The 68,045-nt window shown below is 50.2% G+C and overlaps 2 protein-coding genes across 7 annotated transcripts; both read left to right on the top strand.

Annotated features, from left to right (window-relative positions):
- Window positions 1-730: 730 nt before the first annotated feature.
- On the top strand, window positions 731-29,034 carry SLC44A2 (solute carrier family 44 member 2 (CTL2 blood group)). 3 transcript variants are annotated; one of them, XM_061190494.1, is made up of 22 exons: window positions 731-867; window positions 14,998-15,046; window positions 18,457-18,530; window positions 18,654-18,738; window positions 19,319-19,403; window positions 19,601-19,711; window positions 19,791-19,851; window positions 19,939-20,062; window positions 20,181-20,264; window positions 20,358-20,470; window positions 22,072-22,203; window positions 22,295-22,394; window positions 22,479-22,571; window positions 22,748-22,832; window positions 23,442-23,704; window positions 23,790-23,884; window positions 24,455-24,558; window positions 24,664-24,737; window positions 24,826-24,896; window positions 25,074-25,162; window positions 26,812-26,896; window positions 27,358-27,758. In XM_061190494.1, the coding sequence occupies exons 1-22, from the start codon at window positions 837-839 to the stop codon at window positions 27,480-27,482; spliced, it is 2,133 nt and encodes a 710-aa protein (XP_061046477.1). In that variant the 5' UTR covers window positions 731-836; the 3' UTR covers window positions 27,483-27,758. The 3 variants fall into 3 exon arrangements, with proteins under 3 accessions (XP_061046477.1, XP_061046476.1, XP_061046478.1); XM_061190493.1 differs by lacking the exon at window positions 731-867 and adding an exon at window positions 14,357-14,528; XM_061190495.1 differs by lacking the exons at window positions 731-867; window positions 27,358-27,758 and adding exons at window positions 14,360-14,528; window positions 27,765-29,034.
- A 10,592-nt stretch (window positions 29,035-39,626) lies between these two features.
- Window positions 39,627-67,670, top strand: ILF3 (interleukin enhancer binding factor 3). 4 transcript variants are annotated; one of them, XM_061190490.1, is made up of 20 exons: window positions 39,627-39,833; window positions 51,834-51,931; window positions 52,492-52,721; window positions 52,908-53,085; window positions 54,961-55,108; window positions 56,522-56,613; window positions 57,001-57,096; window positions 57,726-57,837; window positions 58,260-58,357; window positions 58,910-59,021; window positions 59,126-59,236; window positions 59,595-59,794; window positions 60,150-60,317; window positions 60,770-60,895; window positions 61,004-61,180; window positions 61,278-61,431; window positions 61,580-61,633; window positions 65,055-65,423; window positions 66,215-66,343; window positions 66,994-67,670. In XM_061190490.1, the coding sequence occupies exons 2-20, from the start codon at window positions 51,929-51,931 to the stop codon at window positions 67,128-67,130; spliced, it is 2,694 nt and encodes an 897-aa protein (XP_061046473.1). In that variant the 5' UTR covers window positions 39,627-39,833; window positions 51,834-51,928; the 3' UTR covers window positions 67,131-67,670. The 4 variants fall into 4 exon arrangements, with proteins under 4 accessions (XP_061046473.1, XP_061046472.1, XP_061046475.1 ...); XM_061190489.1 differs by having other exon boundaries at window positions 60,758-60,895; XM_061190492.1 differs by lacking the exons at window positions 65,055-65,423; window positions 66,215-66,343; window positions 66,994-67,670 and adding an exon at window positions 62,087-63,495.
- Window positions 67,671-68,045: the final 375 nt, after the last annotated feature.

Raw genomic sequence — 68,045 nt, 5'->3', positions numbered from 1 at the left:
TCTTTTTTCCAAGTAGTTGTACCATTTTACATTCCCACCAGCAGTGTAGGAGAGCCCCATTTGGTCCAGATACTCACTAACACTTGGTACCCTCAGTATTTTGAGTTTTAGCTATTCCAGTGGGTATGTAGGCGTGTTATTATCAAGTTTTAATTTGCATTTCCCTGATGACTTCATTCTTTTCATCCATTGTATGGTGTTTTCTGTTGTATTGTGTTGTATGCACCCCTCAATTGGTGGACATACATGTTCTCCACCATTTTTTACAAGAACTCTCAAAACTGCAGGTAACACCTTTTGGCACGTACTCGCCGTGCATATGGTTTCTCCAGGATCAGTGGCAGAGAGGAATCGTATAGGGTGAACACGGTTTGGATTTAATCTTTCTGCCAGAGAACATTCTGACCCACAGCATCAGCTCACCCCGCTTGATGTTACCAAACTCTAAAATTCTTGCCAATCTGATGAATGAAAAATAGCATCTTTTTGTCTGTTCACTGGCACACAGTCGACACTCAATATCTATCTGCGAATGAGTGGATGGATAGATGATTGAATGAATGACGACTGCTCCTTGCCCACTAAACGAACCTAGAGGGTCTCTCGAGAGCCCAGATAGGAAACAAAGGTTGGGGCTCCACCCCTTCCCGAGCCCGACCCCGCCCCTGAGTCCCTCCCCCACCCGCTCGGGACTCCCATTGGTGGGGTCGCGAGAGGATGACCAGGTGGGAGGGGCGGGCCCGGGTCCGGGGCGGGGCGCTGCAGCCCGCGGAGCCTCTCGCCCTGCCGGGCTGGGGTCGCGGTGGCACAGACTCCCCTCCCCGCCCGCCGCGGCCATGGTGGACGAGCGGAAGGACGGAGCCTACGGTAGGAGCCGCCTCTGGCCCGCGGCCGCCTCTGCTGAGTTCGGGGGCCTTGGTGGGGGGAAACATCCGAGATCTTAAACACCCGCGCTGCAGCTGGGGGCCTCCTGCTTCCCGGCCTTGCATACTGCTCTGCGCCGAGCCCACACCCACCTGCTCCCGCCAGGTCGCCCTGCATCCGCTCTCGGGATCCCCTGCTCCCCCTCCGGCTGATGGGCCGGGACACACGGCGCATGCTCCGCCCGGGGAGGTCCCGTTATCTGGGCGACTCGATGCAGGGCGGGGGAGGGGAGGCACGGCGACCGGGGCTCGGAAAAGGACCAGGGCCCCAACCTCCCCAAATCCTCCTCTTTCAATTCCCTTTGCCCACTTCTTCCTCTTGCTCACATCCCCCTAGAAGTAGCAGTCCCGGGCTTGCGGGCAGATGGGGAAACTGAGGCAAGACTGGGCAGACCCAATGCTGGGGTGGGAGGCGATCGGGTCTCGCCCGCCGTCTGGGAAGGGCGGAAACAAGGGCGCCACCGGCGAAGGTACAGGAAGGAAACAGGAAACAATTGAGAAACTTTCCCCGCCCTGTGCAAGGAGCCGGGGGTGCTCGCTCCCATTTCGAGGGGTCCCAGCGACAGGGACCCCCTCCCGCGAACCTCTGACGGCGGCCTTCGCCTCTGGGCCTATGGGATGGGGCAATGATGAGGCTTCCTCCCCACCCACGCCCTGCAGAGCTTCCCTTCCCGGGGTTCCACGGAGAGGTGTGCGGTCCTCAGTTTCTCTTTTCTCCTTCATTTTGGGTCCCCAGGGCTCAGGTGGGCACACGGCCCACGTGGCACTGCCTTGGGCTAAAGGGGCTCTGCCACCCCTCCTTGTGTGCCTGAAACTTCCTGGAAACTGTGAGATCGAAGGGCCTTGGGGAGGGGGCCGGAAACCGCTCAAAAATAATCAAGAAAAAACGAGCTGGCTAGAGCTGTGCCTCCCTCCCCCCAGGGACTGTGGCCTTCAGAGGCTGCAAAGAGAGACAGATAGGGGAGGCTGGGCTCTCCCCGCCCAGCCCAGCCAAGAGCCTGGCAACTGCACAGCCTCTCCCCTCTCTGCTTGAAGCTGCCAGCCCAGACCTCCTGAGGGGCCCCCTTGCTCTTGGTTTTGGCCCAAGCTCCAGACCCTGTGGCTGCCCGTGCTGTGCGTCCCTTCGGTGTGGCTGGCTGTCTCTGATCTGGGATTCTCTGCCTGGGGTCCTGCCTGCCTGTGGGCAGCACCTGAGGGATCTTTGGTCTCCCTGAGGCAAGCCTGGGGGCAGAGTGGACAATGATATGATTCACCCAGCCTTGAATTTGGCCAAAGGGAGCCAGCCATGCATGGTCTTGCCAGGAACACACTGGAGACAGGGGACCTATGTGCCCAACAGACCTTGTGCTGGGCACTAGAAGCACATTCCATCGACAAATATGTATTGAGCATCCTTCAGGCACTGTCTAGACACGGAGAACACAGCAGTCAACAGAGTGGAAAAATTCTTGAATAAATAGGTAATTTTAGGTAGGGGGGTGTGTGTGTGTGGTGGGGGGAGGATCATCTGGGATTATTTTAGGTGACCAAGGGCTGGAGGTTGAGCCAGCCATGGGAAGATTTAAGCAAAATGTGGCAGAGGGAACAGCAAACAAACCACACAGTTGCTTGATTATTTCTCTCTGTGAGGCAGGAGAGTGTGAGATGGAGACTTCAGCTGCGTCTTGCAGCCAGGCCCTCACCTCCTCCAGAGGGGCCACATGGCTTGAATCCTCAGAGTGGGCGGGGGGGGGGGATGTCTTGCTTAGTTTGTAAGTAGTCCATTCTCATCAGAACCAAAAACCTAGGGTCCTTGCTCTGCCCTGTGAAGTCCCTGCCAGATAACGAGATTTCCTTTGGGAACAGTGTGCTTTGGAAAGAGTGGCTCACAAATCCTCCCCTGTACCCCAGTGCCTTCCCATCAGTCATTGTGAATTTAGTGGGTGATATCAGACAGACATAGGCTCAAATCCTGGTTGGTTCTGATGCATACAAGCTGTGTGGCCATGTGCGAGTTGGTGACCTCTCTGAGACTCTGTATCCTCATCTGTAGGGCTGGGCAGACTGTACTGGCTGGTGGGAAGTGTTTTGCACAGTGCCTGGTAAGCTGTACGTGCTCAGGAGGGCTCTGGGACTGGTGATACTGGGGACATGGATTTTTCCATGAGCTGCTGGAGAAGCAGCCCTATCTGTTGAGGCACATACTTGGACAAGACTGGGCAGGACAGAAAGCTCCTTCCTATCAGACACCATATCTAGAGGAAGGCAGCATCTCTGAGGAAGCCAGGAAATGGCTCCCGGCCCCGACGGATGTCAGCAAGAGGCACTGCCATCCTTCCCAGCCCACTCTTGGCGTGAGCAGTATGGAAAAAGATTCTAGAACCTAAAACAATAGACTCTGATGGGGTTCGGGGACTGGGAAGAAAGTCATGGTGCTTGTTTTAAAAGCAGATTCCATGGCTCATTTGCTAGAGAGTTCAACTCAGCCAACAGTAGGGCTCTGGCATCTGAATTGTTAAAAATATTGTGGAAGAGGGTATTGTTAATTGTAACTTTTTGCAGGGGAAGAGATAATACATTCACCTGCTTCAAAAAACAAAAGATACAAGCTTTATCATGAAAAATCTCCGTCTTGCTCCCTCTCCCAACATCACACTTCCTTCTTGGGATGCATCAGTATTACAACATCTTGTGTTTTCTTCCAAACAAAGTCTAGGCCTTAGACCTTTGCATGCAATTATATACATATTCTTTATTTAGTGGCTTTGTTTCCCTTTTACAAAAATGTCAGCAAATCCCTAGAGTACTAGCTTAATGAAGCAAGAAGGCATGTCTGTTTGGTTTGAAGGTGTATCCACAGTGCCTGGCACATAGCACATAGTAGGTGCTCAACAAATATTTGTTGAATGAAAAGGTGTTTGTTTCACATCGTGTTGCTTTTTTTCCTTTTTCTTAATATATGTCGGAGATGATCCCTTTCTCATATCAGCACCTGGAAACCCTCCTCAATCTTTGCTGATGGTTGCATTAAGCTGTGCATTTGTGGGTGGACCCTCTTATATTGAACCAATCAAGGGGAATATTTTAAACATTTTTTTTAAGATGAAATTTCATTTTATTTATTTAATATATTTTGGCCCTGCCCTGCAGCTTGCAGGATCTCAGTTCCCTGACCAGGGATCAAATCTGGGCCATGGCAGTGACAGCACCAAATCCTAACCACTAGACCACCAGAGAACTCCCTAAAGTTTTTATTGAAGTAGAAAATTCATACGTAAAAGGGTATAGATTCTAAATGTATGAGGTAACCAGCACCTAGATCAAGTAAAAAATATTACCAGCTTCCTGAATCCCCTCATGCCCAAGGAGGGCCTATCATTATTAATATTTTTTTTTAAATTTTTGTGGTAAAATACATAACATAAAATTTACCATCTAAACCATTTTTAAGGGTACAGCTCAGTAGTATAAGGTATTGTTATTACATTGTTGCACTGTGGCCTGTTTTTGTAAAGCCAATGGACTAAGAATGGCTCTTATATTTTTAAAGGGTTCTTAGAAGAAGAATATGTGATAGAGGTGACATTTGAACCAGAAAGCTTAAAATTTTTAATACCTGGCCCTTAGAAAAAATTTGCAGATCCCTGGTAAGAACCTTCTCATCACTGCAGAAAGTTCTCTCCTGCCCCTTCCCAGTCAATCCCCAATGGGAGAGTAATAATAATAATAATTATTATTATTTTGACCACACCACGCAGCTTGCGGGATCTTAGTTCCCCCACCAGGGATTGAACCTGGGCCACGGCAGTGAAAGTGCCAAGTCCTAACCACTGGACCGCCAGGGCATTCCCAGGGAGGATTATTTTTAAACAGAATTTAAAGTTCTTTTATAACAAAATTAATATATTCTCTCTGCTGGGCTGGGGGTAGGGGCTGAAAATTAAAAATAAGCCCTCAACCGCACAGAAGATTTTAGCTTTCCAAGTGAAAGAACCCTTCACATACCCTCAGCTAGCTGTCCTCACCCCAGAGGTAAGACAGCCAAGAAAACTCTTTCCAGAGCTTAGACTATTTATTTCTGTGTGTATGTGTGGCATCTGTATCTTTTTTAAGCCTCCTCAGGCTGGTTTAATGAGAAAGGGTACTGTTCCTAGCATGGGCTACTATGTTGCCTTGTGAGATGAAGAACCTCGCAGATGCGAAACAATGTCTAATTATGTTAGTTTGTGAAATAGCAAAGTGGGGAACAGGGTGTGTAGCAAAATGGGGGATGAGGGATAACCATCTAGAAATCTGCTTGGGAATGTGCCCTGTGGACAGTGTCTAGAAGGGAAACCAGTGAGAGGAATACCCCCAGGGAGAGGAAGTGAAGGCTCTGGGCCAGGGGTGAGAGGGAGAGGGATTTTTCTTAGTCCAAAGGCTTGTTCTGCCTGAAGTTGTTTTTTTGTTTTAATCTTGATAAGCATACAGGTTACTTAACATAAGCAAGTTCATTCATAACTTCCTTCAGCAAACATTTATTGTGCAGGTACCGTGTGCCAGGTTCTGTCCTAGACCCTGGAGACCCAGCACTTGTCAAGCTGAAATTGTAGAAAGGAACCCAGACAAGATACTAAGATGAATGGAGAAAATTCTCACAATGTCAGAGAAGGTGCTCTGGAGAAAAGTTTAGCAGGAAGGAGGGATAGGAGTGATCTGTAGGGCCTGGAAGCAGGGTTTAAAATTTCAAACAGGATCAGAGAAGGTCATCCTGAGGTGACCAGAGGAGTGAGAGAGGGAGCTGTATAGAATGTTTCAGGCAGTGGGCAAGGCATGTGCAAAGGCCCTGGGGCTGGAGCGTGTCTGGTGTGTTTGAGGAGCAGCCAAGAGGCGCGTGTGGCTGGGGTGGAGAGATCAAGGGGCTATAATGGGAGGAGGTGGGGGCAGAGAGGGGATGGGCAGAGTGTACAGGGCTTTGTGGATCCTGGGAGGACTTGGGCTTCTGTTCTTTTTTTTTTTTTTTTGGCCGTGCCACGTGGCTTACAGAATCTTAGTTCCCCAACCAGGGATTGAACCTGGGCAGTGAAAGCGCGGAGTCCTAAGCACTGGACCACTGGACTGCCAGGGAATTCCCTGGGCTTCTGTTCTGAGAGAGGTGGGAGTCATTGAGTTCTGAGCAGAGGAGGGACCTAGCCTGACTCAGGGGTTCACAGGTACCCCCTGGCCTTTCTGGGGTGCAATGGCAGAAGCCAGGAAACCAGGCCAGAGGTGATAGCACTAGTCAAGGGACATGAATCGCCTTGTACCAAGGTGCTAAATAAATGAACATCTACAAAAAAGTTAAGCAGAGTTCTGACTCTCAGCCAGGTTCTGGAACCCAGGATTGGCTCCGTTCCAGTCCCAGCTCCATTCTTCTAGCTCTGTACTAGCAGAGACCTTTAGTATCCCTGAACCTTTCATATCTGTACCTTTTGCATATCTGAGCCTCAATTTCTCCATCCAGAAAATGGGGTTAATGACAGTATCAGCTCCCTCTCGGGGCTGCCTCAAGGGTTCAGTGAACTCATGTGGGTATAGCACTTAGCTCAGAGCTGGGTCTACAGTACATGCCTAGTTAATCGGAGTTATTCACAGAGCACACAGTTCAAGAGCATGGTATAGATAACCAACAAGGACGTACTGTATAGCACAGGGAACTCTGCTCAATACTCTGTAATAACCTAAATGGGAAAAGAATTTGAAAAAGAATAGATACGTGTATATGTATAATGGAATCACTCCGCTGTACACCTGAAACTAACACAACATTGTTAATCAACTATACTCCAATATAAAATAAAAATTGAGGGACTTCCCTGGCAGTCCAGTGGTTAGGACTCTGCGCTCTCACTGCCAAGGGAGGGCCTGGGTTCGATCCTGGTCAGGGAACTAAGATCCCACAAGCCTCGCAGTGTGGCCAAAAAAAAAAAAAAAAAAATTTGAAAAAATTTTTGGAAAAAAAAAAAAAGAGCATGGTGTCAGGACCAGAGTTCAAAATCTCAGCTCCTGCCGGCTGTGTGATTTCAGACAAGTCACAAAGCATCTCTGTGCCTCCATTTCTTCATTGTGCCATCTGCCCTCAGAGCCTCGTTGAAAGGATAAAATGGATTCCTAGAAGGAAATATCTGCTTTAGTGCCCAGCACACAGTAGGTGCTCTATCTTTGGTCCTATCATGGTGGCCAGTAGAATCACTTCTAGCTTTCCTACCCCAACCTTTTGTCAAGGGGATTTTTCTGGGCAGCTGGGATGCCCATTACCCAGGCAGAGATTTCTGGGAAGGCAGTGGTGAGCTGGCCTGGCTGCATGGGCGAGGCCTTTGGCCATTGCAGGCCTTGGGGACTTGGCCTGTATCCAGAAGCCTCAGGCTGGGTAGTACTTGATGTCCTGGCACAAGCATTGTGACTGGGTAGCCTGTATCTGTTTCCTTATCTCCTACACCCACTGAACTGGGTGGGCTGGCCTTCGTACTCAGCAAGGCTGAGACCCAACGGCCGCCTCCCCTCCCCGATCCTGGTCTAACGGTCCGACTTTCCCATGCCTTCTCCCCCACCATTGTCACATCTTTAGCTCTGCCTCTCCCAGTATCTGCCCCCAAAAGGCCTGGGTTGGAGCCAGAGGGACCTTGGTTTGATTCATAGCTCCATCCCTCACCAACTATGTGGTCTGAGCATGTGGCCTCAGTTTGCCCCCTCTGTCAAATGGTACTGTGCTCCTGGTTAGCATTTCTTTTCTCTTATTTTTTGTTTTCTTTTGGCCGTGCCGTGGCTTGCGGGATTTTAGTTCCCTGACCAGGGATCAAACCCAAGCCCTCAGCAGTGAAAGCGAGTCCCAACCACTGGACCACCAGGGAATTCCCCGGGTTACCATTTCTTAAAGCCTTGTACCCCAGACCTGTGCTAAGTGCTTTTTGAGCACCAAGCCCTGGCAACAGCTACCAGTAGATGCAAGGATGAGTCCCATTCTCCACACAGGAAAACGTTAGCCTGGAGAGGGAAAGGACTTGTCAATTTCCCCACCCACATTGCTGGGAATGAATGACATGCCTTTACCACTGCCAGTTGTTATAAGCAGAGCACATGAAACATGCTGGCACAGACTTGGGCTCAACACGTGTGGGTTCATGGCTTAGAGACCAGGGGGCAGCGAACTTCTGTAAAGGGCCAGAGAGTCAATATTTTCACATACAATCTATGCCTGCTACTCGAGTCTGCCATAGACCACAGACAACATGAAAGCAAGCAGCCATCAACAGTAAGAAAACGGGGACTTCCCTGGTGGTGCAGTGGTTAAGAATCCGCCTGCTACTGCAGGGGACACGGGTTCGAGCCCTGGTCTGGGAAGATCCCACATGCCGCGGAACAGCTAAGCCCGTGCGCCACAGCTACTGAGCCTGCGCTCTAGAGCCCGTGAGCCACAACTATTGAGCCCTCGTGCCACAACTACTGAAACCCGCGGGCTTAGAGCCCGTGCTCTGCAGCAAGGGAAGCCACCGCAATGAGAAGCACGTGCACTGCAATGAAGAGGAGCCCCTGCTTGCCACAATTAGAGAAAGCCTGGGCACAGCAACGAAGACCCAATGCAGCCAAAAATAAATAAATTTATTTAAGAAAATATGAAAACGAATGAGCATGGCTGTGTGCCAAGCAAACTTGATTTATAGCCACTGACATTTGAGTTTCACATGACAAAATAGTCTTTCTTTGATGTTTTTCAGCCACTTAATGGAAAGACCATTCCTAGTGCTGAGCCATATGAAAACATGGTGGATGGATTTGCCCCACAGGGGGACGGATGGTTTGTCAACCCCTGGCCTAAATGGTTAAGACACCGTGGTAGGGACTTCCCTGGCGGTCCAGTGGTTAAGACTTCACCTTCCAGTGCAGGGGGTGTGTGTTTGATCCCTGGTCGGGGAGCTAAGATCCCACATGCTTTGCGGCCAGAAAACCAAAACATAAAACAGAAGCAATATTGTAACAAGTTCAATAAAGACTTTAAAACTGGTCCATGTCAAAAGAAAAAAAAATCTTAAAAAAAAAAAGACACTGTGGTAGGCAGGATAATGGTTCCCCCAAAGACGTCCATGTCCTAATTCCTGGAACCTATGAATATGTTACCATACGCGGCATAAGGCACTTTGCAGATGGGACTAAATTTAGGATCTTGAGATGGGGAGATTATTCTGGATTATCCAGGTGGCCCCAAGGACAAGGGTCCTTGTAAAGAAAAGAGGGGGACTTCCCTGGCTGTCCAGTGGTTAAGTCTCTGTGCTTCCACTGCAGGGTGCGTGGGTTCGATCCCTGGTCAGGGAACTAAGATCCTGCATGCCATGCGGTGTGGCCAAAAAGAAGAAGAAGAAAGGGAGGCAGGGGAGTCAGAGGAGGAGATGTAGCAATGGAAGCGGATGTGGGCTTAATGAGAATGCTGGCTTTGAGGATGGAGGAGGAGGCCACGAGCCAAGGAATGAGGGGGGCTTCTAGAAGCTGGAATAGGCAAGGAAACGCAGCCCGGCCAGCACCCTGATTTTAGCCTAGTGAGATTCACTTTGGACATCTGATCTCTAGAACCATAAGATAATAAATTTGTGTTTTGAGCCACCAAGTTGGTGTTAATTACTTACAGCAGCCATAGAAAACACTAACTCAGGAGCTGGGTGGTCCAGCTCTGTTGCTCACCATCTTTGTAGCCACCAGCATGTGTTTCTCTCTGGGCCTCAGTTTCTGCATCTGTCAAATGGGGGTAATGATGGGATCAACCTCAAAAAGTTGCTATAAGGGTGAGCTGAGGTAACCCGTGTAACGTTTTAGAAAAGTGCCTGGCACACAGTAAACGGGTCAGAAATATGGAGGCACTGGGAGCATTCTACTGTTATTATTTTGCAGCATTTTTGCAAAGATTCAGCAAGTTTCCATCCTCAGGCTCAATTATCAAACCATTAGTATTTGCCTTGCCCCTCCCTCCATCCCCACTTGGCTAATGTTAAAATGAGAGCTAATGGAACCCATCAGATGACAGTACCATTGTTCCCTCTTATATCTCCTGAGCCACCCACAAGGCAACGCCCTGAGCCAAGGCTACACCAGGTGCCTCTCTCTGCTTCTTTAGTTCCATCTTAAAGAGGGATAACTCAAGTTCACACAGCAAGGCCATAGCCCATCTGTCCCATCCACGGCCACCAATTTCCCTGAGAGCTGTCTGAGACTTCACCATGTGTCTTCCCCTCCCCAGCCTGGCCTCGTCATGCTCCTGCTCAAACACCCTCAGTGGCTCCCACTTATTCATCAGAACTGGAGTAGGGACTGACCACTTGTTGCTAGGTGACTGGGGGAGCCACTTCCTCTCCGTGAGCCTCGGTTTCCTCCGCTGTAAAATTGATTGTTGTGTTTTGGCTGCACCGTGCGGCTTGTGGGATCTTAGATCCCCGACCAGGGATTGAACCTGGGCCCTCGGCAGTGAAAGCGCTGAGTCCTAACCACTGGACCGCCAGGGAATTCCCTAAAATGGGTTGTTGATAGGATCACCCGTATTGTAAAGAGCTCTGCGCCAGTGTCTGAAAGATATTCCTTGGTTCTTAACAGCTGGACTGCCAGGGAAGTCCCAGCCCCAGCTGTTCTTATCTGATGGTTCCCACTCTGCCAGTTTGGCTGACATAAGAAACTTCCGGCGCTCCTTTCTCTCTTCCCCCACCCACCTTACCCGTCTCACCTGCTATCAGATGGTAGAAATATGCTCTTGTGTTTTCCCATCCTACTTGTCATAGTTTTGAGTTTTATATAGTTGCATGATTAATCCATGTGGAATTTGTTTTGCTATGTGGTGGGAGTGGAGTTAACTTTATTTTCTTCCAAATGAGCAGTCAAGGCTATTGACTGATTTATCCTTTCCCTGCCAACTGGAAATTCCACATTTATCATGTATTCAATTCTTATATGTATAAAATTCAAAAATTAATTTTTTAAATACGTGCACCCGGAAAACTCTAAGCTGCATTTTTATTTTCAGTTTTAGCTATAGTATACATGGATTATATATCATGGTTATTCATTTAACAAACTCTGACTGAGCGCCTGTCTTGTGCCAGATGCTATGCTGGGCGCTGGAGGCAAAGTTATGAACAAAACAGACATAAATCCCTGCCCTTGTGCAGCAAACAGACATGGGGGCAGACAATAAACAGTCAATGTGTAAATGAGTCAGAAACAAAATAAAATAGGGTAACAGGAGAGAAGGGGGAAAGGGTGCTGTTTTATTTATTTTTTTAAAAAATTTATTTATTTTATTTATTTTTATTTTTGCCTGCATTGGGTCTTCGTTGCTGTGCGCAGGCTTTCTTGCGGCGAGCGGGGGCTACTCTTTGTTGTGGTGCGCGGGCTTCTCATTGTGGTGGCTTCTCTTGTTGCCGAGCACGGGCTCCAGGCTTGCGGGCTCAGTAGTTGTAGCGCACGGGCTTAGTTGCTCCGCGGCATGTGGGATCTTCCCAGACCAGGGCTCGAACCCGTGTCCCCTGCATTGGCAGAAGGATTCTTAACCCCTTCCTCACCAGGGAAGCCCCAAGGGTGCTGTTTTAGACAGGATGGTCAGAGAAAGCCTCTCTGAGGAGGTGATGTTTGAGCTTGAAGGAGGTGGAGCCAAATGGCTGTCTCAGGGAAGAGCTTTCTGGGGAGAGGGAACAGCCAGAGCAAAGGTCCTGAGGTGAGACTGTGCCTGGTGAGTTATAGTCTAATCAGGGGGGACATGGGCTGGTGGTGGCCTGGGTGAGGGCAAGTCCACCATCCTCCTGGGCAACAGATGCCCATTGAAGGAGACCCAGCCCAACCTCCCCCGATTTTTTTGCTGGAATATTTTGGGGGTTGAAATTCAAAAAGGAAAAAAATATAAATACATCATTCTTTTCTCAAAAAATTTAAAAAATTTTCCACGTTAAAACGGTTGCTATACTAGTGTTTGTCTCCTATTTAGAAGTAGACGGTTAGATGGCAAATAGAATTTCATGACATTTTGTGAAGCCCTCATGGTCAAAACCTTTAACAAATGTGAAAAAGTTTAAAAAACAGTGTACAGTGTAACCAGTATAACCTACAGTATAACCAGGGTGCCAGTGAGGCTGGAACGGAGCAAGGAAAGGGGAGAGTGGGAAGGGGTGAAGGCAGGGAGGAGGGGACAGGGCAGAGCAGGCAGGGCCTTGTGGGAATGGCGAGGAGTTGGGCTTTTCCTCAGAGTGAGATGGGAGCCATAGAGGGTTCAGGGCAGAGGAGGGAGTGCCCTGACTCGGGTGTTCACAGGCTTCTCTGGCCCCTGTGGGGGAATGGACAGTGTAGGAGCTGAGAGACCAGGGTGGAGGCACCTGCACTGTCCAGGCAGGAGACGACAGCCGTGTGACAAGGGTGGGAGCCAAACAGGGGGTGAGAGTGGTTGGATCCTGAATAGATTCTGAAGGCAAAGCTGATGTGAAGCAAAGAGAGAGGTGTCCCAGGTTTCCAGCCTGAGCACTCAGGAGGACAGAGCAGCTTGGGGGACAATGGGGGCTCGATGTGGTCATGCTGAGTGGGAGGTGCCCATGAGACCCCCATGTAGGGTGCTGGGGGGCAGGTGTCACAGGGTCATGCTGCTCAGGAGTGAGGCCCTCCCCAGGGACCCCTGGGTCCCTTCCCAGGGACCCATATTTGAGCATCATCAGGGTGGAGCTGGTGGCTGAAGGCCGGAGTTTGCAAGAGTGTCCCCCGGGGACCTAGCGTATCTGGGAAGAGAGAGGCTGTGGCCTGGGCACTGCTTGCACTGGGCGGGGTGGGACCAGCCTTTGGGCTGGCAGGGACCGTGGCAACTACAGGGCTACTTTGGGAGGCCTGGTCACCCAAGGGCATGGCTTGGAGCCTTGGGCCTCGCCTGTTTGCTGAAGCCTGTGGGCCAGGGGGCAGGTGGGGCCTCCACAGCTAGAAGCCACTGGGGGGGTGGTGTGACATTTCTCTAGGGACAGGCTGAGTTGGTGACCAGAGTCCCATCAGGGGGTGCTTGACTCTGAGGCAGCAGGTACAATTATTGAGCACCAACTGTTCTCTTATAACCCCATGCTGGCTGTATGCTCCACACTGGATATCTCTTCCTGCTGACTACACCCTGATGCCGACTGTATCATGCCATGTCACCTGTAGAGCTGGTTGTACTATGAAGTATACAACTGGCCCCAAGGGCTGTTGGGAGACGCAGTTTGAACAGGCACATGATCAAGAGAGTATACAGCTGGTGTAGGGGAGGATGGTTGGTGTAGGGGGTGTAGCCAGCTGACTGGGAATGCTATGCTGACTGTGTACCCTCACACCAGCTGTACAACTCCCCGCTGACTGTATACCTCCCACCAGCTGTATACCGCTACCCCTACTGTACACCCCAAACTGATTAAACACCCCGAATTGTATACCTCCATGTGGGCTATATACCCCATGCTGGCAGTACCCCCATACCTACTGTATACATCCACATCAGCTGAGTATTCCTACACTGACAATATACTACATCCATGCCAACTGTATACTTCTTGGTATCCCATGCCTGGTCTTTGGCTGGTTTTGGTTTTATGCTTTAGACCCATTTCACAGTTGAGGAAGCTGAGGCTCAGAGAAGGCAAGGCCCTGGCCTCCGTATCCTTGGGCTCAGATGGGGCAGGAACATTCAAATCCAGGACCACCCGGTAGGATATCAGCTCCACAAGAGCAGACCCACAAGACTGGGTCTCTCACATGCCACTGTACCCAATAGACGCTCAATAAATACGTGTTCTTCAAAGCAGTGGCTTCAGGATTATCGACTGTGAGAGTGTGCAAGGGTGGTGAGCTGAGGTGTGTAGCCTTGGGGGCCACAAAGGGACCAGCTGGGGGCAATGCCAGGAAGGGATGTGGCACTGGGGGCTGTCAGTCCTAATTTGGCAGTTTTCAAGAGACAGGGATGTGGATTTTTATATGGACTGTCCCAATATTTAACTGTTGGCATTTACTTTTTAAAAAAATGCATCCACAGGTTGGAGAGTTTTCAGCCCAAATACTCTGTCATTGGTTGTTCGGGTTAAGCCATCTGCCCGTTTTGCTGTGCCTGGTTAGACACTGACCTCCCTATGCCTCAGTTTCCATACCTGGAGAATGGGACAATTATTAGGCGCTTTCCAGGGTTGAGAGATGTTCTAGGGCGGTGTCGCCTGGCTGGGGGCAGGGGGCTAGCCCAGGCCACAGGGTGAAGCCACAGAGTGAAGCCACAGAGTTCCCCGGGTGGGGGCTGGGCGGGGGGGGGCGGTGCGGAGAGGGCTAAATCTGGCGGCGGGTGAGTGACGGGAGCAGCTGCCGCCCCGCCCGGCCCTCTCCTCCCTCCTTCTTTCCCTCCCTCCGTTCCGTGGTCCAGTCCGTCCGAGGCAGCCGCTCTGCTAGGGCCGGTCTGACCGGTTTGGGCCGCCCCGCCTGACTCTGCTGGGAGGAGCCGCCGTCAGTCTGTCCCTCGGTCCCTCCCTCGGGACTCCCGCGCGTCCGGACCCGAGGGCCGAGAGGGAGCGCGACCGGCAGGCGGTCGTCGGGGCAGGGCGCCCGCAGGGATGGGGGGCGAGCGGCAGCATTACTACGGGAAGCACGGTAGGCAGCGCCCCGCTCCCGCGCCCGGGCCTGGCAACTTGGAGGGGAAGGGGGCAGCGGGAGGACCCGGGGTGGGGGGACGAGGGGGGAGCGGAATTGCAGATCTCGGCCTGTACTCCCCACCCCCCATCGTCACCTGGCAGCACCCTGCACCCCAACGCCCGCCCAGAGGTCCCTCCAAACTCCCTCATCCGAAGGGTCTGTCCTCGCAGCCTCCCCAGGACTCCTGTGAGAACCATCTCCAGATCCCACCTTGGACTCTCCCCTCTCCACCGGGCTCGCTGGTAGCCCTTTTTCCAGCCCCCTCCCAGTGAGTGGTCGCCAGGTGATAAATCGGGCTGTTCACAGAAAATCCGCAGGATCTCTGAATCTTACTTCTCCGTGGCCAAGACACCCCTAGGAACATCTGGGGAAGGGTGGTCTGCCAGCCCCATCTTGGATCACTCAGCTCAATCTTGCTGAATTTCAGGAACACCACAGAAGTATGACCCCACCTTCAAAGGACCCATTTACAACAGGTAAGCCGTCTGGGTTCCTGAGAGGGGAGGGGTCTCTACTAACACTGCCTCCACCCCTGTTTCTTTACACACCTCCATATTTGTACTCCAACAACCTGGTGATAAATATTTGCAACTTAACGATAAAAGAACTTAAAGATAAAAGAATGATAAAAGAACGATAAAGGAATTTCCTTAATATACAAAGTCTTTAAAAATGAATTTTTTTTTAATTTCTTTTAAATTTTATTTATTTATTTATTTATTTATGGCTGTGTTGGGTCTTCGTTTCTGTGCGAGGGCTTTCTCCAGTTGTGGCAAGTGGGGGCCACTCTTCATCGCAGTGCGCGGGCCTCTCACTATCGCGGCCTCTCTTGTTGCGGAGCACAGGCTCCAGACGCGCAGGCTCAGTAATTGTGGCTCACGGGCCCAGCTGCTCCGCGGCATGTGGGATCTTCCCAGACCAGGGCTCGAACCCGTGTCCCCTGCATTGGCAGGCGGATTCTTAACCACTGCGCCACCAGGGAAGCCCCTTTACAAATGAATTTTTAAAATTCAGGCAAAAGACTGGAACAGATCATTTATAGAACAAGAAATACTGTAAACAGTGGAGTCATGGAGAAATGCCCAAACTAACTGGAAAGTAAAGGAATGTAATTTAAAACAGTAACCAAATAGAATTTCCCCATCACAGATTGGCAGAGGCTAAAAAGATTGACACACTAGGGTATACAGAAGTAGAAATATAATGTTGTACACATGAAACTTACATAATGTTATAAATCAATGTTACCTCAATTTAAAAAAAGATTGACACATTCTGCTCTGAAACTAATTGATAGTCTTTTTTGGGGGGAATTTGGAAATATGACTTTTTCTTTTTTTTTGATGTACAGCTTTGTTCCAGAGATTAAAATTCTATGAAAAAAATTCTCTCAGTACACCCTGCATAGATGGGCAAAATTGTATGATACTGCTGCCTTTTTGAAAATGGCAAAAACCAACAATATGAGTTGCATCTCTTGGAACTAGTTAGATACATTACAGTGCATCCTTAGGTTATTTTATTACACAGCTGTTAAAATGTACAAGAGCCTTTCTAAATAGTCACTTGGATCCCTCTCAATATATTAGTGAAAAAAACAAGACACAAACAGTGGGTGTATCATAATCATACTTGAGTTAACCAAAAAAAGTTTTTTTGGAAAACATTTGTATCAGTGAATAAAGAACTCACTAGAAATCATTAACACAGGTTACTCCTGGAGAGGAGGGTTATGTGGGAGACAGTTCTTGGTTATGTACATTCCTGTATGGTTTAAATTTTATCATGTTCATATTTAATCTTATGATAATAACAATAGTTTAATTTTTTCTTTTTAGTAGGTGCTAACATGGTGAAACTTATGGGTTTTTGTTTTCATTTTTTCTTCCAGTTTTATTGAGATATAATTGATATACAGTACTGAATAAGTTTAAGGTGTACAGCATAATGATTTTTTAATTTTTTTAATTTTTAAAAAATTTTTGGCTGCATTGGGTCTTTGTTGCTGCGCGCGGACTTTCTCTAGTTCCCTCGAGCGGGGGCTACTCTTCGTTGCGGTGCGCGGGCTTCTCATTGCGAGGGCTGCTCTTGTGGAGCACGGGCTCTAGGCGCGCAGGCTTCAGTAGTTGTGGCATGTGGGCTCAGTAGTTGTGGCTCGCGGGCTCTAGAGCGCAGGCTCAGTAGTCGTGGCACACAGGCTTACTTGCTCCGCAGCATGTGGGATCTTCCCAGACCAGGGCTTGAACCTGTGTCCCTGCATTGGCAGGCGGATTCTCAACCACTGCGCCACCAGGGAAGCCCCAGCATAATGATTTGATTTACATATATCATGAAATGATTACCACAAAAAGTTTAGTGAACATCCATGATCTCATATAGATATGAAAGAAAAGAAAAAGAAAAAAATAACTTTTCCTTGTGATGAGAACTCTTAAAATTTCCTCTCTTAACAACTTTCATATATATCATACAACATTATATTTACCATGTGTACATTACATCACTTATTTATCTTATAATTGGAAGTTTGTACCTTTCGAATACCTTCATCCAATGCCCCCTTCCACTCCCCAGCTGCCACCTCTGGTAACCACAAATCTGATATCTTTTTCTCTGAGTTAGTTTTTGAAGTATAATTGACCTACATCACTATGTTAGTTCCTGGTGTACAGCATAGTGATTCAGTATTTCTATACATTACAAACTGATCACCACAAAATAGCTTCACTTTTAAAAAACATTAATATGCTATGCTGGTAAGGATGTAGGGAAATGGGCACTTAATCAAAAGAGAGCTGAACATTGCTGCAACCTGCTTTGAGGACAGTGTAGCATGAGGTATTAAAATTTATTTTTTATTTTTTAGTTTTTTTTATTGAGTTATAATTAATATACAATGTTATATTAGTTTCAGGTGTGCAACATAGTAATTTGATATTTTTATACATTATGAAATGATCACTGCAATCAGACCAGTTACCACCCATCACCATACAAAGTTGTTACAATATTTTTTTTTTAAATATTTATTTATTTATTTATTTGGTTGTGCTGGGTCTTAGTTATGGCAGGTGGGCTCCTTAGTTGCAGCTCGTCGGCTCCTTAGTTGCAGCATGTGGACTTCTTAGTTGTGGCTCCAGGGCTCCTTAGTTGTGGCATACAAACTCTTAGTTGTGGCATGCATGTGAGATCTAGTTTCCTGACCAGGGATCGAACCCGGGCCCCCTGTATTGGGAGCACGGAGTCTTATCCACTGCGCCACAAGGGAAGTCCCCAAAGTTGTTACAGTATTATTGACTGTATTCCCTATGTGTATATTACATCCCCATGACTTATTTATTTTGTAGTTGGAAGTTTGTACCTCTTAATCCCCTCTACCTGTTTCATCCATCCCCCACCCATCTCTAGTCTGACAACTGCCAGTTTGTTCTCTGCATCTATGAGTCTGTTTCTGTTTGTTTTGTTTGTTCATTTGTTTCATTTTTTAGATTCCACATATAAGTGAAAGCATATGTTATTTGTTTCTCTGTCTGACTTATTTCACGTCGCAGAATATCCTCCAGATCTAGTCCATGCTGCTGCAAATGGCAAGATTTCATCCTTTATGGGGGGCTGAGTAATATTCTATTGTATACATATACACCACATCTTTATCCATTGATCTATGGATGGGCACTTAGGTTGCTTCCATATCTTGGCTATTGTAAATAGTGTTGCAATGAAAGGTATTAATATTTAAAATGCACGTGCCCTTTGGCATAGCATTGGTACCACTCAGGAACATGTGTCCAAATAACACATACCTATATATGTGTACAAGGCAAGATGGGTCCATGATATCCAGGGCACCAGTACTCCCACCCTGACACGGTCTCTTGCTCCCCAGAGGCTGCACAGACGTCATTTGCTGTGTGTTCCTCCTCCTGGCCATTGTGGGCTATGTGGCTGTAGGCATCATAGGTGAGCAAAGGAGGGGATGGGATTGGGGTTCCAGGGTGGAATGGCAAGCCACCGCCTCTGGGGCAGAAGTGGGGCTGGTGCTAAGGAGTGGCAGCCCCTCAGCATCCCTGGATCCCTCCACAGCTTGGACTCATGGGGACCCTCGAAAAGTGATCTACCCCACTGATAGCCGAGGCGAGTTCTGCGGGCAGAAGGGCACGAAAAATGAGTGAGTCTGGCACGTTGGGGCCTGCTGGGTCTGGGGAGGAGTGTGCGGGAGAGCTTCATGAGCACTGGGGAGAAGGTTCTAGGCCTTCCTCGCCTCCATCCACCCACTAGTCCAGTCAACAAGTATTTATAAAACTCCCGCCATCCCCAGCCTCTGTTCTAGGCCTTGGGGACATAGCACTAAATGAGACATTCAAAGTCTTGTCCTCTGGTGGCCCACATTTTAGGGAAGAGACAGAGAGGAGACAGTCCCGGATCTGATGTCCGCGGGTGATGAATAGTTGAGGTAAAAGAGCAAGTTCAATCCAAGCTGTGCCATTCCCTGGCTGTGTGACCTATGGCAAGTGTCTCAACCTCTCTGGGTCTCATTTTCCTTATCTCTGAAATGGGGATCATGACAGTCCCACTCTCATGGGGCTGTTGTGATGGTTAGATGAGCCAACACATGTCCAGTGCTTAGAAGAGCACCTGGCATGGAGTTGCTGCTGCTGTGATTATTATTGTTGTTGTTTTCATTAAGATAGTCTATATAGGCTGATTGAGAAGTCTTGACAGTTTCCATCTCCCTTCCTCAACCCCAGGAACAAACCCTTCCTGTTTTATTTCAACATTGTGAAGTGTGCCAGCCCCCTGGTCCTGCTGGAATTCCAGTGTCCCACCCCCCAGGTAACTCGTCCCCTCCCCACCTCTTTCCTGTCCCCCCCTTCCACCATCAGGTCCTTTTCCCCCTGTAGCAGCAGCTTCTCTCCCAGCCCTTTCTCTCTCCCTGGTGAATAGGGGGAAGGGGGTGGGACCTCTGTCTTGAGAAGCGATCAGGTGTCTATCCGGACCCCACTCAACCCCTGCCTCCTGCCCCCCCCAAGATCTGCGTGGAGAAATGTCCTGACCGTTACCTCACCTACCTGAACGCTCACAGATCCCAGGACTTTGAGTACTACAAGAAGTTCTGTGTGCCTGGCTTCCAGAACAACAAGGTAAGCAGATAACTGCCCAGGCAGGGGCAGGTCGAGAGTGCTGGCCCGCAGGATTGACCCCCTCCCTGTCTCTTGGCAGGGTGTGGTTGAGGTCCTCCGAGATGGCGACTGCCCCGCCGTCCTCACCCCCAGCAAACCCCGTGAGTCTGGGGTCCCATGAGCTTGGGAGGGGCGTGGGGAGGTTTCAGGGGCTCAGCCTGACTGGTCCTATCCCCTGCTCTGTGCAGTGGCCCGGAGGTGCTTCCCAGCCATCCACAGCCACAAGGGGGTCCTCATGGTGGGCAACGAGACAACCTATGAGGATGGGCATGGCTCTCGGAAAAACATCACAGAGCTGGTAGAAGGCGCCAAGTAAGGATCATGACCCACCATGCTGGCATCGCATTTTCCTGGGTGGGACAGGCATCCCCTGGGGCTGGCCCAATCAGGGAGCGGGGTCCGACCTAAAGCCTTGTCTGCCTTCCCCCAGGAAGGCCAATGGAGTCCTGGAGGCCCGGCAGCTGGCCATGCGGATATTTGAAGATTACACAGTCTCCTGGTACTGGATTATCATGTAAGTTGAGAGGGAAGGTAGCCCTTATTGGGCTGCCCTGTCTGAGACTGGTGAGGGGATGGGGTCCGCTCATGCACCCATTTTATCCCCCAGAGGCCTGGTCATCGCCATGGTATTGAGCCTCCTGTTCATCGTCCTGCTCCGCTTCTTGGCTGGCATTATGGTCTGGGTGATGATCGTCATGGTGATTTTGGTCCTAGGCTACGGTACGTCTCTCCCTCCCTGTGTCCTCCCCTCCCCACAGTCTGCAAAATGCCTATGCCCTCTGAGCTGTCATTGGCCCATCAAGAATCTTCTCTTGAGGAAAGTCCCTGGTGGTCCAGTGGTTAGGACTTGGCGCTTCCACTGATGGGGCCTGGGTTTGATCCCTGGTTGGAGAGCTAAGATCCTCCAAGCCCTGTGGCACAGCCGAAAAACAAAACAAAACAAAACTTCTCCTGAGCCACCAGACATCCTCCATCTTTTATTTGGAATATTTGTGAAGATATTCATCTCAACATTGTTTATGAGAGCAGATACTTGGAAACAACCATTAAATCATAATCTTCCCAAGCAGGACTGGATCTGTATTTCTTCAACAGCAAATTCATTCTAAAGTATACCATTTTGCACAGTGGTTAAGGCCACATGCTCTGGCACCAGAAAGCCCAGGGTTCAAATGCTGGTTCTGCCAATTCCTTGCTCTGTGACCTTGGGCAAGTGACTCAACCTCCCCATGCCTCAATTTCCTTCTCTATAAATTGGGGATAATTAGTATTTATTAGTTAGGAGATTTAATGAGAAGACAGTCTGCGGATGAGATGCAGGAGGGCCTGAGGCCTGTGGAACTCAGAGGCAGTGCTCGGAAGCCAGTGCTTCATGTTCTGTTTATTCATTTAAACTTTCCAGGAGGAAAGATGCTGGATGTGCAACCTACACTGGAGACACAGATGTTAAAATATTCATTAAAAAAAATTTTTTTTCTTTTATTTTGGCCATGCCGCGCAGCATGCGGGATCTTAGTTCCCTGACCAGGGATTGAACCCATGCCTCCTGCAGTGGAAGTGTGGAGTCCTAACCAGTGGACTGCCAGGGAATTCCCAAAATATTCGTTAATAGTGGTTTCTAGCTGGGTGCTGGCAGTTTTGGTGACTAGCTTTTTGTACTTTATCTGTACTTTATAACTTTCTTCTACCAGAGCTAAGGGGAATGGTGAAAATCCCTAATGCTACCCCACTGGATGTTAGCACCCGTGTCCTGCCTCCCCACCCATGAATCATTGTTACAGGATGGCAGAGGGGTCAGGAAAGCCTCAGGCCACACAGCATCCTGACATCTATTCACTCATTCATTCATCCATCATGTACTGAATGACTACTATGTTCTGGGCAGTCTTCTAGGTCCTGGGCTTACAGCAGTGAATAAAACAGGACAGATCCTTACTTTTGTGGAGCTTATATTCCAGAGGGTATGGGCAAGATGGGCAAGAAACAAACCAGAAAACCTCTGGGATGTCAAAGCTGTGAAGGGGGATAAGAAATTGGAATGTAAGAGGGTATGATTCTAAATGGGGGAAGAGATCCCAGAAGGTCTCATGAGAAGGTGACATTTGAGCAGGGACGAGAGGATGTGAGGATCCAGTTGGGGAGAGACTGAACCAGGCAGCAGGAACAGCAAGTAACGGCCCTGAGGCAGCAGCAAGCGATGGCAGTCCCTCTCAGGCTTGGTTTTTGTTTCTGTTAAATGGGTGTGGTTGTACATGCTTTGTAATGTTGGGGGAGCCGTCGGAGGGCTGAGGTCAGTCGTAGCACGGTGGTTCCCCATGCAGGAATATTTCATTGCTACATGGAGTACGCTCGACTGCGTGGCGAGGCTGGCTCTGACATCTCCCTGGTGGACCTTGGCTTCCATACGGACCTCCGCGTGTACCTGCACTTGCGGCAGACCTGGATGGCCTTCAGTGAGTCCCAGCTCCCCATTCAGTGAGGCCTGGGTGGGAGTGGGGAGCCCAGGCAGGTGGCGGACTTGATCACTCTCTGCCCCCCCGGCAGTGATCATTCTGAGCATCCTTGAGGTTATTATCATCTTACTGCTCATCTTTCTACGGAAGAGAATTCTCATCGCCATTGCACTCATTAAAGAAGCCAGCAGGTGGGTGCTGGGGTGCCAGGGGGTCAGGCTGGGGTGGTCCCAGGGCTGCTCGGGCCTTGATGTCTGTGTTTCTACTCCTCCCAGGGCTGTGGGATACGTGATGTGCTCCTTGCTGTACCCACTGGTCACCTTCTTCCTGCTGTGCCTTTGCATCGCCTACTGGGCTAGCACTGCTATGTATCCACCGTCAGACCCTGATCTCTGACCCCGGGGCTGGGGGCTAAGTGCCACACTTGCCTGGAGGTGACCTACATCTTGGGGGCAAAGCCTGAACCTGGTGTGGGAATGGATTCTTTTCCACATGCCCCTGTGGTCCCTAATCCCAGACGTTGGGTTCCTTAATGAGCCTCTAGCTTTCTGTCCACTTCCAACGAAGCTGTCTATAAGATCTTCAATGACACCGCTTGCTCAGTTGCTGGAAAAACCTGCAACCCTGAGGTGGGTGTCCGGAAGTTGGGGGGTGGCTATTTCCCTAGCAGCCCACAGTTGACCTGAAGGCCTCTCATCCCCACTTGGGGACCATTCAGCAAACATGTGGTGCCTGCTGTATGTCCTGTGCCAGATGTGGGTGGCATGGAGAGGAAGAGATCCAGCCTGGCACCTACTCCCCCCACCCCCTAAGTGCTTATCTACCCACCTCCCCCCCGCCTTGACTTCATTTCCTGCCCCGACACCCCTCTCTTAACCCAGTGATGGTCAGTCCTTTCTTTAGAGCCCCGTCCTTGCCTTTCACAAGCCCCTAACCTGCCTTCTGTGGTCCTCATACTGATCTCTGCCACTTGTGATCTGTCCACATGGCCACTCCATTGATCCCCAAGAGAGCTTATCCCGCCTCTCTGACACCCATTGGGATGATGATCCCTAATCTTGTTTCTAGAAGGCCTTTTGAAAACCCCTATCCTAAACCCCCAATTCCTTGACTTAACTCTGTTCCCCGTGGCTCCTGTCCCATCTCGTGGTCTACCTGACAGGTCTGACCTGATGCCCAGAGCCCACTCTGAACCCCTAGCCCCTATGATGTGACCAGGCTCTGCGTCCCTCCCACAGACCTTCCCCTCCTCCAATGAATCCCGCCTGTGCCCTGGAGCCCACTGCCAGTTCGCCTTCTACGGTGGTGAGTCGACTTACCACCGGGCCCTGCTGGGCCTGCAGATCTTCAATGCCTTCATGTTTTTCTGGCTGGCCAACTTCGTGCTAGCGCTGGGCCAGGTCACGCTAGCTGGGGCCTTCGCCTCCTACTACTGGGCCCTGAACAAGCCGGATGACCTGCCTGCCTTCCCGCTCTTCTCTGCCTTCGGCCGGGCACTCAGGTGGGGCCCCCGGTGGGCTGGGGGTAGGGGTGAGATGGAGTGGAAAAGGCCTGGCTGGACCACTGACCACTCCCTCGGCCCAAAGGTATCACACAGGCTCTCTGGCCTTCGGCTCCCTCATTCTGGCCATCGTGCAGATCATCCGAGTGATACTCGAGTACTTGGATCAGCGCCTGAAAGGTATGGCCCACAGAGGGTTGGCAGTAACTCTCGAGGTGGGGAGGGGCTAAGGGGCAGGTTAGGATTGGTTCTTGTGTGGGGGTGGGGCTAAGGTGGTGGGACAGAGATTGGTTTCTGCCTATGGTGGGGAAAGGGTGGGGCTGAGGGTCTTGAGTGATTGGTTCCTGTGATGGAGGGGGGTGGTGAAAGAGCCCACTGGGTGTTCTTACTGCTGAGGGGGCGGGAACAAGAGGCCTGGGCCACCATTGGTTCCTGACAAGAGGGTTGGGCTGGGATTGGTTGTACTTTGGGGTGGAGCCAAGGAGGCATCAAGGATTGGCTTCTGCCCTGGAGGTGGGGCCAGGATAGCAGTGTGGGTTGTCACTGCTTCTTGTCTTGGAGGCTGGGCTGAATGCCCGTTTTGTGGGGTGGGCCTGAGGTCCTGGATCAAGTCTCCTCTCCCCATCTCTTTGAGAAGGTGGGCTCTAAGGGTCCTGGACTATGGCAAGTGTGTGTAACAAGGAGGTAGGGGGCTCCTACCAGGCCGAGTGGGGTCTCCTCTCACCTGTGCATCTCTCCCTCATCTACCAGCTGCGGAGAACAAGTTTGCAAAGTTCCTCATGACCTGTCTCAAATGCTGCTTCTGGTGCCTGGAGAAATTCATCAGATTCCTCAACAGGAATGCCTACATCATGGTGAGTAAGCCTGGGACCAGGCACTAACCCACCAGCTCCTGCTGGGTGGAGGAGCCCTCATTCCCCACCCACTGGGCCTGATCCATCCCTCCCACCTCCCTCCAGATTGCCATCTACGGCACCAACTTCTGCACCTCAGCCAGAAACGCCTTCTTCCTGCTCATGAGAAACATCATCAGGTCAGGGAAAACACCGTCCTCTGGCCACCTCCCTCCTCCCCCAGGCCCTGAGCCAGCATTCACGCCTGTTTCCTACTGTCCCCTGCAGGGTGGCTGTCCTGGACAAAGTTACCGACTTCCTCTTCTTGTTGGGCAAACTTCTGATCGTGGGTAGTGTGGGTGAGTGCTGCTCACCGAGCCTGTCCAGCTGCGGGAGCCTGTTGGGGGCCACTTGTGAGCTGCTGTCGGGCCCCCACGTCTTCTCTGATAACTGTCTTCTTCTCTGGGGTCTTCTTGAGGGGGGCTATTTCCTTTATCCAGAACCCTCAACCAGCCTGGTTTCCTCCCCCTCTCCAGGGATCCTGGCTTTCTTCTTCTTCACCCACCGAATCAGGATCGTGCAGGACACAGCACCACCCCTCAATTATTACTGGGTCCCTATACTGGTATGACCTTTTGGGAACAGACAGGGGTTGGGGAGAAGATGTTGGGACTTGCCTAGCCTCCTTTGACTAGACAGATGTGGATGGGGGTCAGAGGTAGGGAGTTGTTAATTCAGGACACAAACATTAAGTACCGACCACGTTCCACTCATGACCTTTAAAGGTCTTACAGTTTGCGACTTCCCTGGCCGTCTAGCAGTTAGGACTCTGCTTTTCCACTGCAGGGGGCACTGGTTCAATCCGTGGTCGGGGAACTGAGATCCCACATGCCGCGCAGCCAGAAAAAAGAAAAGGGCCTTACAGTTTAGGAGTAAATCGGCATTAACCAATGATGATCCGCATTGGATGCATGCTTGCAAACTTGTACGTGCCACAGGGCAGAATTACAGGGAGCCGATTGTTAGAGCTTGTGGTGGAGGATGTGGGCAGGTGTGGGAGTCCAGGGGGCTTCCCCGTGGAAATGACGTCACACCTAAGATCTGAAGGAGATGCAGGCAACATCCAGGCAGAGGGAACAAGTACGGAAGCCCTGAGGCAGGACTATGCCAGGAACAGTGAGCAAATCAGTGTGGCTGGTGTGGAGGGAGTGAAGTGGCGAGGAGATGGAGATAAGGGCAGGGAGGTGACGGGGCCATGGAGGGGTTAGGTCATCACCCTAAGAGCAGTACAGTATCTGAGTGCAGGCCTTGGAGCCCAGTGACCTCGATTTTTTTTTTTTTTTGAATTTTATTTTATTTATTTTTTATACAGCAGGTTCTTATCGGTTATCTATTTTATACACATTAGTGTATATATGTGACCTCGATTTTTATCTTAGTTCTTTATTTGCTAGTTCTGAGTGACTCTGGGCAAGTTATGTAATCTCTCTGAAGTCTGCTCACTTCAGTCAATAAATGCTTATCAGGTACCTACCAAGGCCCCGTGAATTTCCAGATTGCTGGGGATATAGTTATTTTTAAATTAACAAAAATTTTTTAAATTATTTATTTTTTTGGCCACACCTCACGGCATGCGGGATCTTAGTTCCATGACCAGGGATCGAACCCACATCCCCTGCAGGGGAAGTGCAGAGTCTTAACCGCTGGACTACCAGGGAAGTTCCAACTGGGGATATAGTTATAAACGGGATAGACACAGTCTAGTAGGGTTGTGAGCATTAAACCTGTCTTGCCCTGAAGATGCATAAAATTGCAGCCAGAGGAACGACTAAGAGGAGGGGCTTTTTTCTTTTTCTTTTTTTTTTTTGGCTGCACTGGGTCTTTTTTGCTGCGTGCGGGCTTTCTCTAGTTGCGGCGAGTGGGGGCTACTCTTCGTTGTGGTGCGCGGGCTTCTCATTGCGGTGGCTTCTCTTGTTGCGGAGCACGGGCTCTAGGGCGCGCAGGCTTCAGTAGTTGTGGCTCGCGGGCTCAGTAGTTGTGGTGCGCGGGCTCAGTTGCTCCGCCGCATGTGAGATCTTCTTGGACCAGGGATCGAACCCGTGTCCCCTGCACTGGCAGGCAGATTCTTAACCACTGCGCCACCAGAGAGGTCCAGAGGAGGGGCTTATCAGCAGGGAAATGCCATAACCCCAGCTGGGGAGGGACATGGTAGTGAGTGGGGGGGTTGCCCTGGGCAGAAGCTGGGGTGGAAACAGCTTGTCTCTCCTTGCCTAGACGGTGATCATCGGCTCCTACCTGATTGCCCACGGCTTCTTCAGTGTCTACGGCATGTGTGTGGACACATTGTTCCTCTGTTTCTGTGAGTAACCCCTCATCCCCACCCTTCCTGGGCCCTGACTCCCTTCTCCCCTCTGGGCAGAACATCTCCCTCCGATGGGGGTACACATGCCAACCCAGTGCCCGCAGCCTCCCCTAGGGCCTGGCTGTCCCTCATCCTAGGGCCCTGGCGCGCCCCCTCTCAGCTTCCCCCTGCACTCAGAGCTTCTCCATCCTATTGTCCCCTGGTCCAGGCTGCAACTGAAACACTCTGTGCCCCTGGGCCCTCAGCTTCGGAGTTGCCGGCTTTGTTGCGGGACGGGCGGGATCGGTGGCTGCCACTAACTCTGGTCTCTCCATCTGTCTGTGTTTTTTTGTTTTGTTTTCTCTTTTCTCTTCCTCTCCTCCATGCCTGCTGGCTTCCCTGTTCTTCCCTGCCTCCCTCTTTCCCTCCCTTCCTGACCACCCCCATTCCCCCCCTGCTGCTTCCTGGGGGGAGCCCAGGTGAGGACCTGGAAAGGAATGACGGCTCTCAGGAGCGACCCTACTTCATGTCGCCCGAGCTGAGAGACATCCTGTTGAAGGGGAGTGCGGAGGAGGAGGGGAAGCGGGGTGAAGTCGAGGAGTAGAGAGGGAGGCTGGCTTGGAGGCCACGCAGGCCTCCTTGTTTCCTCCCTGTAGATGGGGGTGCACGCGGGGTTTCCTGGCCTGGGAGTGGGGAGCGTGTGTGTGTGGGGGTGTGTGTGTGTTGAGTTCCCAGCCTGCTCCAGTCCGCCCCCTCCAGTCCCAGCATGTCTTGCTTCCTAACCCTCTGAGGCTTCTCTGTGGCCCCTGTCCGCCAACCCTGTCCCCTGAGGCCCCTGCTGTGGGCTCCCCTCATGCCACCTGCTCTGGGGCCTCTCTCTCCGCAGTGGAGGACCTGGAGAGGAACGATGGTACCGCTGAGAGGCCTTACTTCATGTCTCTCACCCTCAAGAAGCTTTTGAACAAGACCAACAAGAAGCCAGTGGAGTCCTAAAGGCCCCGCCCTCCTACCCCCCCTCCCGGGAAGTCTCACAATGGGTGCCCAGCAGCTGGGTCAGAACCCCCAGCCCATCGGGCTGACCTGAAGTCCTATCACTGCCGCCCCCTTCCTGCCCCTCCCCATCATCCAGTTACCACCAGTTTCCGGGAACCTGGAGGATTTGTGGGATCTCCTCCCTATGCCAAGGGCCAGTCCGCGTTTCCATGGCCACCCCCCACCCCCCAAGACTGTGCGATGAGTCTCTCCAGCCCCCACTGGCCCGGATGAGAAGCCCAGCGAGGCTTCTTGATGTCTGACATGCAAGGGCCCTCTGCGGGCTGCCCTCCGCTTCCTGTCCCCCTCTCATGACAGGACAGCGTTTGTGTCTGCAGCAGCGGTGGCCACAGGAAGGCCACCTTTCACTTGCATCTGCTTCGGCCAGGATGCCAGGACCCTTTTCCGGGGCTGAACAACTGGCTACCGGCTGCGGCAGGCATTTATTATTATTTTTTTAACCTGGACATGCATTAAAGGGTCTGTTAGCTTTTTTTCTGTCTGTCATCACGACTGAGATGGGGCCACTGAGGAATGCTTTCCGATGTCCCCTCCTCGGGTATGGCTGGGGTGGGGGTGTGTGTGCCAGGTAGGGGTGTCTCCTGGCACGGAAGGCAGGCTGTCCGGGGAGGGAGGCTGGGATCAAGCTGGTGTGGAACGGGGGGAGGAGGTCGCTAATAGCAGCTTAATGGAAACCGGCTGGCTGGCAGGTTGGGCCGAATCCCGCCGCCCCCAGCCGCCCTTCTCTGCCAGTTATTGACACAGCTCTCTTTGTAAGAGAGAAAAGAAACTGAATCCACCCAAGGGATGATTTCAGAGGAAGTGGGGAGATGGGCAGATGCTCTGGGCAAATGGGGGGACCCCCCCCCCACCCAGTCACCTTGCCTTGAGGATCCTTTTGCCAAATTTGTTGAACTCGGGGGGAACGGGTGTGCTGGTTCCCCCTTCGCCATATCCCAAGGGCGCCCCCCCCCCCAATCCAATCCAGGATCCCAATCCGGGATCTGGAGAAATCCCAGCCTGGGGTTTCTGTCTCCAGTGCCTGCCGCCCCCTCCCCCATTCTGTCGTACACCCCTACTTGTAACTGCATTCCAACCACTAATAAAGTGCCTATTGTACAGAGCCCGAGCCTGGAGTGTTTGTGGGGGGGAGTGGGAGGCTGGTAAGGGGAACCCCAGCTTCAACCACCCTGGGATCCTCTGATCTGGGGCTACTCTCCCCAGGGAGAAGGAGGGAGGGCAGGAAGCCTCTGTCTGCTGGCCTCCGCCTGAATTCCACGATGCAGGCGGCTCAGGTTTCTCCTGAACAAATACCCCTTATTAGGCTCTGATCCTCGGACTCCAGAAGGTGGCAGTGACCTGCCTACCTCCTCAGCACACAGCCTGGACATGTGCCCCCAGGCCTGCTTTGTCCCTGGCCGGGCACCTGTGCACCATAGTCTAGTCTAAAGGGCTTCAGACCTGCCAAGCTGCCCGACCCTGCTAACCTGGAGGCTCGCTACTGCCCCCTTGGTGCCAGCTCGCTTACTGTCACCTCTGGGCCAACTGCTCCACCATGTTAACTGCCTTTCTCCCTCCTACATTCCTGCGTCCAGAATTTTTTCTTAAATAACTACCATTTTTGGAGTACTTCTCATCTGCTTATGTACTGTCGCCATTCATTAATTAAGGCAGGTAAGTTGGGCGACGTGTCTGAAGGTGACCCCAGCAAGAAAGGGGCTGAGAAGGTCAGGTCTCCAAAGCCCTCACCCGCTATACTGTACAGATGTTCTTTGGGTTTCCTTGTTCATTTCGATCTTGTAGGTTTGTTCCTTTCTTACCCCCCAGCTCCTGTTAACCCCGCCTCCAAAACAGCTCCTAAACCTCACTTCTCCCCATGTTTTCAGCTCCCAGCCTTCATTATCAACTCATCCGTCCCCACTCCTTCACTGTTTCCCCCACAGGTGCAGAAGGGCGCCTGCTAACACCCGAGTGAGTTCACACCCCTCCTCTGCTCAAGAACCCTCCATGGCTCCCTTTTACTGAGTGAAAGCCAAAGTCTTCATGGCAGCCCACAAGGCCCTGCCCCATCCGCCCCATTAACACCCTCTTGCTGACTCATCCAGACACCCTGGGCCCAGGGCTTGTGCCTGAAATGCTCTCCACCTGGCTCTTTCTACAGCTAGCTCCTCATCCTCCTGCTTTCAGCTCAGCGGTTACCTCCAGGAAGCCTTCCCTGCTCATCAAAAGTTAGCCTTGGGACTTCCCTGGTGGCGCAGTAGTTAAGAAGGTTAAGAATCCACCCCCCAATGCAGGGGACACGGGTTCGAGCCCTGGTCTGGCAGGATCCCACATACCGCGGAGCAACTAAGCCCGTGCGCCACACCTACTGAGCCTGCGCTCTACAGCCCGCAAGCCACAACTACGGAAACACGCGCGCCTAGAGCCCATGCTCCGCGACAAGAGAAGCCACCGCAATGAGAAGCCTGCGCACCGCAGCGAAGAGTAGTCCCTGCTCGCCGCAACTAGAGAAAGCCCTCATGCAGCAATGAAGACCAGCGCAGCCAAAAATAAATAAATTAATTAGTTACAAAAAAAAAGTTGGCCTCTCTTAGTGATGACCACATCACCCTGTTTCTTTTCCTCATGGCACTTGTCACAGTCTGCAATTACTTCTTTGTATTTTCACTTGCTAATTGTCAGCCTCCCCACCCAGAATGTCAGATCTTGCCTATTCTTTAGTATTGAGACTTTATCCCAGGGCTGGGCAGAGTGCCTGGGAGAGAGCAGGCACTCAGTATAGAGGCATGAAACAGCTGAATGAATGTAAAGGGTTTAGCACAGTGCCTGACCTGAAAAATGCCCAGTGTTAGCAAAAGTAGAAGCAGGGAGACCAAAGAGGAGGCTACTGCTCTAGTCCCAGCACATGTTCTGATGTGTCTTGGTGATAAAAAGTGTGCAGATTTTGGATATAATCTGAAGAGGAGCTGACCTGATTGATTACACGTGGAATGTGAAAGAAAGGAGCTGGGACTTCCCTGGCGGTCCAGTGGTTAAGACTCCGCGCTCCCAATGCAGCGGGCCTGGGTTCGATCCCTGGTTAGGGAACTAGATAGAGCCTGCATGCCGCAACTAAAAGATCCGGCACACAGCAACAAATATCCCGCGTGCCTCAACTAAGACCTGGCGCAGCCAAATAAATAAATAAATATTCTTTAAAAAAAGAAAAGAGCCAAAGAAGCAGGAGGAAGCACAGCACTGAGTGGAGGCAAGCCCAGGCAGAGTCCTGCAGAGGGCACATGTCGCCTGATTGCCAGGGAGCTCTGGAGGTTGAGTTACAGCCTGCACTGGTAAGTCATTGATTAAAGGTGGCCCCAGGGGAAGGTAAGCTCCCAGGCACTTCTGATTTCTCTGAGTGTGCTAGTAAAGGTGCATTGGCAACGTGGTCCAGAGCCCAGGGGTAGTTCTCTGAAGGAGAGTTGCAGGTACAGGCGGTGGTGCAAAACCACACAAAGCCCTGGCAAGGGTGCAGAGAAATGATAAAGTGGACCCGAAGGGATCTGGGTAGGTAGGTTGGGTTTTTTGTTTTGTTTTTGTTTTTTTTAGCTGCACCACGCAGCATGTGAGATCTTAGTTCCTCAACCAGGGATCAAACCCACACCCCCTGCATTGGAAGCGCAGAGTCTTAACCACTGGACCGCCAGGGAAGTCCCAGGTAGGTTGATTTTGGACCCACTGAACACAACACCTCCAAGGGAAGCTGTCACATAGATGTTTGCATGGGTGGATCTGGACCACAGAGGAGAATTTCAGGCTGGAGGCATGCCATCAGGAGTGCTCAGTGTTTTGGATGGTCTTTCAAGTCCCCAGGGCTGGCTGAGACTACCTGCCCTAGACAGAGGCCAGTCTGAGCCCTGGGGAGAGGAGGAGAAAAAGTGGACTTGAGGAGAGCCAGAGAGGGACATCCGGAGCTGGGGGAAGGCAGGGATGTGGGCACAAGTGCTCATGGCTTTGGTGGTGGAAGAATATGCATGGGAGCAACTGTTTGCTCTTGAAATAAGCAGGAAGGTCATCAGCTGAGAGCGGAGCGTGGGGAGATGGCAGAAGCTGTGAGAAGAATGAAGGTGTGAGAAATCATCTTTGCGTGCGGGAGAGCACCATGTGAACAAGGAATGTTATGAGGGTTGTGGGAGTTTCTTTTTTCCCCCCAAACTCACCGGGGTACGAGGTGCAGGTGGAAAGCTAGATTTAGTTGGGGCTAATGGAGAGGAGCAGGGACTTGAGGGTATGGGCAAGGGAGAGATGCAGGATGGATCCTATCTCTCCGCTGCTCAAGACCCTCCTACGTAGCTAATAAGAACCTGCTGTATAGCACAGGGAACTCTACTCAATACTCTGTAATGGCCTATATGGGAAAAGAATCTAAAAAAAGAAAAAAAAGAAAGAGTGGATATATGTATATGTGTGATTCACTTTGCTGTACACCTGAAACTGACACAACATTGTAAATCAACTATACTCCAATAAAAAAAACCAAACCAAACAAAAACAAAACCCTCCTATGGAGTTCAAGGCACCCAGAGTGAAAGCCACTGTCTCCATGTGGGTCCAGGGGGCCCTATAGGACCTCTTCGCCCTTTCCTGGATGGCGCTTCTTCCCCTCCTCCCTCTCTGGCCCTGTTCCAGCCCCTCGGGCCTCCTCCTCATTGCTCCTTCCACAAGCACAGACAACCTCTGGGACTTTGCACTGGCTGTTCCCTCTGCCTGGAAGACTCTCTACCCAGCAATCTGCTTGGCCTAGGTCCTCTGGCTCCCTGTAAGGGCTTTTCTGCACACCATCTGACTTAAAATCGCACCCACCTAGGAATAAACCTACCTAAGGAGACAAAAGACCTGTATGCAGAAAATTATAGGACACTGATGAAAGAAATTAAAGATGATACAAATAGATGGAGAGATATACCATGTTCTTGGATTGGAAGAATAAACATTGTGAAAATGACTCTGCTACCCAAAGCAATCTACAGATTCAATGCAATCCCTATCAAACTACCACTGGCATTTTTCACAGAACTAGAACAAAAAATTTCACAATTTGTATGGAAACACAAAAGACCCCGAATAGCCAAAGCAATCTTGAGAACGAAAAATGGAGCTGGAGGAATCAGGCTCCCTGACTTCAGACTATATTACAAAGCTACAGTAATCAAGACAGTTTGGTACTGGCACAAAAACAGAAATATAGATCAATGGAACAGGATAGAAAGCCCAGAGATAAGCCCACGCACATATGGTCACCTTATCTTTGATAAAGGAGGCAAGCATATACAGTGGAGAAAAGACAGCCTCTTCAATAAGTGGTGCTGGGAAAATTGGACAGGTACATGTAAAAGTATGAAATTAGAACACTCCCTAACACCATACACAAAAATAAACTCAAAATGGATTAAAGACCTAAGTGTAAGGCCAGACACTATCAAACTCTTAGAGGAAAACATAGGCAGAACACTGTATGACATAAGTCACAGCAAGATCCTTTTTGACCCAGGTCCTAGAGAAATGGAAATAAAAACACAAATAAACAAATGGGACCTAATGAAACTTAAAAGCTTTTGCACAGCAAAGGAAACCATAAACAAGACCAAAAGACAACCCTCAGAATGGGAGAAAATATTTGCAAATGAAGCAACAGACAAAGGATTAATCTCCAAGATTTACAAGCAGCTCATGCAGCTCAATAACAAAAAAACAAACAACCCAATCCAAAAATGGGCAGAAGACCTAAATAGACATTTCTCCAAAGAAGAGATACAGATTGCCAACAGACACATGAAAGAATGCTCAACATCTTTAATCATTAGAGAAATGCAAATCAAAACTACAATGAGGTATCATCTCACACCGGTCAGAATGGCCATCATCAAAAAATCTAGAAACAATAAATGCTGGAGAGGGTGTGGAGAAAAGGGAACACTCTTGCACTGTTGGTGGGAATGTAAATTGATACAGCCACTATGGAGAACAGTATGGAGGTTCCTTAAAAAACTAAAAATAGAACTACCATATGACCCAGCAATCCCACTACTGGGCATATACCCTGAGAAAACCATAATTCAGAAAGAGTCATGTACCAAAATATTCATTGCAGCTCTGTTTACAATAGCCAGGACATGGAAGCAACCTAGGTGTCCATCATCGGATGAATGGATAAAGAAGATGTGGCACATATATACAATGGAATATTACTCAGCCATAAAAAGAAATGAAATGGAGGTGTTTGTAATGAGGTGGATGGAGTTAGAGTCTGTCATACAGAGTGAAGTAAGTCAGAAAGAGAAAAACAAATACAGTATGCTAACACATATATATGGAATCTAAGGGAAAAAAAAAAAAAAAAGAGGTCATGAAGAACCTAGTGGCAAGATGGGAATAAAGACACAGACCTACTAGAGAATGGACTTGAGGATATGGGGAGGGGGAGGGGTGAGATGTGACAGGGTGAGAGAGTGTCATGGACATATATACACTACCAAATGTAAAATAGATAACTAGTGGGAAGCAGCCGCATAGCACAGGGAGATCAGCTCGGTGCTTTGTGACCACCTAGAGGGGTGGGATAGGGAGGGTGGGAGGGAGGGAGATGCAAGAGGGAAGAGATATGGCAACATATGTATATGTGTAACTGATTCACTTTGTTGTAAAGCAGAAGCTAGCACACCATTGTAAAGCAATTATACTTCAATAAAGATGTTTAAAAAAAAAAAAAAAAATCGCACCCACCCTGGCCCTGCACCCCCCAGCTTTACTTTCGCCACTGCACTTGCCACTATGGACATCTTACATACTTCGCTCATTGTTTATTGCCTTCCTCCCTTTCTAGGTCAGCTCCATGAGGACAGGCCCATGGGATGGTTTTCTCACTGGGTCCCAGCAGCTGCTCCCAGCTGCACGGCCTCTAAGGCCAGCTCCTCTGCCTCCAGAGACAGTCTGTAAGTTACCAGCTCTGGTGGCCGGCATTCACTGCTGCAGTTTACCTCTCTGAGAGGTATGGATCTAGAATGAGCCAGGATGAGGCCAGGCCAGGGGGAGAGGACTGCTGCCCTTTTAGAAAGGAGGTACAGATGTGCGGGCCAGTTACAAGCTGGCAGAAAACTCAAAAGTGGCCCAGGCAAGGGACAGACACAAAGATGTCTTCCAATTCTGTAACATTCTAGAACAGGTAATGTTCACCCTGGTGATGTAAGAAAAGGCCTGGCAATTGGCTGGGAAGGGCAGGAGGTAACTTCCTGGGGTGGTGACAATGTTCCTTGTCTTGACTGGGGTGGTAGTTACACAGATGTATGCTATGTAAAAATTTACCAAGCTCTACACTTAGGATTGGGTAAATATTATATTACTTATCTGTGAGGTTGGCCTGATTTGGTCACAGCGGTGGGTGACCCATGTACTAGCCATTTTGAGTGCACTCAGCCATGCACTTCATGTAGTAGATATAAGGGACTGAAGAAGAACTGTGTTGGAACTTCCCTGGTGGTGCAGTGGTTAAGAATCCGCCTGCCAATACAGGGGACATGGGATCGATCCGTGGTCCGGGAAGATCCCACACGCCACGGAGCAACTAAGCCTGTGCACCACAACTACTGAGCCCGCGCGCCTAGAGCCTGTGCTCTGCAACGAGAAGCCACCGCAATGAGAAGCCTGCGGACCGCAATGAAGAGTAGCCCCTGCTCACTACAACTAGAGAAAGCCGACGCGCAGCAACGAAGACCCAACACAGCCAAAAAAACAAAACACTGTCGTAAAATACATGTTAAATTTACCACCATAACCATTTTAAAGTGTGCAGTTCAGTGGCATTAGGCACATTCACATCGTTGGGCAACCACCAGGCATCTCCAGAACTTTTTCGTCTTCTCAAACTGAAACTCTGTCCTCATCAGACACTAACTCCCCATTCCTCTCCTCCAGCCCTGGCACCCGCCATCCTACTCTCTGTGTCTATGGACTTGACTCCTCTAGGGACTCAAATGAGTGGACTCATGCAGTATTTGTCCTTTTGTGACTGGTTTATTTCACTTAACAAAATGCCCTTAAGGTTCATCCCTGTTGTAGCATGTGTCAGAATTTCCTTTCCTTTTAGGGCTGAATAATATTCCACTGTATGGATGGACCACATTTTGTTTATCCATCCATTCATCCATCCATGGACATTTGAGTTGTTTCTACCTTTTGGCTATTAATGCTGCTACAAACATGGGTGTACAAGTATGTCAAGTCCCTGCTTTCATTTCTTTTGGGTATATATTCAGAAGTGGAATTGCCAGGACTTCCCTGGCAGTCCAGTGGTTAAGACTCCATGCTTCCAATGCCAGGGGTGCAGGTTTGATCCCTGGTCGGGGAACTAAGATCTCACATACCTTGTGGCACGGCCAAAAAAAAAAAAAAAAAAAAAGATAAAAAGTGGAATTGCTGGATGACATGTTAATTCTATGTTTAAGTTTTGGAGGAAACACCATAATGTTTTCTTGCCCCATCTTTTGGCTCGGTTTTCTTCCAGGTCAGTTTCATTCTCTGTCAAACACTCCCTGTCCCCCAACCACACCTTGTACTTTCTTGGCTTCAAGATCAGAGAAATAAAGGCTTCTTTTACCCCCAAATCCCAAGGCTGGTGCTCACTGGCTCTGACTAGCCCGACTTTGGTCAGTTACTGCTAAGCCAATCTTTGTAGCCAGGCCATGGGGCTAGTTTCAGAGTCCAGCAGTGGGGACCCAACAACTGAACTACAGACTGAGCAAGGGAGCGGGGTGGTTCCCCAAAGCACGGCGGTCAACCTATGTTCACTCTACTGAGAGGGTGGGAAAGCAGCAGGTGTGGTTCAAAAAACTTGATCAGGGGACTTTGGGGTTGGGGGGCTGAAGTAGGAGAAATCTCTGAAGTTGAGGAAGGCAAGGAATGGAGAGGATGTTCATGAAGACACTAAAGTCCCAGAGGATGGCAGAACCTGTTTAGATCAAGGGACTGCAAGAGGAGAGGGACAGACCTCACTCTTCAGCTAATGAGGGAGTGGGTGTAATGGAGACAGGAGAAGGTAAAGCCAGATGACAGTGGGCAGGGGTCAGCTAAGGCAAGGAGGTGAGAGAATTGTTATGCATACAGGGGCTTGCTAACCATGCAGTAATGGAAAGGCAAGGGTGGGAGACTGGGTCAGGGTGGTGTAGGGACGAGAGGGCAGATGACATCTTGGGTCTCCATCTTGTATGGAGAGAACATGGACAAGGAAGGTCGGGCTGAAAACCTCTTACCCAGCAGCTCCTGGTGGATGGCGTACAGGTGGGTCCACGGGAATACATTCTTAAGGGAGTTCTGGTTTTCTCATCCCCTCACCTGCACTTTAATGGACCACGTCACCGAAAGAATCTGGTTGGACGGGGCACCAGTCCAATAGGTAACAATCACAACCACAACTGTTTCTTTAGCATTCACTCCATGCCAGCCACTCCAGCAACCCTTTGAGGTTCAAAAACTCTTCAAGTCCATCCTGGGGTCCTCCATGGAGCCTTGGCCTGTAATCATGATCTTATCTGCCCATATATCAAAGGGATTTGGTAAGGGCTACCTTAGAGGAATGAGATCCTCAAAAGCCAGTTCTTCAGAAATGTAACCTTGGGAATTCCCTGGCAGTCCAGTGGTTAGGACTCAGCACTTTCACTGATGTGGGCCCAGTTTCGCTCCCTGGTCAGGGAACTAAGATACTGCAAGCTGCGTGGCGCAGCCAGAAAAAAAAAAACGTAACCTTGGGTCCCTCCCAAGAAAGGTCTATGGGCTTGCCAATCAGAAAACTAGAAACCTTCCTTGTTCTGCCACTTGGTAGCGCTATTAGCTTAGTCAACTTGCCCCACCTCTGAGCCTCTTCCCTCAAGTGTCACGCAGAGGAATAGCTGATCTCTAACTCAGTGCTAAAGCCAAGTTATCACCTGTATTGTCATGGTGACCTTGAACAATCTAAATTTATTTTAGCTAATTTTGTCTTAATACTGCCCCATTAATTTAACCAAAACTTTTTTCAATCTCAAGCTTTATTTAAAGAAAGATCTCCAAGTCGGGGGAAAAAAAGCAAGACGCAGAGCGTCTATTATTTACAAGAAAAACTCTAATAAAAACATAATTAAGCATCTCTGGAACTAAAACATCTCTGGAGAGATACACAAAAAAAACTTTACAATGGTTGCCAAAAAGGAGGGTGTCTGGAGGAGACAAACTGACTTTGTTTTCTCACATCGTTTTGCACATTTGACATTTTATTTATATCGTATGAATAAATTATTGGTTCAAGATCTAAGTGTAAACAAAAATGAAAAGTGATAGGTACAGCATGCACTCATTCTGTAATCACATTTTTACACCTTACCTTGTTAATAACAACTATCATTTTGGGGCATTTGTTCTGCGCAAAGAATTGTGCCAGGTGCTTTTAAGAAATCATCACCATTTTGCAGATAACAAAACGGAGGCTCAGGGAGGCGCACTATTCTTGGTCACACCGGGAGACTCAAACCTAGGGCGACCCTGGATCTTGCATTCTTAACAAATTAGCTGCACCATCCCTACGTTTTTGCAAAGAAAATCCGTTATTAGGCCGTAAGTTTTGAACGACTTCTCGCCTTCTTTAGGAAGGAAACCTTCTGAACTACTCCTTGCTCCAAATCTCGGCAGTGTCTGAATCACAGACTCGCACACGACAACCTGCCTAACAACGACGCCTGTCGAGCGCCAACTTGATCCTGACACTGGAGGTGAGTGGGGTTTAGTTTATGCATAGGTTGTACATCGGGGATCTCACGAAGCGCTCGGGAGGATTCAACGACACCAGGCTTGTAAAAAAAAGGCGCTCGGTCCCCGGTAGCTTTACTTATGAACCCTGAGAAGTGGTTGGCCGAGCATCTCTGTCGCAGCCCCAGCTCTCCCACCAAAGACCGTTAAGTCTCCAGTTGGGTCTTTTTCTGGATCGGGCGTCAGTTTCTCCATCTGTGAATGGGCGACTGGAAGATCCCGACCAACTCGGTTCTGCCCTTCAGAAGCTCGGCAATCCGGCTGGGCGCTACACCGGATAAAGTTTTAACACCAAAGACCCCGGGCGCTCGCTGGCACCAGTCCCGGGGCAGCAGCGAAGAGCTCGGCCCGCCCGTTCCTCGCACACGCACCTCGAGTCTGCTCTGCCTCTCGCAGGAGATGCGGACAGTGGGGAGGAAGTTCCGCGGGAATCCCTCGATTGGAGGCCGAACCTCCTCTACAGAGAACAAGCCACTATGAGTACGCTCACGCGCAAGCTTCTAACACCCATTTCCGCCAACGTACTTCAACGAGTGTAAGATGGCGTCCGCGCAGGCGCGTAAACTAGTAGCCGCAGAGAGACTCAGCCGCTCGCCCTGCCTCACGTGGTAATGGCCTCTCAAAAACCGCCATTGAAAAAAAGAGCCGCGATGTTGTCACATGACACAGGCCTACCAATACGACAACGGGAAGGCGCCAAGGTCCTTGTCACGTGGCCAAGGAGAACGCTGAATTTGCCACTGTCACATGATCAAGTAGAGGCGTGGAAAGGGGAGGGAAACGTTCCGACGCCACGTAACGCCTACGGTTCTGTCACGTGACTAGGGCCCGCCTCCTTATCTCTCTTTGTCCCTCCCTTCCTCTCTGGCTGGGCCTGCGTCGAGCGGCAACGCGGCGGCGAAGGGGCGGGGCTCCGACCGGTCACGTGGCCCCGCACCTCCCCGGCGCGCGTCCGCCTGCTCGCCCCCGGCCCCGGCTCCGGCTCCTCCTCCTCTTCTCGCCATTGCAGTTGGACTCAGCAGCCCGGTGCGCACCGCGTGGCTTTTGGGGCGAGACCCCGGCGGGCTCTGGCAGGAGGGCGGCGGCTGCGGTCGGAGAAGGGGACGCGGACAAGGTAAGAGTCAATGTGGCGGCGGCCGGGCCCGCTCCCGCCTCTCCCCCTCCCCCCGCCCGTCCTCCCACTCAGCGCGGGCTCGGCTGAAGAGTGGCGGTGACAAGGCCTGAGGCGCCCCGCGCTCCCCGTTTCCGCCCGGTCCTCTCGCCCTGGCGCCTGGCTCATTCCTTCCTTGCCAGCCTTGCTCCCGCGCTCGGCCGTTACTCTCCCCCATTGTGCCGAGGAAACAAAATGGCGGCGGCGAGGGCCCGGTGCGCGCGCATCCGCCCCCCCCTCGCGGCCCCTCGGCCGGCGGCGGCGCCTCTCGCGGGGGGTGCGCGCGCACCGGGCCCCCGGCCGCCGCCTCCCCCGAGCCGGGCTTTGTCTGTTGTGGCGCTACGCGCGCACGCGCGCACGTGCCGGCAGCACACACCCCCCTCCGGCCGGGAGCATCCTGACCCGCGATGCGGGGGCGACCCCCCTTCCCATCTGTCCTCCTCTTTGTCCCAGTCCCGCCCCGAGTTCCAGGAGGGTCGCAAGTTCCCGAGGCGGGAAACGTCGCCTCCTTTGTCCTTAACGCGGGGCAGAGAGGCAGACCCCCTCCCTGGAACCCCGTCATTATTTGGACTGCAAAGGAGGCTTCATGGGGTTTCCAAATCTCTGGCTACCTAGGCCTCCCCCAGATCAGGAGCCAGATTTGGCGGAGGGTTTAAGCTTTTTTTCTTTTTAATTCAGGTGTTTCATTGATGTTGAATTTTTCTCCAGATTGCTTAGGACTTGGCATTCATTCTCCCCCAAATCTGTGATCTGGTGCGATATTTGAGTGTCCTGCAAGATTGGGACCCAAGCATGAGAGCTTGAAACCCTTTCCCTTTTCTACCTTATTTTCTCAAGTAGTTGAGTGACAGATTCTTGGGGTTGCTCTTGAGGTTCTGTCCTGGGTAATACTCCGCCTGGGAGAATTATTTGGGGAGTACAGTGATCAGCATGCTCTCCCCAGTTCACTGTCTAAACCTCGGGAGAGTAAGCCATCTCTTCTCAATATTTCCAAAACGGTTTGAAAGTTGCTTGGGATTCTGCCTAGGGGACCTGATTGATCAGCAAGGAAGCATTGGTTAACCTTTTCCAGACTCAGGCATATCAGTGATTCTGAATCTTTTTATGATTGCCTAGGACTGTGATGTCTTTAAAATGAGTGGTCTGGTTGGCATGTTTGGAGTCCGCGGGAAAACACAAGGTGTCACCCGAAGTTAGGACTGAAATTTACGACTTTGGGCTCTTTTCCTCAGGTATTTGTGGTCTGGAATCTCCACGGATTGCTCACAGTGCTGCCACTGTGCTTTGTGTGTGGTCTCATGGGATGTAGCTACAGCAGCCGCTCAGACTGTGCATGAAATGTGGGAACCAGAGGCTCATTCACAGCTGGAATGGGGGGGGGAGGCCCCAGGGCACTGGCAGGTGCTACTATCCCTGTCACTAGTCCTGGGGTCTTTACCCCTGAGCTGTCTCCTGGCCTTGTGGACAGCTCCTGGTCCCTGGGATTTGTGAATAGAATCTGTGCAGAGCCTAGCGTTGTCTGAATTGATTGGAGGCAGGCAGTTAGTGCCAGGCTTGGCCTTGCTAGCACTGAGCACTGATTTATCAGGGTCTCCCTACCCTGCTGAAGCTTGGGCCAGCCTGGGAATCTCCCTGTTTCTGGAGTGGAGTGGTGCCTAATCATTTGCAGTTTTTCTTTATTTTTTCCTGATTGAACTTGTCCAGTGCCTGTAGGTAAAAATTCCTTTAACTCCTTCCATTGTACCCGAGGAGATGCCCATATTCCTGGGAGTGAGGAATCTAAGGCTGTTTCTTATTTTTCTTAAATTTTTTTCTTGTCAAAACAAACAAACAAACAAATATTGGCAGGAGTGGCTGCTAATATACATATATATTATGTATTTTTAATTTTATTTATTTTTTTGTCTGCGTTGGGTCTTCATTGCAGTGCGCGGGCTTTCTCTAGTTGCGGTGATCGGCGGCTACTCTTCATTGTGGTGCGCGGGCTTCTCATTGTGGTGGCTTTTCTTGAGCACACGCTCTAGGCGCATGGGCTTCAGTAGTTGTGGCATGCGGGCTCAGTAGTTGTGGCTCACAGGCTCTAGAGCACAGGCTCAGTAGCTGTGGCACACGGGCTTAGTTGCTCCGTGGTATGTGGGATCTTCCCGGACCAGGGCTCGAACCCATGTCCCCTGCATTGGCAGGCGGATTCTTAACCCCTGTGCCACCAGGGGAGTCCTGGCTGTTAATATCTTTTTTTTTCTCAGTTTAAGGAGAACACTTTGGTTTTTTTCATTTATTTATTTTTGGCTGCGTTGGGTCTTCGTTGCTGCACGCAGGCTTTCTCTAGTTGCGTTGAGTGGGGGCTGCTCTTCATTGCGGTGCGCAGGCTTCTCATTGCTGTAGCTTCTCATCGCGGAGCACGGGCTCTAGGCGCGCCGGCTTCAGTAGCTGTGGCTCGCGGGCCGTAGCGCACAGGCTCAGTAGTAGTGGCGCACGGGCTTAGTTGCTCCGCAGCATGTGGGATCTTCCCAGACCAGGGCTCGAACCCGTGTCCCCTGAATTAGCAGGTGGATTCTTAACCACTGCACCATCAGGGAAGTCCACTGGCTGTTAATATTTTGATGTCACAAATATGGTGCTCATGCTCTCCTCGTTAAGTTTGCCAGGTAGGGACAGGTGGAGTTGCTGATGAGGAAAGAGCCTTTTACAAGTCTCTAAGCCTCTTCTCTTTGGTTAAACATAGGCAGCACTTGTAGGCTTCAGCAGGATGTGGGAGTTGGAAGTGTGCTCACTTTTTAAAAATTATTTATTTTTGTCTGCATTGGGTCCTTGCTGCATGTGGACTTTCTTTTAGTTGCCGCGAGCAGGGACTACTCTTCGTTGCAGTGCGCGGGCTTCTCATTGCAGTGGCTTCTCTTGTTGCGGAGCACGGGCTCTAGGCGTGCGAGTTTCAGTAGTTGTGGCGCATGGGCTCTAGAGCGCAGGCTCAGTAGTTGTGGCGCATGGGTTTAGTTGCCCTGCGGCATGTGGGAATCTTCCCCGACCAGGGCTCGAACCCGTGTCCCCTGCATGGGCAGGCGGATTTTTAACCACTGCACCACGAGGGAAGCCCTGTGTGCTCACTTTTGAAAAAGGCTTTAGAAGTTTTCTTTGGGCTGAGGCGGCTCCCTCTTATTTACCTTTCTCATCTTTCTCCCCAGTTCCTCCTGATTTCACCTTTTACATCTCAGAGGAATGATTCCTTCCCCCTGGAAACTTGGACTTGCTCTTCTGCTACGTTTTGTCATTAAGTTGCTTAACCTTGTGCAGTCTTGAAAGATGTGTCAAGTGTCACCATCTAGTATTAGCAGGTATGGCCCACAAAATGGTGATATTTCAGTTGCATGTTGCTTTGATCAAATATTCTCAGGAGTTAGGATTCTTAGGCTCTGTGTATTATTATTATTATTTTAATTAATTAATTTGTGGCTGTGTTGGGTCTTCGTTGCTGCGTGCGGGTTTTCTCTAGTTGCAGCAGGCGGGGGCTACTCTTCGTTGCGGTGCACGGGCTTCTCATTTCAGTGGCTTTTCTTGTTGGCGGAGCACAGGCTCTGGGTGCGTGGGCTTCAGTAGTTGTGGCTCGTGGGGTCTAGAGCGCAGGCTCAGTAGTTGTGGCGCACGGGCTTAGTTGCTCTGCAGCATGTGGGATCTTCCCGGACCAGGGTTTGAACCTGTGTCCCCTGCATTGGCAAGCGGATTCTTAACCACTGCACCACCAGGGAAGTCCCTCTGTATATTATTATATATTATATTTTATTTTAGCAAAGTCCTGGGCAAGAAAGATTTGATTTCTTTTTCCAGTGGCAAGGTTCGGAATTAGAGTCAAATAGTGGTTTGACGGGAGCCTACACACTGTTGGTTAGTGAAATGGGGTTGCGGCCCTGAAGAGATGAGGCGGACTTTAGTCTTCTGCTGCAGCATTTGACAATTTTGTCTGAAGCCACTAGTTTCCCTCCTACTTTGTTATTTAGGGTAAGTCGGTGCTGCCTCTGTGGTGCTAACAGTGTTACAGAAATAATACTGAAAGCAGGGTAGGCATATATTTGTTGGGGAGGCTTGTCAGTGTGCTGACTTTCTAAAAGAAATTGTTTCTTGCCATTGTTATGTTCTATTAAATCTCTGTGGGATTTTTCCTAGACATCACTTTTTAGGTGATACTATTATAAATAGCAATTGGAAATTCAGTCAGACTTCTTTTTTTAACATTTATTTATTGGGTTATATTGGGTCTTAGTTGCAGCATTTGGGATCTAGTTCCCCGACCAGGGATCGAACCTGGGCCCCTTGCGTTGGGAGTGCAAAGTCTTAGCCACTGGACCACCAGGGAAGTCCTTCATTCAGACTTTTAACATCAACTGCTTTCAGATGTTTGTGAAATGATGTCCAGTTGAAGTTTAATTTTTTTCTCTTCGCATTGAATGTCCACATAATGAAGAAGTTGAAAACGTGGCTCTAGTTTTAACAATAAAATGAGTTTACTGTCCAAGGGATATTTTCTTGTCCATATAAGATCACAAAGGATCATTTACAAAGTTGAGTGTGTGTCCTTTTATTAGAGTCTGTAAATTTGTTCCAGATTATTTTTTTAATCATAGGTGATTAATGGGAAGAGGTGCTATTGGCAATTTGAGGTTCATGGTAATTTTCCTTGAAACAGCCATTCATATGATTTCCATTAGGATTGTGGTTCAAGCTCAAGGGTAAGGTCTTACTGGGATAATCTGCTAGGCCACTTGCTTTTGTGCTGCTTGCCTTTGAACTGATTTCTTTCTTGTATCTGAGTGTGTGGTGTGTGTGTGTAAAGGATGAATGTGGCAAGTTAGGCTTGCTTTTCAGTGGTACATTCAGAGCTTTTGCAGGTTAATAATTCTTACTGTGTATTCATAATTCAAAAAAAAACAGTCTAAATCTCCCTAATATGGAAATGACCAGCCCGGCCCCATGGCTCATAGTGGCTCTTAATATTTATTTATAACAGCCAAGAACTAGAACCCACCCAGATGTCCTTTAATGGGTGAATGGTTAAACTATGGTACGTCCTTATCATGGAATACTAGTTAGCAATAATAAAGAACAAACTGTCAATACACACACAACTTGGATGAATCTTGAGGCAGTTACACTGCAAGAGACAAGCCAATCCTGAAAAGTTGTATGCTTTACAATTCCATTAATATAACATTCTTGGAATGCTAAAATTACAGAAACCTTAAAAGGATTAGTGGTTGCTAGGGGTTAGGCATTGGGGAGGGGGGACAGTTGGAAGGTGAATGTAACTATAAAGGGCAACAGGAGGGATCCTTGTGACAGCAGCAGTCTGTATCTGATTGCGGTTGTGATATTGTTCTAGAGTTTGCAAGATGTTGCCATTGGGGGAAACTGGGTAGAGTACATAGGGGATCTCTCTGTTATTTCTTACAGCTTCATGAGAAGCTACAATATCTCAAAATTAAAAAGTTTCATTTGAAAAAGAAACTCTTACCCACTAAAATAATTCAGTTTGCATGTTATGTTAATATTTAACATGTTTTGAGAGACAGTCATTTTTTTGTTTTTTTCCTTAACTAGAAACTAGTTTTTAAAAAAACTGGGGATTTCCCTGGTGGCTCAGTGGTTAAGAATCCGCCTGCCAATGCAGGGGACTCGGGTTCAATCCCTGGTCCGGGAAGATCCCACATGCTGTGGAGCAGTTAAGCCCGTGCATCACAATTACTGAGCCCACGTGCCACAAGCTAGTGAAGCCCGTGGGCCTAGAGCCTGTGCTCCACAACAAAGAGAATCCACTGCAGTGAGAAGCCCGTGCACCGAAACGAAGAACCCCTGCTCTCTGCAACTAGAGAAAGCCCTCGTGCAGCAACGAAGACCCAACACAGCCAAAAATAAAATAAAATAAATTAAAAAAAAAAAAATCTGAGGCTTTCGCATGGGAACACAGGGGAAGGTTGCCTCTGCCTGCCCCTCCCCCCCTCAAGGATTTCTAAGCTGGCTTCCCTTTCCCCCCTTGCTGCCTGTAGGGCATGTTGCTAAAAGAGCTTAATAATTCCCACTTGGAGTCACGTTAAACCTTTTTGCTGTAATATTGTTTTTTCACAGGTAGATGTTAAAGTATTTCTGTTGGTTCATCCAAGAGTAGCTGAAATTACTCCTTCAATACATTGCATTTGTATTTCTACAGCTGATAGAGCATTTTCCCACCTTGTCACCTTTAATCCTTACTACTTGCAGCTCTGAGGTGTAGGTAGTGTTTTAATCTCATTTTTGACCCAGCTCTGAAAAGATAAAGTGATTTGTTGGAGGTTCCACAGTGGCCAGGTTGGAAAGCCCAGGTGGGCGCAAACCTGGGGCTTCTGTTTCTGAGACCTGTGGCTGTTCCACGGTGTCATTGGGCCTGGAGGCCTGGGTCTCACAGAACAGTTATAGTTCCAGAAGCAATTTAGGAAACATCCTGCATTTGCCAGTTAAAATATCTTTTTAATTAGTTAACATACTTCATCTCCACCTTTTCATAAGAAAAAAGGATGTTTTAATACTGAACATATAGGAAGAAAGTAAGTTTAGAGTAAAGGACAGTCCTTTAATTAATTTTATTTTTGGCTTTGTTGGGTCTTGTTTGCTGCACGCGGGCTTTTTCTAGTTGTGGCGAGCGGGGGCTGCTCTTCATTGCGGTGCGCGGGCTTCTCATTGCGGTGGCTTTTCTTGTTGTGGAGCACAGGCTCTAGGCACACGGGCTTCAGTAGTTGTGGCACACGGGCTCAGTAGTTGTGGCGCACGGGCTTAGGTGCTCCGCGGCATGTGGGATCTTTCTGGACCAGGGCTAGAACCCATATCCCCTGCGCTGGCAGGCGGATTCTTAACCACTGCGCCACCAGGGAAGTCCCAAGGACAGTCCTTTAAATTGAAAATATTTGTGAACATCTTTATTCTTAACTTTATACCTCCCTATGGACCAGTAAAAACACTGTTGGGGACAGAACTGGGAACCGTTGCACTAGACTTAAGATATGTCTTGAATTGAAAAATTTCTCAGAGTGGCATCCATGATCAGATTTTAGATTGGCCTCTTCTGGCTGGGTTGCTTTGTTAAAATTATTTTCCATATATCCTCGTTGATGTGAATCTGTAAAAGTTTAAGGAGTCACTTACAAGTTGTATGTGTGTATTATTTCACTTCGCGTTCCAGGATAGGATTATATCTCCAGAGGTCAGGGAACCAGCATTGGATCCTGTACATTTAAAAGCCTATTTAGGTCTCTTTAAGAGGAGCATCCAGTTTGGGACCATTCCAGGAGTGATTGGGACTCTAAGGTTCTGTGAAGTACCCTGGATAGGGGAATTTACTCTGGAAGGTAGGTGGGGCCATACCTGTTGGGGTGTTGTCACTACACCTGTTCATTCATTCTACAGACATGTGTTGATCCACACATGCTGACTTGGGCACGTTTCTTTCCCAACAGCAAGTGGTCATGAACGGCATACTCCAGTTAGTGAGAGGTCAGAGAGATGGTCATCTCACCGCATGCTGTGGTTTAAACTTCTGTAACTCTGCATGCTCTGGGTGGGCTGGTTTTGAGAACAAAAGAAAGAAACCTGATCCCTGCATGTTAGAACATTCCAAAACCACACAGAGGTTGTTTAAGATCCTGATTCTTCGCTCTTCACTGGTTCTTTTCTTGGACTTCTTTTCAGAGAGGCTGGGCTGGTAAATATCAGGCTTCAGTTGGGCCTGGTTTGAATCCTGAATGAGGTTGCAGGAGCAGCTCTGTGAGCCTTTCAAGACTTGGGTTTAAAGTTAGATTGGCAGGGGGCAGTGGAGTGTTGCATGTATAGGTGGGTATTGTGGGTTTCTTGCCAGCGGTGTTCCTCAAAATCTTGAAAAGGAGGTTAAATGAGGTGGACTCTCTGGTATTCAAGACTGGAGCAGCTGGCTTCCAAGAGGCTGATTTGGGTGACAGATCTAGGCTTACACAGAGGCAAGTGAGGCTGGTTTTGTTGCCCTGCAAAGAAGTATTGACTCCAGTTTTTACTATTTATTTATTTTTGGCTTTGCTGCGCAGATTGTGGGATCTCAGTTCCCCAGCCAGGGACTGAACTCGTACCCTCGGCATTGAGAGTACAGAATCCTAACCACTGGACCGCCCGGGAATTCCCGACTTCAGTTTTTACGTGTTTGCTTTAGTTCACGGAATAAGTACTCTTACTCACTTTGTCCCCCTGAATCAAAAGCCATCGCCACTAAGGCCTGGCCTGAGGGAGGAGGGCCAGGGGATGAAAGGATCGCAGATGGGCCAAGGGTGGTGATCAGAGTTAGCCACAGCCCAGTGAGCCCCTTTAGGGGTCCCTTCTTGGGCCTGCCTCTCAAGTGAGGCAGCCTGCTGGAGCAGAGGCCACAGCCATGCTCCGAGTTTTAGCAGTGAAGACAGCAGATGGAAACCTCGCTGTGGGACGTTTGCTGAAGACAGGAGCATTTGGGGGCGCACCAATGTCCTTGAGGGCTTGTGATGGGCTGATGTTTTACACAGTGAATATCTTTTTTTTTTTAATGTTTCATTTAATTTTATTTATTTATTTTTGGCTGCGTTGGGTCTTCGTGGCTGCGCGCGGGCTTTCTCTAGTTGTGGCGAGCGGGGGCTACTCTTCGTTGCGGTGCGCGGGCTTCTCGTTGCGGAGGCATGTGGGATCTTCCTGGACCAGGGCTCGAACCTGTGTCCCCCTGCATTGGCAGACGGATTCTTAACCACTGTGCAACCACTGTGCCACCAGGGAAGTCCCAGCTGCCATTGACATCTGACTTCAGTTGTGTTTCACATCTCTCTTCATCTCTCTATTCTTTTCCTCTTTCAGTCCACTTCATTTTATTGAAATATAATTAACGATGTATCTTTACAATGCTTTTCAAAGTAGCAGAAGGTTGTAGATGTTCCTCTAAATATTAACTAGAGTCCAGTATTTATTTACATTTTTTTTCTTTTGAAGTAAATGTACAGATCTTGAATATCCAATTCAATGGATTTTGACCAGTGCATGTCCCCACCAGTATTACCAAGATGTAGACCATGACCATCACCCCAGAAGGTTTCCGGGACCCCTTCCCAGGTGTTTCCTGCCACCATCCCCCAGAGGCAACCGCTGATGAGTTTTGGCTGTTTTGCTGAGTTCGAGAACTTCTTCTGGGTGGAAGCTTTTTTTTTCCTTTTTCTTTTTTGATAGTTGCCCCAAATGTAGCCAGTGGAAGTCCTACAGGTCAGCTCATTTGTCCTTTGGACAAGCCTGCAGTAATCTGTGCATGTTTCCTTGCTTTCTGACACTGCAGTGTGACCCAGGCTCACCCACCATAGTTGTGCATCAGGTGCCGAATCAACCATTTCTTCCAGGAGCTCCTTTTAGAAGATTTTAGACAATATCAATCCTACAAAACCCTGAATAAAAAGGTCTTAGTCACCTGGGATCTCAGTTTAAGCTCTGTTATTTTCAAGTCTCTATATTTGATATCTGTGGTGGAGGAAGAATGTAAGATGAAGAGATGGTAAGTGTACAGTGATGCATTGGCTCCGGGCACCATGTTGGATTTGGAGGGAAGGCGTTTCTCCTTTAAGGTACACTCGCTGGCCAGGTCCACAGGAATGGGGGACTTGCGTGCTGTGTTCATCACTGTCCCAGCATCTAGCTCAGGGCCTGGCACAGGGGAGGTGCATGCTGAATACTTTTGAATAAGTAAATACAGTTTTAAACATCATCCTTCATTATCAAATTGATGAAGTTTCAGTATAGATGTGGCCAGGACTGGTGGCTGTTTAACATGGGCTCCTCACCAATCAGCTGTGATTTCTGATGGTCTGCCTCTTGTCAGTTTAGAATTGGTTTTCTGAGCTTTGCTTTAAATTTTAGATTACCTGCCATGATGGCACTTTTGTAAGAATTCTTGTTTACTACTCACTTTAAAAAAAAACAAAAACTATTATGGAAATTTTCAAACATGCACAAATGATCCCAGTATACCCATCCTTATCTTCAGCAGGTATCAGCATTTTCCAGTGTTGGTTTATCGTTTTCCCTTCTCTACTCCCCACCTCACTGGAGTATTTTAGAGCAAATACCAGGCATGTAGTTGAAGCCATAAATTTATCTTAAATATGTACCTAACAGATAAAGACATTCTTGTCTTTTTTTTTATATATATATAAGGTATTTTATTTATTTATTTTGGCTGCGTTGGGTCTTCGTTGCTGCGCGCGGGCTTTAGTTGCGGCGAGCAGAGGCTACTCTTCGTTGCGGTGCGCGGGCTTCTCTTGTTGCAGAGCACGGGCTCTAGGCGCGCAGGCTTCGGTAGTTGTGGCTCGCGGGCTCTAGAGTGCAGGCTCAGTAGTTGTGGCACACGGGCTTAGTTGCTCCGCGGCATGTGGGATCTTCCCGGACCAGGGATCGAACCTGTGTCCCCTGCAGTGGCAGATGGATTCTTAACTACTGCGCCACCAGGGAAGCCCGAAAGACGTTCTTTTCAAACACAACCGTAATATCATTCGTTCCTAACTGAATGAACAATTATTCCTTAATACAGGACGTGCTTTTGCATGTGCTCTGCCCCTACAACAGCCAGTGATGTACATCTTGTGTGTAGCAGAAGTTGGTGCTGTTTTTGCGGGTCTGTGGGATTTATGCTCCATGCTTTCCATAGGTCAACTCATTTAATTTTCACAGTCCCCTTGAAGAGGTAGAGGAGTAGATTCATGTTGCAGGTTAGAAGGAAACTCCAATGAAACTTCAAGGCCACACAGGTAGTGGCCCAGCTGGCAAAGTTTCAGGCCCACATCTTTGCAAAAGCTCCCACTTGGTGACTACCAAGGGCCCAGGCACAGCCAGGAGCTGAGCCCAGGGACTGGTCCTCCACTCTTCCCTTCCCTCCCTCCCATGTCAAGAAGCATTTGACGCCACCTGTCCTTTTGCCTGGCTCTGCAGGGGCATCACTTGTCATTCCACCCTTAGATTTTCAAGTTCCACTTTGGAACCCTTAAGTTTTCGATGAGATTGCTAGGTAGTCCTGAAGCATTGTGGGAAATTCTTGTTCTGGCTAGTCATGTCGGAGTTTATCCTTGAAGGGGGTGCGTTTCCGAGATGAACCTGCTGCCCTGGCTGGTAACTGGTATGGATCGAAGGGGCTAGCTGTTATGTGGCTGGAGGGAATGGGTGGATTCATCTGTTGCCTATTACGCTGATGGGGTTTTTTTGGTTGTTTACTCATTTGGAAGATTTCAGTGTGGACCAGACTGTTTGCATAGAGTGGGAATTGAGTAGGTTGTAGTCAGCATGTTATTTAGAGTCCAAAATTGTAATTATAGCTACGTTTGTCTTGAAGACTTCTGTTGTGTATTTCAGTTGTCTCAACCACTCCATAATTGAACCCACAGGTGTGTCCATGTGCTGCGGTGGCCACATCCACCTGACATTTCAGAAGGTTCTTGCCTCTCCAGTTTACAGAAGCCTTTTGAGCCCCTCTGTTTCCTGCTTTCCTTCCATCTCTTCATTACCCTCAAGGACCAGAGCTCTTTCCCTCTCTTTTTCTTCTCCAAATACCAAGATTTTGCTGAACATTTTCACCTGTACCATTTTCTGGAGGCTTGTTAAAAGGTTTATTTTTTATTTGTAAAAGTTGGCATACTTATATAAAGATAATGATGAAAAGGGATTTTTTAAAAAGTAAAAGTCACCTGAGTGTGGGCCTGAAGTGAGACGCGCCTTCTAGAAACCAGCTGTTTTCATTTTTATGGAATTTTATAATTAGTTGTTTGTACCGTGGCTTAGTGGTTACTTGGAAATAAAGATGTGTCCTGCTGTGTGGATGGACCTCCTTCCTGAGGCAGCGCCGCTTGCATCCTGCTGAATATCTGACTGCTAAGATTCATCCATCGATGAAATATGTGAAACTAAAAAGATTTTCTGATCTTATAGATAGTTGAAGTATTGATAACATCAAGGAAATCTGTCACAATTTGAAAAGATAAGCAAAAATTTGATTTCCAGACACTACAGAAAAAGAAGTAAAAATGGTAAGAAAGTTTTTTTCTTAATCATAGATACTGTTTTTTCATTCATGTACAAAAATGTTTGTAGTGTTTCCCCAAAGCATTTGATTCTTTTTCTAAATTGAAGTGGTTGACTTACAATATCATATTGGTTTCAGGTGTACAACAGTAATTTGATACTTATTGTAGATTATATTCCATATAAAGTTTTTATAAAATATTGGCTACCTTCCCCATCCTGTTCATTGTGTCTTTGTAACTTGCTTATTTTATACTTAATAGTTTGTTCCTCTTAATCCCCTTCACTATCTTGCCTCCCCAAAGCATTTGAATCTGTAATCATTTTTCATTGGACTTTTTTCAAGTACATAAGTGTAATAATTCTAGTAACATAGAAACGTGTAAAGTAAATGCCCCCTTCCTCCCACCACCTAGAGAAAGCACAGCTGTTATGTTTGGTTGTTCTTCTCAGGCTTTCAGATATGTTCATATAGTTTTATTTTCATATGCATAATTCTCAGTTGTACAGCTTAAAAGATAAGCGTCAAGTTGCATTGTTTTTAACTAATTTTTCACATTTCCAGCGTCCAGTGAGAATTTTTGTGAATGATGATCGCCATGTGATGGCAAAGCATTCTTCCGTTTATCCAACACAAGAGGAGCTGGAGGCAGTCCAGAACATGGTGTCCCACACGGAGCGGGCTCTCAAAGCTGTGTCCGACTGGATCGATGAGCAGGAGAAAGGCAGCGGCGATCACGCCGAGTCCGAGAATATGGATGTGCCCCCAGAGGACGAGACCAAAGAAGGGGCCGGGTAAGTTGGTTTTGTAGGGTGGTTGTTTTTTGTGTGTTTGTTTTGTTTTTTCCTTTCTCCTTTCTAGGGAGACTGGCCAGGGTAGGGTTGAGCACCTCCTTTTCTAAGAAACTCCAGCCTTTCCAGGACCCCTGGGTTCTGGCCAGATGGAATCTCTCACTGAGCATGTGTTGGGCTGTTCCTCAGGGAGCAGAAGTCAGAGCATGTGACCAGAACCCTGAGGGGCGTGATGCGTGTTGGCCTCGTGGCAAAGGGCCTGCTGCTCAAGGGGGACCTGGACCTGGAGCTGGTGCTGCTGTGTAAGGAGAAGCCCACGACCGCCCTCCTGGACAAGGTGGCTGACAACCTGGCCATCCAGCTCGCTGTGAGTGTGACCGCCACCACTGGGGTTGGAGGGTGGTCAGGGGAAGAGGTGCCCAACCGCGCTGTGCGCCAAGAGGCACGCTCCAAACCCAGCCTTGCACCTGCCGTGCTCACACCTTCTGTAGGTAACAGGCAGGACGCTGCAGAGCCACCCAGATGCTCTGGCAGCCAAGAAGGGCCCAGTGCCTGCCATGCACAAGGCTGCACTGTTTTTGGGCCGCACTGGGCATGACCTTCACATCCAGACTCCAGTGATGGATGGGCGGGTGAGTGGATGAATAGGTAGCACAGTTGTTAACTCTTCCTCCCTGACGCAAAGCTGGACATAAAAAAACTTTTTTAACCGATTTGTCTCATTACAAAAGTATTACATAAATAGTAGCCTCTGGCATTTCTTGAGCATTGACTACACCAGACTCTAGGCCAGAAGAGCTCTATCATTTCATCGTAATGACTGAGATAGGGCTTTATTATCTAAGTATTTTCGAAGACATGGCTGAGGTGTGGGGAGCTCAGTAACTGACCCCACATACCCAGCTGGTGAGGTCTGGGGCTTCAGAACCTCTGAGTGTCACTGCCACTCGGTGCCTCTTCGGGACACATTTACCCTGGATTTAGTGACAGGATAAGCAAAAGAAGAAAGTAAAGACTTCATTTCTTAGACACACTGTTCATTTTCACGTGTGAAGGTATGTTCTGTCACGTGTGAAGGTACGTACTGTCACGTGTGAGTGACAACTGGGGATTCAGGACAGAGGTTAGAATTGAAATGATCAGTTAATTTTAATCTTTGTCTATAAAAAGTATATTAAGTGAAGAAAATTAAGTTGACGTAAATGTTTCTAAAGGAAAGACAATTTTTGTAAAGAGTCTTTAAAGATAGATACAAAGAAAGTATATTTTTATCAGTTTAGCTTAGTGTTTTTTGACTGGGGCAGATTTTGCACCCCAGGGGACATGTGGCAAGTCTAGAGGTAGTTTTAGTTGTCACAGCAGGAGGAGTGGGGTGCTACTGGCATCTCCTAGGTAGAGGCTGGAGATGTTGCTCGAGGTCCTCCAGTGCACAGGACAGCCCTACAACCAAGAGTGATCTGGCCCAGAGCGTCCATAGTGCTGAGGTGGAGAAGAGTCAACTTAGGTTTTCCATAGTGCCTTTGTCCTCCCTGTAACGTGGTATTTACTTTGTTTTTCTTGACAAAAATCAAAAACGCTCGCGTTTTCTTGATCAAGGCCTATAAACTGGTATAAAGAAGAAAGCAGAAGTCACAATTGTGAACGTCCTCTTACAGACACGTGCATTTGCAGCAAGTACGTGCTTTTATAGGCATCATATGATGAAACTATTTTACTGCACACAGTTTTCATCATCCCACGTTCTGTGATAGCTGCTCAGCCTGGTGTGGAAATAGTGGTGGCTGGATGCCCACTCTGTGCTGGGTGCTGTGCTTTCCATGCAGTGTCCGGTTCAAGTCCTCTGCAGCCTTGTGCTGTCGGTCATGTCACTAAGTCCATTTTACAAATTAGAAACGACAATCTTGATGAGATGAAGTGATTTGTCCAAAGTTACACAACTGCCAAGCAACAAAATGAGGATTCACACCCTCATCTCCTCCCAGACCCTAAACTCTCTTACCGTTGGCATTATAAAGCTTACCGTGAACATCACTCCTCTAAGTAGTCACCTTCTCCTTGGAGTGCCTGGAAGATGGCCAGAGACCTGTCCAGCAGGAAGGAGGTCCTGAGCCCTAGCTGAAGGCACTGCTGTCAGTCACAGCCCAAGAAACTGGCCTGTCTGCTGTGGTAACCAGGAGCTAAACAGAACTGTCGATAGCCCTGGGGGGGAAAGTGCGTTTGAAAGTTGCATTTTCTTTTGTAGGCTGTTACAGATGACAAGTACGAAATACTCCAATCTGTCGACGATGCCGCGATTGTGATAAAAAACACAAAAGAGCCTCCATTGTCCCTGACCATCCACCTGACATCCCCTGTTGTCAGAGAAGAAATGGAGAAAGTATTAGCTGGAGGTAGGGAGGCTGAGAAAGGCCAGCAGGACACTGGCAACTTGGTGTTCCCTCACGATTCAAACGTGCTATTCAGTTTTAGACTGCTTTGATAAAAGGATAGCGGTGTAGCTTTGACCACCTTTTGCTCTGAGATCACATCTCCCACTCGGTTTCAGTCCTGGGAGTTTGACAAAACGGTTGCACTAAAAGTGAGTAGCACTTTTCCTAGAGGATTGCACCATTTTTGTTTGTCTTAATCCTTGGATGTTCTCATCGGTGTTAAATGTGATTTTTTTCTGTTGAGCCAGTCTCTGGCCTTGGAAAAGCGTGTCCCTGGTGATTATAGGCTTTTTAAATTATGGAAGACAACCAGATGGTTTCTGCATGAGCATCACGTTGGACTTGTGCAAACAGCTTGTGTTGCAGCAGAACCGAGGGCTTCTTCATTTGTCCTCTTCCATTGGCTGCTTTTATCAGTTGCAGTGATTGAAATGCAAAGAGCTGATGCAGAGTTTTGGATAAAGTTTTAAACAATTGAGCGATTTTCAAATCAAGTCTTTGAACCTCAGACAGTGATAATGCTTTCATGATTCAAAGTCCACCCAGGGCCCCTCATACATCTCTGGGTGGATGTTTTTCAGTCACAACTCCCACACCTCAAAGTAAAGGTGACAGGCCTTATCCAAACCCCTGATGCACAGATGGCGGAAACGACAAACGCTCCGGTTTTGCTGCAGCACAGGCTCACGCCGTGCCCTTGTTGCTGTTCTTTGATTACCTTCGGTTCCGATACCTGATTCACTACCAGAGCCCTTCTAGTTTATCAATTTAGGGACGCTGGACCTTTGACCAACAGGACTCTCTCTGTCAAGGGCTGGGACTAGGGCAGTCCCGCCTGGTGGGCGGAGGTGGTCCCCTTTGCCGTAGACGCCTCAGGGGAAGGCCTGTGGGAAGCAGAGAGGGAGTGCATTTCTACTCTCCCCCCCCCCGCCTATTTTTTTTTTTTTTTGGTTTTTGATTTTGTTTTTCGTTTTTTGCTAATGAATTTTTTTAGCATAGCTAATTTATTGGGAGATCCTGGGGAGGAAACAAGGTAATAGTCTCTACTAGAAGATAGGATCCACCTATCTGTCCCCCTCCCCCATGGGATTATTCCTTTTAGAGTAACTTCCCACTTTTGTTTTTGTTTTTCTTATTGTTGTTTTTTGTTTCTTGTTTTTTTGTTTTTTTTGGAGGGGGCCTCTGATTTTTACGATCTCCTCTTGGGGCAGAGTTAAATGCACTTGAGCGTCTCCTTCCCTGGTCAAGGGTGGAGATGACTTGAGATTCTGGGAGCCTCAGCTGCCCTTTTAGGAAGCTGCCACATCCCCTTTCCACCTGACAGAAACCCCTTGGTCAAACTGTACCTTGTCTTCTTATTCCATCCATGAATAGAAACGCTATCAGTCAACGATCCCCCGGACGTTCTGGACAGGCAGAAATGCCTTGCTGCCTTGGCGTCCCTCCGACACGCCAAGTGGTTCCAGGTTTGCATTTTGTTCTTCTATTTGTCTTTTGGTAGAGAATTCCTAAGTTTTAAGTTGGCTAATTTTCACCATAAAGTTTCGGTAACATTGAAGAGCACCGTGCTGAACTTAGCACCTGCAGGCGTGCAGTTGCTAAAGGAGCACGCATAGACAAATTTGACACCCCCAAGGAGGCTTGTGACTGAGTAGGTGGGTAGCTGCTGCTTTGTGCCAAGGGTAACATCATTCTCGTCCACTTGGTGAAATCGCTGCTGACCACACACTTGATGGTCGTGAACGTTCACCGTTTACCCTTGACAAAGTAGCACCCTGAGACTTGTGTTTTTCATGTTTGCCTTGTGTTCAGGGAGGTGCCTTGGTGTGAAGAGCCTGTGCTTTTTCCTCTAGGCCAGAGCCAACGGGCTGAAGTCGTGTGTCATTGTCATCCGGGTCCTGAGGGACCTGTGCACCCGCGTTCCCACCTGGGGTCCCCTCAGAGGATGGGTAAGGCACCTTTGTAGTTATAGCCACCCTGGGTCATGTGTGCAGAGACCTCCCAGGTCCCAAGAATATGTTAATGGTAAACAGGCTGGAGTGGCCCGTCAGGGTGTGGCCGATACTCCAGTCATAGCTGCTCATTGAGCAACTACTGTGTGCCACACCCTGGGTGGGGATGAGAGCGAGACCAGACTCCCATGGGGGGTGCACAGCTCAACCTAGTCAGGGGCCGGCCAGGTGGCACACTTACTATGACAGATTGCACTCCGTGAAGAAGGTTTTGTAGCTGTTCTTGGACAGGGGTCAGCAAACTGAGGCCCACAGGCCAATTTTGGCTAGTTGCCTGTTTATCTATAGTTAAGAATGCTTTTTATGTTTTTAAATGGCTACATTTTAAGTATAAGTACCTATGTAACAGCTTCAACTTTGCCTCTTGGCCCACACAGGCTGCACCTTTTACATCTGGTCCTTTAAGGAAAAGTTGGTTAAGACCCACTCTAGGTGTCCTGTCTTCGACGCGTGCGCGCACACACACACGCACGCACGCACGCACACGCACACACACGGCAACAGCTCCTCAGCATCAGCCAACTCCCTCCTGGACACTGTGGCTAACTGTCCCTCTTGCCTTTCAGCCCCTCGAGCTTCTCTGTGAGAAGTCCATCGGCACAGCCAACAGACCAATGGGTGCCGGCGAGGCCCTGCGGAGAGTGCTGGAGTGCCTGGCTTCAGGCATCGTGATGCCAGGTTGGGGCCTTGTGCTTTGCAAGTTGCAGGGAAAGGACAGGGATTGAGGCCCTGAGGCCACTTCCTGGCGGGTCCCCTGACCGGGTTAGGGCAGCAGCAGCCCCGTGTCCCCCTAGGGATGAAGCATGTGACTACCCTCTTGCACCATCATATCCAGCCCTGTGCCGGCTCCGCAGCTGTGACTCAGGGCGGATCCGGGGCACTGGTGACCCACTCCCACGCGAGCTCCACGCTCTGAGATACATGTGGATTATTTCTCTCACAGGCTGGATGCCGAGTGGGTCACCGAGCTCGGTGTGTTTTCCAGAGCTGGGTGTGGATGGGGCGCGGGGGGTAACGCACTTGGTTCCCTCAGCCAGCACAACTCTTCGGAGATGCTAAAAGATAATCCTCTGCATATCTTCCTTGTTTCCTGCCTTCAGATGGTTCTGGCATTTATGACCCTTGTGAAAAAGAAGCCACTGATGCTATTGGGCATCTAGACAGACAGCAACGGGAAGATATCACACAGAGTGCGCAGGTATAGTCATCGCCATTGCCAACGTGAGCCCTTACCCAGTCTGTAATCACTGGCTTCCAGTTCCATTACTGGGTATTCTCAGGGTAGCCACTGGACTCATAGGCTCAGGCTGGGGATTCTGAAGGTCAAGGGATCGTGCCTGATACAGGGTGCCCCAATCTGGGTTGCTTCTTTCCCCTGGCGCCACACGTGGTTGTCGCCTGCCCCCTCGGCCTGCTCGAGTGCTGTTTTCAGACACCGAGTTCAGCGGGGAGATGTATTTGCTGTGCGGACTGCTCCAGGGGTCCTTCCCTCGCAGGCCCACCACGTGGCTCCGTGTGGCAACCAGTCCCCAGGTTGGGGTCTCCTGTAATCCTCTCGAGGGGGGTGGTCACAGGCTGGCCTTCCCCCACAGCAAGGCTGGGCCCTGGCTGTTGGGGGACCCCTCGCTGTTATAGGGGAGACCGTTAGCAACCCCTCAGCTCCCACCCCTTCCAGAAGGCATTAGTGAGAGCACACACGTTGGCTGGGAACGCAGGGCGGCTGAGTCAGGTTCCTCTTCCCCTTCTCCAGCACGCTCTGCGACTTGCTGCGTTTGGCCAGCTCCATAAGGTCCTGGGTATGGACCCCCTGCCTTCGAAGATGCCCAAAAAACCAAAGAATGAAAACCCAGTGGACTACACAGGTAAGCATGGCGCAGTGCCCATGCCCAGGCGGGCGGTATCATCGCACGCTCCCAGCAGAGCCCAGACTGGAGTCTCAGCTGCTTCCATCCTTGTCTCGTTTCAGTTCAAATACCCCCCAGTACCACCTACGCCATTACGCCCATGAAACGCCCAATGGAGGAAGATGGGGAGGAAAAGTCTCCCAGCAAAAAGAAGAAGAAGATTCAGAAGAAAGGTACCAGCATTCATTCATAGTCCTTGTTTTACCCTCCACGTGGCTTCAATTAAGGTTCACCCCAAAGTGAGTGGGATACCTCCTTTTACCTTCTCTTTCTCAGACATGATACTTAAGTCCTTTTAAGAATGATTAAATAAATACAACATGGGTATGGAACACAAGTGGGGTGCCTCAGCTGGTGACCGCAGGTGTGGTGTGCGCCTGGGAGTGGGGCAGGCAAGGCCTCGGCACGTGTGGCCGCCCAGTCCCCTGCCCAGTCCTCCACGTCGTGCATCAGGGCACAGTCAGGAGAGGTTCCCCTGCCCGGTTCAGAATTGACTGACTTTCCAGAGCAACGTTGGTGTGTTCTCTTTAGAGGAGAAAGCAGAGCCTCCCCAAGCGATGAACGCCCTGATGAGACTGAACCAGCTCAAGCCGGGGCTGCAGTACAAACTGGTTTCCCAGACCGGTCCAGTTCACGCCCCCATCTTCACCATGTCTGTGGAGGTAGACGGCAACTCATTCGAGGCCTCTGGGCCCTCCAAAAAGACTGCCAAGTTGCACGTGGCCGTTAAGGTGAGCGCGGCCAGCAGCGTCGTACGACAGCAAACCACTTCCCTCATCTTGCGCCCCTTCAGAGCCATCGTCCCATTTAAGCACGAGGCTAAAGGAGGGCATGCGCATACTGAAATGGTTAGATTTCCGAATGGTAGCCAAGTCACACGTGGCAAGAACGCCGTCATCACTGTGACTGATGGGCAGAGGGCCCCCAAGTGTGGCCGGGCATTGAGGTGGTCTTGGGAGCTACAGGAAAGCTCCTCCAGTTGGCTGGACGCCACCCTAGGCGCTTCTGATTCAGGATCCCGGGTGTGGGAGGGGTTCTGCATGGTTGAGCCTTCCCTCACTGGGGGCCTGGGTCTCCCTCCTGCAGGTGTTACAGGACATGGGCTTGCCCACGGGTGCCGAAGGCAGAGACTCCAGCAAGGGGGAAGACTCAGCTGAGGAGACAGAGGCGAAGCCAGCCGTGGTGGCCCCTCCACCTGTGGTGGAAGCTGTCTCGACCCCCAGCGCTGCCTTCCCGTCAGATCCCACTGCCGAGGTGAGCACGGGGTGGGTGCTGGAGTGCCCGGCAGGAAGCAGCAGGCGGCCCTGGGTCCCGTGAGCCAGGACAGTTCCTGGTCCTCGTTCTCTTACCCCAAGAGTGTACCTTCCAGTCCAGGGGCCTGTGGAGGGAGTTGGGTGTGAGCTGTTGAGCCATGGCTGAGAGGCCCTTGCTGGTGTTGACCCAACATCTGGGGCTGCACTGGGGTGGCCTGCAGTCGAGGATGTGCCGTTTCCCCGGTAGATGGGGTGTGGGTGGAGGTGGTCCCATTGCTGGGAAGGCCACAGATGATTTCTGGAGACAGGAGTGGCGAGGGCGACAACAGAGTAAATGGAGCGGAGGGCCTCCTCAGCCATGACGTAGGGGCGGCTGCCCTCCTCCACGTGCTGGAAAGCCCTTAGCTGAGTTTGTTGGTTTTCTTTTCTGTTTTCCCTGAGAACGTAAAACAGCAGGGGCCGATCCTGACCAAGCATGGCAAGAACCCTGTTATGGAACTTAACGAGAAGAGGCGTGGCCTCAAGTATGAGCTCATCTCAGAGACAGGGGGTAGCCATGACAAGCGCTTCGTCATGGAGGTTAGTGGTCCTGGGGGCGGTTCCTGTGGGGGCCTGGAGTCTTTGGAGAGTCCCCCCCGTCCCAAGGGGGGTGTTGGATCACCCCAGACACGCATGTGTTCTTCCCAGGTTGAAGTGGACGGACAGAAGTTTCAAGGCGCTGGCTCAAACAAAAAGGTGGCCAAAGCATATGCCGCCCTTGCTGCGCTAGAAAAACTGTTCCCCGATGCCCCTCTAGCCCTCGAGGCCAACAAGAAGAAGAGAGCCCCCGTGCCTGTGAGAGGTGGACCGAAATTTGCTGCTAAGGTGAGCGGTTACCCCGGAGCTCTCTGACCTCGGCGTGTATTCTCTGGTGATTCGAGTGGGAGGCGAATGTAACCCGTCTGTCTTCTCTCCCGTCCAGCCACATAACCCTGGGTTCGGCATGGGGGGCCCCATGCACAATGAAGTGCCCCCGCCCCCCAATCTCCGAGGACGGGGAAGAGGAGGGAACATCCGAGGTCGAGGGAGAGGAAGAGGCTTTGGTGGCGCCAACCATGGAGGCTACATGAATGCTGGTGAGGACCATTGTCCTGTGCTGTCCCAGTGGGCCCGGCCTGCTCCCTGGAGTGGGTGGGACCCCTGGGGCCAACTGAGATGCCAGAAGAGGCAGGGGGGCTGGCAGACCCACCTCCTGCCCTGGTGACCCTGTCTGTTCCCTTTCAGGCGCCGGGTATGGCAGCTACGGGTATGGAGGCAACTCGGCGACCGCTGGCTACAGTAAGTGTGTGTTTCTCTTTGTCTGAGCTTGGGGAGAAGCTGCAGCTTAGCTCCCGTGGCCTGAGTTAGAGCAGGGTGGCCCAGCAGCAGGAGCCTCGCTGAGGCTTAAGGGCAGCTGGCACCCATTCTCGGTGGTTAGGTCAGGCGGTCCTCCAGCACCCCCCATCCTGCAAAAGTGTAATTTACTCTTTAAATGTTAATGCACACACTTGTGTGACTTGGAAGTTCATTAAAAGTCAGAATTTTAAATTTCTCTGCTTTAAGCCATGCGAAGCACCAATCCTGTGAATATACTTTTCCTGACAGTGCACAGCTCTTGTCTTGAGAAGGAGCCTTCATTGGGGGGTTACAGGAGCAGAGAAATCTAAAACATGAATTTCAAATGTGGCGCTCTGTGCCATTTTTCAAAAGAATTCTAATTTTTTTTCTCTGCTCTGTCTCCCCCTTTTGTAGGTGACTTTTTCACAGACTGCTACGGCTATCATGATTTTGGGTCTTCCTAGAGCATCTAAAAGTATTGCACACAAAATCAACTTTTTACTCCAATTTTCTCGAACTCCAAAACCCAAAGTGTCCGTGCTGTGCCCTGTGCTTCACTGGGTTTCTCAACCGTGGCTTGTCACCGCAGCTTGTCTGAAACTCTTAGCCTGCAGAATTTAAGACAATGGCAGTTTTTATCGTGATTTGCCTTTGAACTTGGTCATATTGAAGTTCACAATAAGTGGAAAACAATTTTCAGAGAATGCGTTTTTTGTGCAGAATTGCACAGAATTCTAGAGCCAGCGTTGGTCAGCATCAAGGCAAAAGCCCACCTTTGCTTTTTATGGAAAGCATTACTTTATTTAAGAGACAGATAATAATGCATTTTAATCTACCTTTGTCTTAATTTACAGCAGGTTTTGTATGAATTTTTAACCTTTTAACAAATTCCCAAATCTGGTTGATGCCTTTGACAGTAACGATTTCACCACATCCGAATCCAGAGCAACCGGCCTTTTTTCTTTTGTTTTTTCATAAACATGTGAAATGTTGGGAACGTTGGGGAATTGTATATTGTGCGAAGTTAACCTCTTCCACCTTTTGTAAATGCTCTGGTGGGTTCTTGTTCCGGGATGCAATGTTCTGTGGCTGCTTTAGCTAGAGGTGAACTCTCAAAGGTATCAAAACTGTGCTTCCACTATTAGTGCAAGAAACAGACAGGCTTTAAGGAAGAGAGAACGTGGAATTTTGCAAGTCGTAATCACACCTGCAAATGCATGGGATTCTAGAGGTTTTTTTCCTTTTTTCTTTTTCTTTTTTTTTTTAATGGGGCTTTAAAAATAATCAAGCTGGAAGAGCTTAATACATAGCACAATTCTCCAGTGAAGAGCCAAGCCTCAGCAGGGCCTGTGCTGCTGGGCGCACATCCACGGCAGATTCCAGAAGGCCTGGAAAGCTTCTGCCCTCTTACCTTAGGGTGCAGGCTTGAGCTTGTGTGGCTTCTCCCTTGTGCGCAGAGGCACACAGAGGCGTTTTGGCTCTTGGATGAGACCCCCGTCTCTTGGCGGGAGTCCCAAGTTCTTGGGAATGAGTATAGTTTTGGCTCTGGTCAGCAGATTTTTTTGCAGCAAGGCCTGCCTCTGCGTTGACTTGCAAAATTTTGCGTTTATTCAGTCAGGCAAAAAATTGGTCAAAACGGTTACTACATAATTTGTTCCCAGGGGTTTGAAACAGTCAGTGAAACTTTTTAAAACTTTGATTGCATGATGTATTTTTTTTTTTCCTAGAAAGTTATTGTTTGAGAATAATGTCTTTTTATACCAGGAAATAGTTATCCTGAAATGACGTTGAAAATTTCCCCTCCCCTTTATTATTATTATTATTTTTTTTTAATCAATACATGTTAAAGTAACAAGCCCTCAGTCCTTGGCGTCTTCATTCATTCCCACGCTGGCGGAGGGGCGAGGATGCGCTCAGTGCTGGTCGTGGGCAGCTGAGGTGGTGGGCTTCCGAGAGGGGGTCTGCAGGGGACCTCCCGTCCTCCAGCCTCCTTGAGAAGCCTTCGCGCGTTTACTTTCCTGCACTGTGGGACACGTCCTTCTCCTTGGTGTTTTTGGCTTTGGGTGGGGTGGGTGGAAGGGTCTAGAGAAAATTAACTGATGTCGCAGATCAGTTCTATCCAAATTATTGTTCTCAAACCACCCAAGACACAGCGGTGTGGGGCGTACATCTGCAGCGGGTGGAAGGAATCAACCCCATTCAAAAGGCAGGAGATCCTTGGTGCTAAATACGGGAAGGAAGGACAGGGTGTGTGGGGAGCGTCCTCTCCCCGTCCCCCCACCCTGAGCATAGTGGCCACACCAACACCAGCACCAGCCCCGGCTGTCTATGGCAGGGGCGGCGGCCAGCCAGCACAGGTGCGCCCAGGCCCGCCTGCTCCAGGAGCCCAAGAGTTCTGCAGCCCCTGTGTGAGTGCTAGGGATTGCCCGGCTGGGTCGGAGAGCCACCCACGTGACCTGTCTTCCTCTTCCTGTCGCCTCTCCTTAGCTGACCCATGCCCTGTCAGTCCATCTGAGTGGTGGGGCTGTGTTAACAAACCTGTCTTCTGGGGTCTGTACCTAGTGACCAGAGGGGGGACCCACCGTGACATTCTCCGCTCCAGGGCCTGAGAATGTGGCGGTCTGGCTGCACGCTTGTCAGTCCTACCCCTGGGTCCTGCCTGCGCCCGGCAGCTGTGCTGGGAGTAAGGAGGGGCCCTCTGGGGGGGCCACCCAAGGCAGTAGCTTGAGGCCCCACCTGGGTGTTCTGAACCCAGCCGTAGTGTTTCATTTACCCCACGAGGCTGTGGCAGTCACACCAGGGAGATGCCCCAGGTCATTGGGCTAAGTCTCCATTCGGTCCTCCCAGACCCAGGTGGACCAGCTGGTCTTCCAGGAACGACTCTGGCTTTTAGGGGCATCGTTACAGAGCATCTCCTGGGGTCACCCAGGCCTGGGACTACAGAGCCTCTTCCCAGCACAGCAGGGGGGAGGTGGCGGGGGCCAGCTGCTTCTTTGGGGCTTTGCTTTTCCTCTCACTGTTGGGGACATCTGGGTAGCAGTCAGCTAGTCGTGATTGTCATCCTGCGCTTGGAGCCCATCTCATTGTAATGTTGACATCTGCTGCGAAAGCTGCTGCTGGCCTGCTGTCGTGCCGCTGCTTGGGCAGAGAGCCATTGTTGTCGTCAGCTGATGGGTGAGTGGGGCTGAAGGCTGGGCCAGCCCATACCAGGCTGCTTCAAGGACCGGAGCCGCTGCTCCTCGCTCTCCTGCCTCTTTCCGTCTCTCCCGGCCTGGCCAGTGGGCTTGTGGGTCAGCCTTCAGGGCCCACAGCTGTGACCTTCCCTCTCCTTCCCCTCCCCCGCCTCCCGATCCTCCACCTGACCCGCTGCCTTCCTGTTTAGGTCAGTTCTACAGCAACGGAGGGCATTCTGGGAATGCCGGTGGTGGTGGCGGCGGCGGGGGCGGTGGTGGCTCTTCTGGCTACGGTTCCTACTACCAAGGTGACAACTACAACTCACCAGTGCCCCCGAAACATGCCGGGAAGAAGCAGCCGCACGGGGGCCAGCAGAAGCCCTCCTATGGCTCGGGCTACCAGTCCCACCAAGGCCAGCAGCAGTCCTACAACCAGGGCCAGTACAGCAACTACGGCCCCCCGCAGGGCAAGCAGAAAGGCTATAATCATGGACAAGGCAACTACTCCTCCTACTCAAACTCCTACAGCTCCCCCGGAGGCGGGGGCGGATCAGACTACAGCTACGAGAGCAAATTCAGTGAGTTGGCTTCCAGAGCCGCCAGGGGTCCAGGCCAGCAGCAGATCCCAAGGAGTGGTGGAAGCTCAGCCCTGCCCCAACCTGATCTCTGGTGGAGGGACCGGAAGGAAGCCGGGTGGTGCTGGCTGCAGGGCGGGCGTTAGGAAAATCCTGAAAGCAGGGTCCCCTGGCCCAGGTCTTTGCTGTTCCCTCCGTGTTGCCTTCTCCGAGGTCCCGGAGGCTGTGGGCTGAGGCTGGGGCCCAAGGGTGGATAGAGCCTGTGAGTCTGGGCCAGCTGTTGCGAGGTCACCTCCAGGGACGGGCTCTGGAGACAGCCCCCAACACATCCTGAGTTACTTCCCTGTCCACCGGTCCTTCTACCTCGTGCACAGACCCAGCAGGCCTGGGGAAGCGTGGGTGTGAACTCCTGCATGACAGGATAGCGGGCAGCTGCGTGCCGGGGACCTTAAAGAAGCTGTGCTGCCTGTGCGTGGGCCTGGTGGTGGGCCTCGGGTGCCTGGCTGGGTGGGAGAGGGGAGGAGGCTGCTGGGGAGCCTGGGTTGGAGGAGCAGGCGGGAAGGCAGGATGGACCTGGGCTTCAGAACATGATGACGTTACAGGGCTCCAGTGGCCCCTGGCGCTTCGTGGTTGGACTGAGTGTGCCAAATTTCAGCAGTCAAGACGGGGATCGGGCAAGGCCCAGGCCTCAGCCGAGCGCCTGCCACTGCCAAGGCCGCGCACAAGGAACCTAGATCGCCCTAGCCGCAGTCTTGGCCACAGCCCCTTAACTGTGTTATCTTCTCTTCCCCCAGACTACAGTGGTAGTGGAGGCCGAAGCGGCGGGAACAGCTACGGCTCAGGCGGGTCGTCCTACAATCCAGGGTCACACGGGGGCTACGGCGGAGGTTCTGGGGGCGGCTCCTCATACCAAGGCAAACAAGGTGGGCTTGGGGCAGCAGGCAGCACAGCATGGGGGGCCTTAAACTCAGAGCCAGCAGGGGCCACACGGATTCCATGAGGAGGGGGCGTGGCCTGGCCTGGGCAGATAGCAGCACAGGTAGGGGGGCCCTGGTGGCAGCTGCCGCTTGGCTTCCATGTGGGGTAAGAACAAGGAGTGAGAGACACGGGCACACCAGGATCCTCTGAGAACACAGGCTTAGGCACACCTCCAGCTTCGGGTTCTTCCAGAGCCAGACGTTCAGAAATTGCCCTACTCTTCAATGTTGGCACCAACGGGAAAAAATACGGAGAACAGTGAGGGCCAAACAGCCTGACGTGGCGCTCTGGTTTGGGGTGGTGAGCTCAGCCTGTGCTCAGGCAGCCCCCGGTTACAGCTCCCGCTGCCCATGCGTCGTGGCTGGGCAGCTCCCCACCCCTCATAAACGCAGGGCTGATGGTCCCACCTCAGGGCTCTTGGAACAGCTAGACCCAATGACCCTGGAAAGGCACTTAGCAGAGCAAGGTGGAGCTCCCTGGCTGCCCTGCTGCGCTCTCCCCGGCAGACGCAGTTCCGGTGTTGGCTGACGTCCTGCTCTCTGACTGCGGGGCGGGCCTGTGCCTCTCACCTCTAACCCACCCCTCTCTCCCTTAGGAGGCTACTCGTCACAGTCGAACTACAGCTCCCCGGGGTCCAGCCAGAATTACAGCGGCCCTCCCAGCTCCTACCAGTCGTCACAGGGGGGCTACGGCAGAAACGCAGATCACAGCATGAACTACCAGTACAGATAAAGCCCCCAAGGGGTGAAGATTTGTACCTTCTGCACTTACTCCCCCGTTGTAAGATTCAGTTTTATGCATCACAGTTAACATGTCAACCGGCCTCTCCAGGCCCCTTCCGCCCTACCCTGTCCACGTTGCTGTGTTGTGAGGTGCAGCTGGTCACTCCCGTGACCCGTCCTGTGACCCATATTTAGCTGTGTTTGGGACTCTGTGTCTTCAGTGGTTTGTTAGTTGCCATTACAACTTTGTCTGAGTAGAGTTTTTTTGAGTTCTTGCAATTAAGTATCCCTCTATTTACAATTGGTGTTAGTGTTAACTCAGTTTGTCTTTAAATAGTAACGGAAGGGATACGTCATTTGTTAATGCTTTTGTGAAGTGAGTTAAACGAGCTTTCTGTATTTTAATGCTTTAGTGTTTCAGTTTTATAAGTGAAGATTTTATTTTAAAAACCAGTGGGAAAGAGTGGGGTTTTTTTTGTATGTCTGGATCATTCAGGCAGTACATCTGAATTGAGCTGAATGTAGACGAATAAAGAAAAACAAAACTCTGTGCCTGTCGTAGGCCTGGGTGTCTGGGCCACCAGCAGCAAGACGGGAAGGTTCCTCCACTCTGTTCCCAGCACAGGAAGGCAGGGTGTGGGGGGCAGGGCAGTCCCTGGTCACCAGAGAACGGCCAAGGCCAGCAACCCAGTTTCCTGGCAGCTTGCAGAACCGGTGTGCCAGGGGCTCCATAGTCCCAGCTCTCCCCGTGGGCTGCAGAGTGACTTCCGGAGACCCACACTGCTGTAGGGGGTTTGCTCACACAGTTGGGCATGCTTTGTTTTCTGCTCCATGAATTCTCATATAGTTTTAGGTGCAATTTCAAGTCACCATGGAGTAAAAACATCCTTGTAGGTTGGGTACGTGTAACCTGAAAAAGCCCAGT

Source organism: Eubalaena glacialis, chromosome 4, assembly GCF_028564815.1.
Source record: "Eubalaena glacialis isolate mEubGla1 chromosome 4, mEubGla1.1.hap2.+ XY, whole genome shotgun sequence".
NCBI lineage: Eukaryota > Metazoa > Chordata > Mammalia > Artiodactyla > Balaenidae > Eubalaena > Eubalaena glacialis.
The sequence above is the reverse complement of the archived record's forward strand: the minus strand, read 5'-3'. Positions and strand labels throughout refer to the sequence as shown.

What these genes read in the sequence shown, in the direction of transcription:
- ILF3 (XM_061190489.1), top strand. An exon ending in CGTCAGATCCCACTGCCGAG is followed by an intron (nt 60,318 to 60,757) that starts GTGAGCACGGGG and finishes GTTTTCCCTGAG; the next exon opens with AACGTAAAACAGCAGGGGCC. An exon ending in GACCGAAATTTGCTGCTAAG is followed by an intron (nt 61,181 to 61,277) that starts GTGAGCGGTTAC and finishes TCTCCCGTCCAG; the next exon opens with CCACATAACCCTGGGTTCGG.
- SLC44A2 (XM_061190493.1), top strand. Translation starts at nt 14,492, where the DNA reads ATGGGGGGCGAGCGGCAGCATTACTACGGGAAGCACG. An exon ending in TCCTGGTACTGGATTATCAT is followed by an intron (nt 20,265 to 20,357) that starts GTAAGTTGAGAG and finishes TTTATCCCCCAG; the next exon opens with AGGCCTGGTCATCGCCATGG. An exon ending in ATTACTGGGTCCCTATACTG is followed by an intron (nt 25,163 to 26,811) that starts GTATGACCTTTT and finishes CTCCTTGCCTAG; the next exon opens with ACGGTGATCATCGGCTCCTA.